General features: G+C 37.9%; 1 protein-coding gene across 3 annotated transcripts; it reads right to left on the reverse strand.

Moving 5' to 3' along the window:
• Positions 1–22,853: 22,853 nt before the first annotated feature.
• LOC142531940 (protein sym-1-like) lies at positions 22,854–55,413 on the reverse strand. 3 transcript variants are annotated; one of them, XM_075638223.1, is made up of 8 exons: positions 54,941–55,413; positions 54,420–54,507; positions 44,346–44,440; positions 43,781–43,853; positions 43,568–43,660; positions 43,358–43,444; positions 42,949–43,029; positions 22,854–23,073 (listed from the first exon to the last, which is right to left on the reverse strand). In XM_075638223.1, exons 1-7 carry the CDS (start codon positions 55,285–55,287, stop codon positions 42,949–42,951), a joined length of 864 nt encoding a protein of 287 aa, XP_075494338.1. In that variant the 5' UTR covers positions 55,288–55,413; the 3' UTR covers positions 22,854–23,073. The 3 variants fall into 3 exon arrangements, with proteins under 3 accessions (XP_075494338.1, XP_075494339.1, XP_075494337.1); XM_075638224.1 differs by lacking the exon at positions 22,854–23,073 and adding an exon at positions 40,056–40,367; XM_075638222.1 differs by lacking the exon at positions 22,854–23,073 and adding an exon at positions 42,388–42,869.
• Between the last annotated feature and the right edge of the window lie 16,676 nt (positions 55,414–72,089).

Genomic DNA, 72,089 nt, shown 5'->3' on the forward strand with positions numbered 1-72,089 from the left:
GGTTTATGGTTTCAAGATGTGATATGAATGGTATTGAATGATTTAGAATGAAACCGAGAATGTATGGGTAGAATAGGAAGTTGATATTTAGCCAAATAAGTAATAGAAGTGCTAAAACGGTAAGAAACTGTGGCAGTAGTTGTGGTTTTTAGCATAATGTTTTTTAGATTGATCCAAATGATGTGAGGCCACTTTTATTAGAAAGATAAGACATAAGGCTATAACTTTCTTATTTTGAGTTTGGTCCAAATCATTGTGGAAGACTAGCCAAAAGCGCCCCGAAGTGTGTCGTGTGTATCGTCGTTTCTCCAGTGACACATGTTGGGAGATTGAGCATAAATTTTTACTCAGACCTTCAAATGACATGAGGCCAATTGGAGAAGCAAGCCAAGACATAGAGCTACAACTTTGTAGTTTACCATTATTCCAAATTATGACGGGAAGAGGCGTTTCGGAGGCGATCTTTGAGGAGGCTGTGCGCAGAGCGGCGCCCGAGCGGTAAGAAACTACCGCCCGAGCGCCACTGGTTCTGAAATTTTGTGTTTCAGGCAGAAACGTCCGCGCTAGGGCGGTAATGTATGACCGCCCGAGCGCCCAGTACAGTACAAAAGCGTGTTTTGGGTGTTTTAAGGTATAAAATCGGTTGAGACTCTCATTTTTCTCATTTCCCTTCTCCTCATTTCTCTTCTCCATCAATTCTTAGCTAGGGTTCCTCATCATCATCTTCTTCTCTTATTCAATCAAGCAATTAATCTTCAATTCGGAGTTGGAACTTCATCTTTTTAGTGTGAGGGGCAAAGGTAAGTGGTTTTTCTTCTTGTTCTTGAGTTAATGAAGATGGAGAAGTTAGGGCATGATGGTTGTGATTGTTGTATTGGATTAAATGATCATCTAATGTTGTTATTTTGGTGTTGATGGTTAGTTATTTTGTTTATTATTGGAGAATCACCATCAAGATTTAGGAAAGCAAGTGCTCCAAGTGTTGTAAGTGGAATCATTTCTTCAATGCATCACATGATCCTATATGTATGTGTTTTGATGATTTTATGATGTTAACTCTTTTCAAATTCCATTCATGATATATATATGTAAATATGTATATATGGTAGTGCAATTATATGCATTTTGAATGAAAGGAGTTAAACTTTTCAAGATGCCTCTAATGTGTTTGATAAAATGCTTGAATGAAGTTTTATATAGTTGAATGATTGGATTGATAGTGATGGTAGCGGTGTTGCCTTTGGCAATTCTAAGTTCGCAATGTAATTGGCCAATTAACGATGAAAACATGTGCTCTCTTATAAGATGCATTTTATGCAGAGGTACGTGTCCCTCCTATAAGATTCGTTTTTACGAAGAGGGTTTGCAATGAATGAATTCTCTTATAAGAACTATCAATTCTTCAGTTAATCAATGAATTGAATATCATCCCTATGTATTATTGTATTATGATTCTTGACGGATGATATTAATGATGATTCGACGTTTATGAAATTAGATGGTTAATGTTTTCAAGAAAATAAAATTGAGGCTATCCCTTTTATGTTTTACAATAAAATGATATATATGTATCTTGTTAGTATTGATTCCATTTGCTGAGTTTTATTCTCATTCCAGTTATGTTCATGTGATGCAGGCACAGGTAAGAAAGACTGATCATCCCTGAGTTGTCGAAGCGAGAGAAGGGAATATGCCAAATCTTGGAGATTTTGAATGGACGTTATTTTGTTATTATCAAGCTTTTGGCTAGTTTGGAAAAACATTGAAAATCTTGTTTTGCGCTTTGGTTTTGGCAAGATGTGTAGATACTTTACACACTGGTATCTGATGTATATGAAAATCTTTTGCATGTGTATTATGTGTTGTTTGAGGCATGTGGCATGTCCTATTTACGGGGAGATCCTGTCCAAATTTTTTTAGATTAATACATTTTCTCCAATTATATTTTAAAGCTTCCGCACTAATTATGCATCTTAGTCACGAGTGTTACAAAAGATGTCAAAACAGTGGGAGCAAATATTTATGAAGTAAAAATCCAAACTTCATATCTTACTAAATATTTTAAAATAGTCATCAACATTTATCTGTTTTTACTTTTCAGTACAAATTGACAATGTCTTCGATTCGGAATCCGATATCTGCAATACTCGACAAACACATATTAACTGGACATAAATACCTCACTTGGCTAAGAAACCTGAAAATCGTCTTGAATTCGGAAAGGGTAGCATATACACTGACTGAGTCGCCCCCTGTTGAGGCTCCGACTGACTGCACTCCTGAGGAATTGCAGGCTTACAAGGAATGGTGTGACCATGACTTGATAGCCAGGTGTTATATGCTGAATGAATGATGAGCTGCAGAGGCGTTTTGGGGATGCAAAGAATGCTGCTGACATTCATATGCACCTCAAGGAGCTCTTTGGTGAGCAGACTCGGCCTCTTAGGCATGCTACCGTCAAGGAGCTGATCACTATGCGCATGCGAGATGGGGCCTCGGTCCATGAGCATGGCTTGAAGATGATTGGGCTCGTGGACAAGCTCGTTGGCATGGATCTGATCTTGCCTTCGGAGTTGACCACCGACGTGTTGCTGTTATCACTGCCTAGCTCATTTGATCCTTTTGTGGTGAACTTCAACATGAACAAGATGGAGCCGACCCTTGAGGAGTTGGTGAATATGCTTGTTACGTTTGAATCAACCATCAAGAAAGAGAAGTTGGTTCTTTATGTGGGTTCTTCATCTTGTACGAAGATTGATCCACATGGGAAGGGAAAGAAGCGTTCTTTCCAACGTCCCAAGAGGAACGTGCCCTTGATGAGGCAATCTCCGAATCCCGTTGTGGCAGCCACACCAGTTAAGGCTGACAAGACTAGTGATGTTTGTCATCACTTCAAGAAGCCTGGACATTGGAGGCAAAATTGCAAGGAATATCTGGCCCAGAAGAGTTCTGGAAACGGTATGTTCTATATCGAAATAAACATTTCAATTAACTCTACTTCTTGGGTATTGGATACCGGATGTGGCTCACATCTCTGTAATGATTTGCAGGCGATGGGAAGAAGTAGAAAGCTTAGGGAAGGTGTGACCTTATTAAGGATGGGCAATGGGGCAAGAGTTGCTGCCAAGGCTGTTGAAGATGTTTACTTATTGTTGAACAATAGTTTTAAGTTAATTTTATGAGATGTTTTGTTTGTACCTAATTTTGTAAAAAACATTATTTCCATTTCTATGCTGATAAAAATGGATATTCTTGTTTATTTTGCAAAGGTGTTTGCAACATTTACATGAATGAATGTTTGATTGGTACTGGTGAACTTGAAAACGATCTCTATAACTTAAAATTGAAAGATATTCCATTAAATGTCCATTCAAAGGCAGACACCATATGAGATATGGATGGGTAAGCCACCCAAATATTCTTATCTTAGAATATGGGGGTGCCCTGCTTATGTGAAGCAGGTTGTGGGAGATAAATTGGATAGTCGATCCATTTTATGCTACTTTGTGGGATATCCAAGGAATTCAGTTGAATATTATTTCTATCATCCACAAGAAACAAAGGTGTTTGTTTCTAGGAATGCAACCTTTTTGGAAAAGGAATTTCTATTGGATAGAAAAGGCGAGATGATAGAACTCGAAGAGGTTCGAGAGACACCCACAGTTGTAGAACCCACACACGAGGAGCCAAGAGAGGAGATACAAGCTCCTAGAAGATCCGAGAGAGTCTCGAGACCACCTATGAGGTATGGTCTGCTTCTTGAAGAGGGCCATGATGAGCCTAACCATGGATGTGATCCAAGGACCTTCAAGGAAGCGTTATCTGATGCCGATTCATCCAAATGGCTTGAAGCTATGGAATCTGAGATGAATTCCATGCATTCGAACCAAGTGTGGAATCTCGTGGATCCACCTGAGGGAATTGTTCCCATAGGGTGTAAATGGATTTACAAGAGGAAACTTGGGGCGGATGGGAAGGTATTGACCTTCAAGGCGCGATTGGTGGCAAAAGGATATACTCAAAGACAAGGAGTTGACTTTGAGGAAACCTTTTCTCCAGTTGCAATGTTCAAGTCCATAAGGATTTTGCTAGCCATAGCTGCATGGTATGACTATGAGATATGGCAGATGGATGTCAAGACAGCTTTTCTTAATGGGGATATTAAGGAAGAGATTTACATGTCTCAACCTGAAGGGTTTACATCTGTCAGAAGTGAGCATATGGTATGCAAACTTCAGAGATCTATTTGTGGTCTAAAGCAGGCATCTAGGAGTTGGAACCTCAGATTCGACAGTACAATCAAAGAGTTTGGTTTTACTAAGAATCCTGAGGAACCCTGTGTGTATAAGAAGGTCAGTGGGAGTGCTTTGACATTCCTGGTGTTGTATGTTGATGACATTCTACTCATTGGGAATGATGTAGGAATGTTGCAATCAACTAATACATGGTTAGCGAGTAAGTTCTCGATGCAGGACTTGGGTGAAGCATCTTTTGTATTGGGAATACAGATCTATAGAGATAGATAAAAAAGATTGCTTGGTCTCACCCAGTCAACATACATTTATACCATCGTGAAGCGGTTCTCGATGGATGAGTCCAAGAGAGGACATCTACCAATGTGTCATGGCGTGTCCCTATCCAAGTCTATGTCTCCCAAGACTGATGCAGAGATAGCGGCGATGACAAGCATTCCTTATGCATCTGCGATTGGTAGCATCATGTATGGGATGATATCTAAACGTCCTGACGTGGCTTTTGCACTAAGTGTAGTGAGTAGATAACAATCCAACCCTGGTCTTCCACACGGATAGCTGTGAAAGACATCCTCAAGTATTTGAGAAGGACCAATAAGTTGTTCTTGGTCTATGGGGTGGAGAACTTAAATTGGAAGGCTCCGACTCTAGCTTCCAAAGCGATATCGATGACTCGAAGTCAACCTCTGGGTTTGTATTCATGCTCAATGGTGCTGCTGTCTCTTGGAAGAGTTCCAAGCAAGACAATACTGCGGATTCCAGCACAGAGGTCGAATACATTGCTGCATCAGATGCAGCAAAGGAGGCTGTTTGGATAAGGAATTTCTTCCAAGAGTTGGACGTCATTCCTAATGGAGTTGCTCCTCTCCCAGTGTTGTGTGACAACACGGGAGCTTTAGCTCAAGCAAAGGAGCCAAGGTCTCATCAGAAGTCCATACATGTATTGAGAAAGTACCACATCCTCCGAGAGATTGTGGAAAGAGAGGAAGTGTCGATTGACGTAGTCGGCTCCGCAGATAATGTTGCTGATCCACTAGCTAAGCCTTTACCTGGACCATTATACAAGATGCATCGCGAATCAATGAGTTTGAGGCATATGGGTAGTTGGCTCTAGTGCAAGTGGGAGATTGTTAGAGTAGGTGCCCGTCGAGCCGAGTGTTGGCCGAGTGTTCACAATGAAACTCTATGTATAAACAATCTTTATTTTAATAATATTTGAAATTATTATTGGCACATCTTTATCTGAATACCCATACTAGTTGCATAGATAAAGCCCTTGAATATACAAATAGTAGAAAGAATATGAGATGCTCATATGATGAGTATCATGAAACTCATATTTGGAATACTGTATATTCTAAACAGTTCCTAGTCGATTCAGCCGCCACTAAGAAGGATATAGGCCGCACGAGTTCGAGACTAGTATCTGCGATGTGAGTACCATGTTTCATTGGTAGGGGACATTGTGATGTCCGAGCATGCAGATAGGTGCTCCTGGTAGAGTGCACCGAACAACCCTCCATAAAGGACTTTCCACGTGGTTCTCATTTATCGAGTGGAAACGTCCTAGTTTATGGTTGTACACCATTAGTCCTTATGACCCGAGACAACATTGAGACTCTATGTGCTAGCATTACACTTTGACTTGTTTACCGACTCTCATGGGGTCATCAGGTGGCAAGGTTGATTGTTTTGTCGAAACATATAGGAGTCGATGCATTGTAGTCGGGGATTCACCGCTTACCTTCGGGTATGGATATCCTATGTGTATGTAGTATGAAATCTCTAATCAGAGTATGGTGGTAATTATGAAAGGGGTTTCATAGATTACACCATCGAGGCAACTACAACATGACACATAGTATCGATTCATTGACAGCTCTCGATATAGCAATGGTTGTCGAATCGATCGGGATATATGAGTTGAAGGGAGCGTACTGTACGCTAACCATAATTGAATGGTTCTTGCAGGCACTATCATTTGATACCTAGGGAATCATGTAAGCGATGCTGCTAGGCGTTTAACATGATTGGTTGGGTACTATCAGACTTGAGTTCTGACGTTCTTGTTATCAAGGAGTTGATAAGTAAAAATGGAACAATTAGGGTATGCTCATATAAGGACATGTTTAGTCCGAATTACATGGAGATGTGAACCCACGGCTAGTTGTATCAATGAACCATTGAGGGCCACACAAGTACTAGCTTTCTAGATCCCGTTGAGAAGTAAAATAGTTCAAAGTGTTGAACGGCTTATAAATGAGTTTATAAGCGTAGGGAAAAATAGAAGTATGACTTCTATGAGAGAAATGTAACTTTTACTTTATGAATGTGTTCCTAAATTAAAAGTAGGCCAAGTGAATAATGTATTTGAAAATTGTGATTTTCATAAACATTATTATGGAATAAATTAAATTAATTCAAGTGTTGAATTAAACACTAGTGGGCCTAGTAGAGTCCAAATAATTAAATTAATTCAAGTGTTGAATTAATTAAATAACATTGGGCCTTGTAGAGCCCAATTGGAAATAATTATTTAACTAGTGGGCTTGAGTAAAATCAAGTAAACTATAAATGGACTCAAATATGATTAGGACATTTAAATAATAGTTCATGGGCCTTGTAATAGTTACAAGCCCAAGTCACATTGCATGCTTGGGAGGTGAAGAGTTGGGGAATACTTTTGATTAAAATAATGCATGGCATGCAACTTTTTGGATCAACTTTTTGCACTACCAAGACAACTCTTCCCTCCCTCATTCTACACTAGCTTGGCCGAAATTTTCTTGGTTTTTTCTCTATAAGTTTTTCCTCTTCTTTTCTTCTTCAAGTGTTGAGAAAGAAATATTCTTCTCCTTGAAAAATCCTCTTAATTTTCTAGTGAAAATTAAGAGGGGATTTACCTAGCAAGTGGTGGGCTTGATTTTTGAACAAGGAGTGTTCAAAGGAGGAAGCTTGTAGATTGTCTTGCCTTGAAGAGCTTTGTTGTTTGACAACAAAGTTGGAGCCATTACATCAATCCTTGAGATTGATAGGTAAACTTCTCAACACCCTATGTATGATATTTGGTGTTTGCTGTATTTGCTACACAATATTATGAGGTGGCCGAAATATTCCATGGAAAAATAAATTTTTAACTTCCGTTGCGCTTTCGGTCACCATAACCGATCCCCTTTCAGTACCATCAATTGAAAGTAATGGAGTGTGACATACCTAAGACGGCTTTTCGAACCAGGTATGGTCACTACGAGTTTTTGGTTATGTCGTTTGGATTAACTAATGCTCCTTCTGTATTTATGGATCTTATGAATCGGGTTTTCAAGCCATATTTGGACAGTTTCGTTATTGTCTTCATTGATGATATTTTAATCTATTCAAAGACTCGAGATCTACATAGGGAGCATTTGAAGATCGTGTTACAGCAGTTGAGGTACAACCATTTATATGCTAAATTCAAGAAGTGTGAATTTTGGCTGGAGCAAGTTGCATTTTTAGGTCATATCATTTCCATGAAAGGAATTGTTGTGGATCCGGCCAAGATTGAAGCAGTTAAGAAATGGCCTATTCCTTTGACAGTTGCTGAGGCACGAAGTTTCCTTGGGTTGGCAAGGTACTATCGTCGTTTTATTGCTGATTTCTCTAAGATAGCCTTGCCACTTACTACTCTGACGAGAAAGACAGTTAAGTTTGAATGGACTAATGAATGTCAGCAAGCATTTCAAGTATTGAAGGACAAATTGACTTCAGCTCCAGTGTTAGAACTTCCTCAGGGAGTTGAAGACTTTGTGGTGTATACAGATGCTTCCAAGAAAGGTCTCGGTGCTGTGTTGATGCAGCGAGGCAAAGTCATTGCTTATGCTTCTCGTCAATTGAAGGATTATGAAAAGAACTATCCGACTCATGATCTTGAGTTGGCAGCCGTTGTTTTTGCTTTGAAGATCTGGCGACATTATTTATATGGCGTGAAATGTGAGATTTTCTCAGATCATAAAAGTCTTAAGTATCTCTTTACACAGAAAGAACTGAACATGCATCAGAGAAGGTGGTTAGAACTTGTGAAGGATTATGATTGCACTATTAGTTACCACCCAGGAAAAGCGAATGTGGTTGCTGATGCATTGAGCCGAAAGTCGGGTTTTCAATTGGGTTCTATGATTCAAAAGCCTCTGTTGTCGGATTTGCAGAGAAGTGAGATCGCATTTGTGGGGACCCGGGCTCTAACTCAGTTCTTTACGGGATTAATCGGATCATTGTTAGAAAACGTGGGTCAAATTTTTGCTTTTAACTTTAAATCAAATGTATATAAACCAAGCATAAGAATTCTCTTTATTTAATTACAACAAACGTAAATACATGGTTTGTCCTAATATTCCATACCAAACTAAAGTTCCATACCATACAATCTCCAAATCATAAGTAGTACAAGTCTAGTACAATAACCACTAGCAGTCCTCTGTGCCCGAAGCCGCCACTCTATCTCGGTCTCATCTCGGTCGTGACCATGATCCTGCCCCACCTGTTGTTATGCACACATACAGACATAACAACAGCCGGAAACTCCGGTGAGAACCAATCTCAGTATAAAACATTGTATGCATGCATAAACAATATATAAATCATGAAACAACTATCATGAATAATATCAAAAGCAATAGGTTCCATAGTCTATGAAACCAAATCAATATAAGCATGTAATATCAATCAAATCATGTCCTGACTCAATTCGACTCTACTCTAGGGATCCCAGTGTGAATAAGATGTCGCTGTCTGTTACCTACCCTCCCAATCGGGGTAACAGTACGTCTCATTCCTAGATTTCGGTCATGTCTGTATCGAGTGTCTACACATGGAGTCGAACTGCTCCAATGCGACGATACTACCGAACATCTAGTTTGACAAATCTGTCAATGACTCCTATCTCAAGGCTTGAATATAATCTATAAACAAGGCATAAACATTCAAAATATAAATATAATCTAGTATGTGATTTTGTTGGGAAACTCAAATTGAATCTCATTTGAGTTGTTTCTCCCCAAAGTCACATGAATTATACCTTTCTTGTTGAACCTTTATCGATGTCGAGGTCTCGAAGTCGAAGTGAGGCACAATGAATCTGAAATGGTAATGTTCAATAGATACAAGATCAACATTCTATTCAATCCATACATGTACGTAACAATATTCATTCTCGGTACATTTTGGACGGCATAACGACGTATTATTTCGATACTGATCAACTCACACAACAAGAATCAATATCATCAACTCATATCCCTCATACTATACATCATAAACTCATATCAATTCTGAAACCTCCATATTTCCAATTCAAGACATGCTGAAAATCATAATAATTGCATACAATAATATTTCTTCGATCCGACTACGAGTATACGATCACCAACTTCACAAGAACATATAATCTAGTGTAATTCACAATTTCCTCCATCACAATATCTCCAATCATGCGGGAATTGAATGAAACTTACATTTTCTTGTAGCCCTTGAAGAGAGGAGCTCAAAACCGAAATCGGATTAACGTTTGGATGATTGAATCTTGTAAAATCAAAGTCCTAAAAGAGTTGAAGCTTTGAAGAATTTCTCTGGAGCTTCTCGGTATTCTTCAGCTGAAATGGGAAGGAAAGAAGACACATATCCCTTATATTGCATGGCAAGGACAAGTGTTATCATTTTCAAGCAACACGTCTCGCGCATATGCGCGACATCACCCGCTCATATGCGCGAGACCTACTGGTCTCGGCAATGCAAATCTTAACACCTCGCGCATATGCGCGCTTCATCTCGCGCATATGCGCCAAAGCTTCTGGAGGTGTCACGCATATGCGCGCCTTATCTCGCGCATGTGCGCCAATGTCTCTGGACGTGTCGCGCATATGCGCGCCTTATCTCGCGCATGTGCGCCGATGCTTCTGGAATTGTCGCGCATGTGCGCGCATTTCTTCGCGCATTTGCGCCATCTGTTCTGTCCTATTTTGAATATTTCCTCATCTCATCTCACTTAATACTTCCCGTTGCATGTCATGCATACTCATATCTTCCGAGTATCACATCAATGAAGACTAATAATCTCAAGCCTTACATTTCTCCCCCTCTAAGAAATGATTTCGTCCTCGAAATCGTAGGCAATCTATCGAATCATACATAAAAAGTAATATAATCAAAACTGAAGAATTACTTACGTCATGTAAATAGTCCGGGATGTTTCTTTCTCATATCTGCTTCTTTCTCCCAAGTCGCTTCTTCGATGCCATGACGACTCCACTGGACTTTCACTAACGGAATAGTCTTCGTTCTGAGCTGTTTTTCTTTCCGATCAAGAATCTGTATCGGTTGTTCAACATAACTCAACGTCTGATCCAGCTCAGCTTCGTCAGGCCGAATGACATGAGAATCATCAGGCATATATTTTCGCAACATTGATACATGAAAAACGTCATGTATCCCGGATAGAGAAGGAGGAAGAGCCAATCGATATGCTCGATCGCCAATCTTTTCAAGAATTTCATATGGACCGATGTATCTAGGAGACAACTTCCCGCGTTTGCCAAATCTGACAACGCCTCGGAAAGGTGAAATCTTCAAGAATACTCTGTCTCCCTGTTCAAATACTAACGGTCTACGTCTGATATTGGCATACTTTGCCTGTCTATCCTGTGCCGTCTTCATTCTTTTCTGGATTATCTTCACTTTCTCAGTCATATCACGAATCATATCAGGCCCAAGTTCTGGTGCCTCAGAGATATCATCCCAATATAGAGGAGATCTGCACTTCTTGCCATACAAAGCTTCAAACGGTGCCATCTCTATGCTCGTTTGATAGCTGTTGTTGTATGAGAATTCACACAACGGTAGTGAATCTTGCCAACTAGTGCCAAAGTCTAGCACTACAGCTCTCAACATGTCCTCTAAATTCTGGATAGTCCGCTCTGACTGTCCATCTGTCTGGGGATGATAAGCAATGCTCAGGTGCAATGTCGTACCTAAAGCCTGCTGCAGACTGTGCCAAAAGTGAGAAGTGAATCGTGGATCACGATCTGATACGATAGACTTCGGCACACCATGCAATCTGACTACCTCTCTGACATATATCTCAGCCATCTGATCGTGTCGGTATGTCATTCTGTATGGAATAAAACACGCTGATTTGGTTAATCTGTCAATAATGACCCAAATCGCGTCACAGCCTCGGGATGATCGAGGTAACTTCGTCACGAAATCCATGGAAATGTGATCCCATTTCCTCCATTATGGAATAGACAAACTCTGAAGTAAACCTCCGGGCTTCTTTCTCTCAGCCTTCACCTGTTGGCAATTTAAACACTTAGACACAAATTCGGCAATGTCTGACTTCATCTGTTTCCACCAGAACTGTGTCTTTAGATCGTTGTACATCTTCCTGCCACCAGGATGAATACTGAACCGACTACAGTGCGCTTCTGACATAATATGTTGTTTCAATTCTGGTACATCTGGCACTACAAGACGGTTATTCACGTACATAACATAATCATGTACCTGATATTCTGACTGATGTCCTGATCTGACCATCTGAATCGACTTCTGAATATTCTGATCAGTTCTCTGCGCTTCTTTGATTCGCATAATCAAATCTGGTTCAACTTGAATCGAAGCAAGTCGTAGAGGTCTACTAGCTGTATCAAATGTTAAACCCGACAAGCAACAATCTTCAATCATATTTGAAACACCTATCGTTGATAATGATAAGGAACATACCTTTCGCCTCAAGGCGTCCGCTGCTGCATTTGACTTTCCAGGATAGTACTTGATCTCGCAATCAAAATCTTTCAGTAGATTAAGCCATCTACGCTGCCTCATGTTCAACTCTGATTGAAAAAACAAATACTTCAGGCTTTTATGGTCAGAGTAAATCTCAAACTTCTCGCCATAGAGATAATGACGCCAGATCTTCAATGCAAATACGATAGCCGCCAATTCAAGATCATGAATTGGGTATCGGGTCTCATGTGGCTTCAGCTGTCTAGAGGCATATGCGATTACATGACCCCGCTGCATAAGAACACATCCTAGCCCTCTGTGGGATGCATCACAATATACAACGAAATCGCCAGTACCTGAAGGAATCATCAAAATAGGTGCACTGGTCAGCCTCTTCTTCAACTCTAGGAAGCTAGACTCGCAATCCTCAGACCACACAAATGGTGCATTCTTCTGTGTTAACTGGGTAATCGATTTCGCAATACTGGAGAAATCTTTGATGAATCGTCTATAGTACCCTGCTAGACCCATTAAACTGCGTATCTCAGGCACCGAAGTCGGTCTCGGCCAACTGATCACAGCTTCAACTTTACTCGAATCCACAGAAATACCATTTCCAGATATGATATGACCCAAGAAAACAACATGTCTCAGCCAAAATTCACACTTTGACAGTTTAGCATATAATCTTTCATTTCTCAATATTTGCAACACAATTCTCAAATGATCGGCATGCTCAGTCATACTCTTAGAATACACCAGAATGTCATCAATAAAAACAATTACAAACTCATCCAAGTACCTCTGAAAGACTCGATTCATCAGTCCCATAAACACCGCTGGAGCATTCGTTAAATCAAAAGGCATGACAATAAATTCGTAATGTCCATACCTGGTTCGAAATGCTGTCTTTGGTATATCAATATCTCGTACTCGCAGCTGGTGATATCCAGATCTCAAATCGATCTTGGAATAAACAGAGGATCCCTGCAACTGATCAAATAAATCATCAATGCGAGGCAATGGGTACTTGTTCTTTACCGTCGCTTTGTTCAGTTGCCGGTAGTCAATACATAATCGCATAGAACCGTCTTTCTTCCGTACAAATAGCACTGGTGCGTCCCAAGGAGACACACTAGGTCTGATATATCCCTTGGCTAGAAGATCTTCTAGTTGTGCTTTCAATTCTTTCAGCTCTATCGGTGCCATCCTATACGGAGCTCTCGAAATAGGAACAGTACCTGGAATGAGATCAATGCTAAAATCTACCTCTCGGGCTGGAGGTAATCCTGGAATCTCCTCTGGGAATACATCCGCAAATTCGCAAACCACTGGCAAATCTGCCAACGTCAAGCTCGGCTTCAGTAAATCTACTGAATAAATAAGGAACCCTTCTGCTCCTTGTTGCAACAATCTCCTCATAGTCAAAGCAGATACTAAGGGAATCCGAGATCTGGAACCCTTCCCATAGAATTTCCACTCCTCTGCCATTTCAGGTCTGAATTTGACGATCTTGTGGAAACAGTCTACGGTGGCTCTGTACTTGGTTAGCATATCAATCCCAACAATACAATCAAAATCAGCCAAACCAAGAACAATGCAATCTAAGTCAATCTCATGACCCTCGAATTGTAATATACAATTTCTAACTGTAGTCACAGATATCAAACCACTTCCCAACGGAGAAGAAATAGACACTACAGTAGACAATAACTCTACAGGCAATGCATGTGTCAATGCAAAACGTTCTGATATGAATGTATGTGATGCACCTGTATCTATCAATACATATGCAGGATAACCGCAAAAAAAAACAGTTACCTGCAATCACATCATCAGGCGCATCCTGGGCTTGCTCCTCGGTCAGTGCAAACACCCTAGCCTGCTGTCTAGGAGGTTGGCTCACTGTCTGGCCACCTCTGGCTCTAGGCTGGGATTGTGCAGATGGTGGCTGGAATGAATGTACAGATGTATGTCTCTCAATCTGAGGCACTGATGCAGAGGACCCTGCACTCTGGGATCGCTGTGCACCTCTCTGGGGACAAACTCTAGCAAAGTGTCCCTGCTGCCTGCATATGTTACATCTGCCCATCACTCCCTGACACTGCTCAGTGGCATGCCTACCACCACAAGAACTGCAATAAACACCAGTATACTCTGCACTCTGGCCAGGACCTCTCTGTCTTGACCCACTGGAGCTCGACGAACTGCTCCCTGACTTCTTAAATTGTCTGCCCTTTGCTTTCAGAAAATCCTTCTTGCCACTACTACTGCTTCCACTATCAAATCGAGGAGGAGGTGGTGGAAACTGGGCGGCGGGCTGTGGCGGTCTCTGACTCTGAGCACTATAGGAGGCCCCTCGCTGCCTAATCAAGCCAACCTCTGCTCCCTTTGCTCTGTTCAGTGCATCAGAAAAGGTATTGGGTCGTCCCGTGTTCACCAAGGTGAAAATGTCAAGATTTAAGCCATTGATGAACTGATCTGCGACGGCCTCGTCATTTCCTGCCACATGGGGTGCAAACCGAAGCAAGGAAGAAAACTTGGCAACATATTCTTCAATGTTCAATTGCCCTTGTCGTAGATTTGCAAATTCTGCCCCTTTATCCTTTCGATACGACACTAGAAAGAAACATTGACAAAATTCATCTTTAAATGCTTTCCAAGTAATATCGATACCTTGATGTTCTAAGGCTCTTTTTGTGGTCAACCACCAGCTTTTCGCAACTTCTTGCAACTGATGCCCGATTAGTTTCACTCTTCGTTCGTCTGTATAGGCAAGAGACTCAAACAACATCTCTATATCGTCTAGCCAGCTCTCACAATCCACTGCATTCTCCGTGCCCTTTAAGGTAGGTGGATGGAATGATTGAAACCTCTTCAACAAGGTCTCCATAGGTGTCGCAGTAACGTCCATATGAGTACCGGACGTACTACCCTGTTCCGGCACTTGACCTGCAGCTGGTTGTGGTATTCTTCTAGGCGGCATATCTGATTATCAAACAGATTAGTACACAGTCTATACAATCTGTCTCAGTCCTCCTCTGATCATATACCTCTGATCCAGAATTGGTTCTGATTCAGTCTAGACAATTATTTGCTGTAAATCAACTCAGATACAATACAACATATAATAGGGAAAGCATTAAATCATGCTAGCACATCAAAAGCAAGGAAGAAGACTCGATCTACCCCGCTCATCATATCTTATCTTAGTCTAAAGGACCTATCGCTCTGATACCACCTGTTGTAGGAACCCGGGCTCTAACTCAGTTCTTTACGGGATTAATCGGATCGTTGTTAGAAAACGTGGGTCAAATTTTTGCTTTTAACTTTAAATCAAATGTATATAAACCAAGCATAAGGATTCTCTTTATTTAATTACAACAAACGTAAATACATGATTTGTCCTAATACATCCATACCAAACTAAAGTTCCATACCATACAATCTCCAAATCATAAGTAGTACAAGTCTAGTACAATAACCACTAGCAGTCCTCTGTGCCCGAAGCCACCACTCTATCTCGGTCTCATCTCGGTCGTGACCCTGATCCTGCCCCACCTGTTGTTATGCACACATACAGACATAAAAACAGCCGGAAACTCCGGTGAGAACCAATCCCAGTATAAAACATGGTATGCATGCATAAACAAAATATAAATCATGAAACAACTATCATGAATAATATCAAAAGCAATATGTTCCATAGTCTATGAAACCAAATCAATATAAGCATGTAATATCAATCAAATCATGTCCTGACTCAATTCGACTCTACTCTAGGGATCCCGGTGTGAATAAGATGTCGCTGTCTGTTACCTACCCTCCCAATCGGGGTAACGGTACGTCTCATTCCTAGATTTCGGTCATGTCTGTATCGAGTGTCTACACATGGAGTCGAACTGCTCCAATGCGACGATACTACCGAACATCTAGTTTGACAAATCTGTCAATGACTCCTATCTCAAGGCTTGAATATAATCTATAAACAAGGCATAAACATTCAAAATATAAATATAATCTAGTATGTGATTTTGTTGGGAAACTCAAATTGAATCTCATTTGAGTTGTTTCTCCCCAAAGTCACATGAATTATACCTTTCTTGTTGAACCTTTATCGATGTCGAGGTCTCGAAGTCGAAGTGAGGCACAATGAATCTGAAATGGTAATGTTCAATAGATACAAGATCAACATTCTATTCAATCCATACATGTACGTAACAATATTCATTCTCGGTACATTTTGGAGCATAACGACGTATTATTTCGATACCGATCAACTCACACAACAAGAATCAATATCATCAACTCATATCCCTCATACTATACATCATAAACTCATATCAATTCTGAAACCTCCATATTTCCAATTCAAGACATGCTGAAAATCATAATAATTGCATACAATAATATTTCTTCGATCCGACTACGAGTATACGATCACCAACTTCACAAGAACATATAATCTAGTGTAATTCACAATTTCCTCCATCACAATATCTCCAATCATGCGGGAATTGAATGAAACTTACATCTTCTTGTAGCCCTTGAAGAGAGGAGCTCAAAACCGAAATCGGATTAACGTTTGGATGATTGAATCTTGTAAAATCAAAGTCCTAAAAGAGTTGAAGCTTTGAAGAATTTCTCTGGAGCTTCTCGGTATTCTTCAGCTGAAATGGGAAGGAAAGAAGACACATATCCCTTATATTGCATGGCAAGGACAAGTGTTATCATTTTCAAGCAACACGTCTCGCGCATATGCGCGACATCACCCGCGCATATGCGCAAGACCTACTGGTCTCGGCAATGCAAATCTTAACACCTCGCGCATATGCGCGCTTCATCTCGCGCATATGCGTCTAAGCTTCTGGAGGTGTCACGCATATGCGCGCCTTATCTCGCGCATGTGCGCCAATGTCTCTGGACGTGTCACGCATATGGGCGCCTTATCTCGCGCATGTGCGCTGATGCTTCTGGAATTGTCGCGCATGTGTGCGCATTTCTTCGCGCATGTGCGCCATCTGTTCTGTCCTATTTTGAATATTTCCTCATCTCATCTCACTTAATATTTCCCGTTGCATGTCATGCATACTCATATCTTCCGAGTATCACATCAATGAAGACTAATAATCTCAAGCCTTACAGCATTAGTTGAGGAAGGTACGATCGCTCGACTTTCAGCCTTAGTTATTCGACCGACTTTGATAGACAGAATTAAGCATGAGCAACAGTTGGATACTCTTTTGTTGGACTTGAGAGCAAAGGCAGAGAATAAGGGGAATTCTGAGTTTGGATTGAACAGTGATGGCCTGATTACATTTCAAGGCCGTATTTGTGTTCATGTTGGTGATGCTATTCGTCGTGATGTTTTAACGGAAGCTCATACTGCACCTTATTCAGCACATCCAGGTGGCACCAAGATGTATCAAGATCTTCGTCGATTTTATTGGTGGTCAGATATGAAGAAAGATATAGTAGTATTTATTTATGAATGCTTGACTTGTCAGCAGGTAAATATTGAGCACCAACGACCGGCAGGCTTATTGCAATCTTACCTATACTGCAATGGAAGTGGGAACACAACACTATGGATTTTTTTGTTGGGTTGCCAAGAACTCAGAAGGGCTATAATTCTATTTGGGTGATCGTGGATCGATTGACCAAGTCATCACATTTTATCCCTGTCAAGACAACATATTCTATGACTCAATATGCAGAGACGTATGTCCAAGAGATTGTAAGACTTCATGGAATACCCGTGTCGATTGTTTCAGATCGTGATAAAAGGTTTACATCTGAGTTTTGGAAAAGTCTCCATAGAGATTTGGGTACAAAGTTGGCCTTTAGCACAGCCTATCATCCTCAGAGCGATGGGCAATCAGAGAAACACAGCACAGCAATGCCGTTGCTTCCCACCAACGGAAACACAGAACAGCATTCCCGTAGTGTAACTTGTTGCACTGCTTGCACAGCTGACTCTCCTCCGGCTTAGGATTCCCCGGTGCCTACGGTGGCCACAACTGTCCGGGCCTCTTAAACTGTCCATGGGGCTTCTGCAGCTCCTGATGTCTCAGTGGCCCTGTGAACTGCTTCTTCTGTGGCTGTGAGATAGGCTGGGGCAATCAGAGAAACACAGCACAAAATTGCCGTAGTGTAACTTGTTGCACTGCTTGCACAGCTGACCCTCCTCCAGCTTAGGATTCCCTGGTGCCTATGGAGGCCACAGCTGTCCAGGCCTCTTAAACTGTAGGCTGGGGCAATCAGAGAAACACAGCACAGCATTGTCGTAGTGTAACTTGTTGCACTGCTTGCACAGCTGACCCTCCTCCGACTTAGGATTCTGTGACGTCCCAAAAATTTGAGTTTCACATGAACCACGTGCGTGCAAGTTATTAAATTCCTCATGTATTTTATTAAATGGTTTTAATGCATGTTTATTCCATTAATTTGTGTTTTAATTCATGATCTATGAATTTGCATTATTTTAAATTATTATATGATGCACGTTAAAACGTTTTCCTTGAGTTTCATGTTTCAGGCGATTACTCGAGGCGGGATCGAGGAAAAAAGAGACCGGTGATGATTTTGGCGATTTTAAATGTGGTATTTTATTTTAAGTTGAGGTTGGGGCATTTTAACTAATTTATTAAGTTGTTAGTGATTTAAGAGTTTGAAACTTTTAAAATTAGCATTTATGTGTGTTATTTTAAATTAGGGGACATTGCTTTGTAGTGAGAAATTAACATTTTAATTAGCATTTTTTTTAGCATTTTGATTAGCATTATTAATTCCTAATTAAGCAAATCAATTCCCTAATTTATTCTATTAACTCACGTACACACCACCAACACACACATTTACACGCTTTCTTTCACACAACACACACATACACATTTCATTACATATTTTTAGAGCAAAACCTAGGGTTATCCTAGCAAGAGCAGCCGCCCCTTTTCTTCAGTTTTTCCAGCAAGTTTTGTTACTTTTCTTCAAGGAAAATGAGCCACTAATCGATCCGGATCAAGCCTCGCTCCGTCTCCGCTTCGGTATCGCCGTATCGGTATTTTTAAATATCAAAAGGCACGTATAATCTTTCTTTTGCTGCATCGATCATGTCATATTATGTGTTGCGTTGTTTTATGCGTAAAAATATATGTGTGACGTTCGTCGTTTGAGCGAAAAATGGTCTGGATCGGTTTTGAAATAATTTTAGATTTAAAATCACGTTTTTACTGTCTTTTTATTTACTGCGACTTTTCGGTTGTGATTCTGAGAAAACTTGCAACGTGAAAATTGTAGAACTTTTTGATACCTTCGATTTGACAGTAAATTCGAAATATTTGGATAAAAATTGAGTGAGTTATGGTGTTTTTCGTGGGACTGCTCAAACTGCGTTTTTCAGAAATTATGTATTGATGTGTTCTTGAGATGTTATTGTTGCAGGCTTCGTTGGGGATCGACGAGTGATCGTTGCTGCATCTAGGTATGCTTAGTATGATGTTGGGTTGTTATTTGATAGGTCGTTAAGTGTCGATAGGCCCTCAACTACATTAAAGTCGTAGGAAACGTTTCGGTGTCAATTGCCACGTTTTTGAATGATATGTGTAGTAGGGTGAACATCGTTGCTTTGGGTGTTTGTACGATTTTGGGTTTGATGTTATGGCATGCTAAGATGGGTCTCGGGGTGTCGGTCCATGGTCCGTACAATCGAGTCTAGGATGATAAGCATTGCGTGTTCAAAATTTTCGTGAGTTTCAGATCGCGCAGGTACACGGACCCAGACACGGACCCTGGCACGGAGTCCGTGCCTACGTTTTCTTTTTGGTGCCGGCTTTGCGTGCCGACACGGACCCCCACACGGACCAGGGCACGGGGTCCATGCCTTTGTATTCTTTTTGGTGTCATTATTGCGCACACACACGGACCCCCACACGGACCTAGACACGGGGTCCGTGCCTTCCCTCTTTTCCGTGACACATTTTAGCGCACTGACACGGACCCGGAGCCGGACCTGGGCACGGGGTCCGTGTGCTTGATATATTTGTAAAATTTTTATAGTATGCTTTGAGGTTGATGCCATGGTTTAGTACAATGATTTACAAGGTCGAGTCACGGGAATTTTAGAACGTCCTAAGGAAGTGAATGAACTCGAAATAATCATGGTTACCTACATCTAAGTTATGCAAGTTAAACATGTAAATTCATGATTAGTATGTGCAGCAACGGTCCCAATCGAAGTCCAACGGATCCCTCAACGCCAAGTAAGTATGTTGATGTGCAAAAGAAAATATTTCAAGTTTTTGAGGTATGCTAAATGTCTTGTGACCAAATTATGAATGGGTTTGGAAGTCGGTGAACGTGGCCGAGGACCTCTCCGCCCCGTTAAATTATGAACGGGTTAGATCGTGGTTGGAAAGCGTTAAATTATGAACGGGGACCAACCAGCCCGTTAAATTATGAACGGGGATCTCATGTATGTGGCAGTGGATACGTCCCTGTCAGCCCAGTACTGTGGTTTAGTCTGATCAGGCGAAATATGTTATGGGTCACTTGCTTTGAAACATGTCTCTACGCAAAATGATGAAGTTATGTATGTTCTAGTATGCAGTATCTTTATGACAAGTTTTCACGTTATGGCACGTCTATGTTACGTATGTATGTTCAAGTTTTAGTACGCAAATTCAAGTTCAAGTATGTATGTTCTATTTTAAAGTTGCATGCGGTTTTATTATGTAGTACTCGATATTTCCCAGTTTATACGTGTTGAGTCTTTAGACTCACTAGACTTGATCGATGCAGGTGAGTATGTTGATGAGGAGACAGGAGGTGGCGACCAAAGGGCAGGCTTGGACTGAGCGGGAGGCTAACCCGAGGACCGCAATGTTTATGTTTTTATGCAAATGTTAATTTACTCTGATTTCATGTTTTGAGGGAAACACTTTGAGCAAACCTTTTGTGAGCAAATTTTATTGAAGTTATTTTGAGCAACCATGTCTTATGTGGGGGACTTGGTTGAGATATTTTATGGCAAACTTTGAAGGTTATGTTATGTTTAAGAAAATTTTAAATTTTTCCGCAAATTTTGAACGGTAAAAGTACGGTACGCTACAGATTCTCTGGTGCCTATGGTGGCCACATCTGTCCGGGCCTCTTAAACTGCCCATGGGGCTTCTGCAGCTCCTGATGTCTCAGTGGCCCTCTGAACTGCTTCTTCTGTGGCTGTGAGCTAGGCTGGGCCTGATGCCTCTTCCGCCGCATCTCTATATCAATGTCTCTGAGAGCCTGCTTCCCCTTAAAAGCACAAGCGGTGGCCTCGTCATAGCCCGCCGATCTCATCATCATAACGTCCCGACGCAAAGTGGGTCTCAGACCATACATGAAATGACTCAGCTTCTGACCGGCATCTCTCGCAAAAAGGGTCACAAAGTGATAGCCCTAGTCGAACTTCCTGATAAATTCTGGCAAAGACGAGTCCCCCTGTCGAAGACTTATTAACTCCCTCGTCAAGCAACCCCTGAAATCATCTGGAAAATATTTATCGTATAACATATCCCCGAACTGGCACCAAGTGAGGGTAGCCAAATCCACCCCATAAGCGGCTCCCTCCCACCAAAGCGACGCGTCATCTCTCAGCATGTAAGTAGCGCACCTGATCCAGTCGCCATCCCTCATCTGCAGATACTGAAAATGTAGCTCCAAGGATCGAATCCAACCCTCCGCCACGAAAGGGTCAGTGGTACCTCCGAACTCATTCGGGTTTAGCCGTCTGAACTGCTCATATATTTCTGTCTGGGGTCGGGGAGCCTGTTGTGCCTGATCCATCAGTCTAGCAATGCCCTCGAGGACTCGAGTAGCTGCGTCCCCTAGCGGTGGTGGTGGGAGGCCTCTACCGCCTCAAGTAGTATCACCCTGTCGGTCAGTGCTAAGGGAGCGTCTGGGAGGCATGAAATCTGAAGATAGTCCAAATTCTAAACGTAACCCATCATCCAATTTAATCTAGTTTTCAAAACATTTAATCCTATAATCATGTAAGCAGCTAAACATGTACTGTAAATCACTGCAAAACGCGTATCATGTAATCATGTAATAGTAGTAAATTATTTAAAACATTCAAAATCATACAAACTTACAGACTTGAGGCATGAAAACTGAGCTGCAAAAGCTAGCGGTGGCACAACCCTGTACAGGACCCTTGCTCTGATACCAACTGAAACGCCATATATTCGACGATTGTCCTTACTGTACCAAGAGGAGTCTTTCCAGCATACTTATATCCTCACTCACACGCACCTTATAAAACTTCCCAGGAGGTCACACATCCCAAAATTACCCCAAGCCAAGCATGCTTTAACTTTAGAGTTCTTATGTGATGAGCTACCGAAAAGAAGATGAACTTTCTTGATATGCGTAGTACATGTCAAATCTCTTAAGTCCTCTTCAACTGCAAAGTCTCATACCTAAACAGTTTCAGAATCCCTCTCCTAGCGGTGTAAGATCGGTTCATTCATGTTCCCTTAATCTAGAAGCCTGCCAGGAGCTGCTCATTGTCCGTGCAACCTCATGGCACCAACGAACACCACCCGTCCTCTTCAGCCCCTGGCCTCATATGCCCACCAACTTCCGCTTGGTTCGTCCCCGAACCATACCGTACAAGGAGAGGTCGGCTCTGATACCAACTGAAACTTCTACTACTTAAAATGTTACTAGATTTTTTTATTTTTTTAAGCTCAATTTTCTAAAATCATATCTTTAAGCATGCATGCAATAGTAGCCGAAAATTTCACATTTTTAAATAAGTGTAGTCAAATGATAGATGACAATATTGCAGTTTAAAAAAACGTCAAATCGTCAACCCTAGACTTACGTTGAAAATAAAATAATTATGAAACGAGTAAATCCTGACAACCATCAACATAGTAAAAATGAACGAGTATGAAAATATCCATCCCCTCCTAACTCAAAACATGATGTGCGGAAAATACGGTCATCGGGTTCGCGTGCGCACATCCAACTCGGCTTACTCAGTCTTCGGCACCTCCAGTCTCTTCATCGAAATGCTTACCTGCATCATTCGCACCTAGTGAGTCTAAAGGCTCAACACACCTGTAACATTAGAGCAAGTACATATACATAATAGGCAACGGTGAAAAGTACTGTAGTAAAAATACGTTTAATTATCTTAAAAATTCGTATGCATACTCATAACCTGTCGAAGCATAAACATTTTCATAACGTATTTCATCATATCAACATATACATGTTCGTTTCTTTAATATGAATTTCATTCATTAGTTGTGACTTTCGTATCATCGCCTAATCTACGTATAACCATGGTACCAGGCGGTGAGGAGATCAGCGACGGTCTCACCAGTCAATTGAGCATTGACCTTACATATCATCATATCATCGTATCATCATATTAGTCACAAGCAACTCTAATCCTTCAAAACATGTCATCATATTCATCACTTGATAAAATCATGCATATACGTAAATTTTTCTTAAAATCAATAATGCAACGTATTTTTTATATTTACATAAAAGCCATATTCGTGATAACATAAACATGTCAAATCGTGGTTAGGGTGCTGTCAAGGCTAAAAACTCAACTCGGGTGCAAAATGACCATTTTGCCGCTAGAAACCCTAATTGACCATTTTGCCCCTGAAAACCTTAATTGACCATTTTACCCCTGGATCTCAAATTTTCGAATCAAATCCTACCAAACTCCTTAAAACCCCTCAATACATATTAATAAGCGTTTCTCAGAAGTAAACTCGAGCCATTTTCAAAACTTATACAATTTGTTTTAAAACTTGTACCTGGTCCTGATTTTAACCCGAATCAACACGAAATCTAACCAAATTTTTTTCAACTTAAACTGTGATTTAATAATACTTAACCATACCCCTTACAACCCATTTCACACCATTTAGTACACTCGAAACCTCTGAAATTTCTTGCACTAAGAATGACCGAAACCCTAGTGCCCCTTGGTTCTATATAATCGACCCTACTCAACTCTAGACTGGACCAGCCCCGAACCGGACCACCCTAGGACCATGACCAAGCTATGGAACCCTTCCTGGACCGACCTAACCATGCCCTTAGCCCCCATGCCTGTGGACGTTCAGTTTTCCTCGAACAAGCGCAATCCAAGCCAAGTCGCTCCTTCCCCCGCGATTTGTCCCTAGATTACATGCAGCTATGCTCGAACTATCCCAAGCCATGTCTCGAACCCATCATAGCCTGGTCCACAGAGTGGAACCACCCTTGCGTCGCTGGATGATAGACCCATAATAGTTGGCATTTTTTGTTGTCATATCTCTCATTGTTACCACTTTCAACGTGCTTAATTGAGACATTTTTGTCTAATTTTATTGTAGGACGAAGTTTTTTATTCATGCGATAAATATGGGCTAAAAAGATGATTTTATATCACAATTAAAGTTGCCGATATGATCTTAGTGGAAGACTTGAACAGAAAAATTCAATAGTGGTTTTTGGACAAAGCGTGATCACGTCTTGTGTCTACTCCTCGGCTGCCTAGTGAGAGTTGAGCAATTTTCATATCAAAGAACAAATAGAAGATAGAGTTTTTTCCATAACAAAACTCTATATTCTTAGTGGATAATTCCTAATATTGTTTATTTTTATATTATGTCTAATTTTAAATATTTGGGCTTTTATATTTTTGGGCCCAAAAATACTTTCTTTTCTTTCCTTCTATTCACGTACAGTACAAGAGAGGCGGCAGCAAAGATTTTTTCTCCAATCACCACAACTCACGTAAAGAGAAGGAAAAAAAAGGGCGCATGATTTCTTCTCAATTTTTCTCCACGATTCTAGTACTTTTCCTTTCTTTATTTAATTTCATGGAAATTGTATACCAAAACATGCGTGGCTAATTCTCTAGTCTAGTTTAATGGTTGTTTTTACTGTTTAATTTATCATTGTGAGGTATTCGTTCTTATATTTAATATACTTGTTATTTCAAGTATTTTTCGATTTATGATTTAATTCTATGAATATTGTATATCAATTAATCTTACAATTTAATTCAATATATAATTTTCTAATGTTATCCATGAATTCAGTAATCCATAATTGTCATGAATGATTGGTAAACGAGTATCATAGACTAGACGTGTTGTGCTATCATAATATATTTAATCTAAATAAATCAACAAAACAGGATCTATCAATTGCAGGTATCTCGGTTGTTAGATTTCAGGATTAATTATTTTCACATATCTAAAAGCTATCGTTAATTAATATGGAACCCTATCGTACTCAGTTGGTTATTGATAAGTTTGACGGGATGCTGTGTTGGGTCAATTAATTTAGAAAAACACAAGAATTTTAGCGGCTATCCCTACAATTCTAAGGTTAATTGCTTGGAACAACTTGAATAAATTATTTGTTTGCCGGTGAACAGTGATATAATTAAATAGTAGAACTCTCTTAAATCAGATCTTTCTCATATTAAATTATTCATTTTATTCTAGTTGATCAATTGTTATTTAAATTTATTGTTCTCTTTTGGAAAAATTTAATTTAGTAGTTTATTTAATTCATATACAAAATCCCTCTTTAAATTACATTTTACTCGAAAGAAATCATCCTCCATTCCTTGTGGATTCGACCTACTCACCATTACACTAATTTTATTTAAAGAGTAGGAATTTAAGTTTGGTGGCAAAACGACAGCACACCAAATTTTGGCGCCGTTGTCGGAGTTACAGCGCAAGGTTAGTTTTTTTTTTTTTGAGTTTTGTTATTTTTTTTTGTGTCTCATTCTTCTTGTACAGGTGATTCGTCAAGAAAAAAAGAATTTGAGAATTTTTTGTTGTGAAATACTTCGAGATGTTTCATCGACAAGTATTCACAAGTTTTGCCCAACAAACCGAAGAGCAATTCTACGCAGCATGGGAGAGATTCAATAATTTAGCAACAACATTCAAAAATCATGATTTTTCTAACTATGTTTTTATTCGAATTTTCCTTAAAGGTTTGGATAAAGTTACACGACGATTGATATTTAATGGAGCACTAACAACTGGTAGTCCACTACTTAGTCGACATGAAGACATTGTGATATATTTGCTAAATGATATGGCCGACTTTGACTATCATAAGTATTGGGATCCTTCGCTGCAGAGTTGGAACCACTAATACACTCCAGATAGTAGCCAATCTGATTTTACAGACCAACCTTTCGAGCATCAAGAGGATGAGGGATATAGTCTTGAAATAATCATAAATCGATTGAATGATATAGTAAACAAGCACGTGGCATTGAATGAGGAAACTGTTGAGCCTCAGTCTGAAGAAATTTTGGAAGAAATATCAAACGAACATGAGCCACCAATGAAGTTGATAGATGAACAAGCTCCTGAGACTATCGATCTGAGCTCGTCGATAATATTATCATACATACATCTAGGAGATCCTTGTCTTTCTTCATTGTCAATTTCAACAGATTTTGTTCTTCAAGATCCAACGATGATATTCTCGTCCCATGTCTATTATTTAAAGTCACGTTTTGTTGAGGAGACGAGCTTACATTGCATACGTCAAGCCAAACTTGAGAGCGCGTGGAACCAAGACCCATATATGGTGTCAAATAACACGTACTTTGGGCGTCAGCCGCTCTTTGAATAAGTGCTTTTGAGGGTCAAGCTAACGAATAAAAATCAAGCATTTTTGGGAGGCAAACCTGAAACGGCCGCTTAATCGTTTTCTTAAAACATGCTAGAAATTTTTTTTTTTTTTAAAACCTCACTTAGCATCGGCCGAACCATAAAATATTTTTGACATCATTTTAAAAATAAACATCCAACTGCCATTTAAAAATCCAAAGGAAAATATTTTGAAGCATAAAATCGTCAAACATTTTACCAACCTAAAAACATTATTTGAAAAGTATAGCTCATACTATAACCTCTCAAAAATCTCTCATAACATAAATAAAATACATAAAAATATATTTAACATAACTTAAAATCATAAATCATAAACTAGTGCGGAAAACTAGCGTCGGTCCTCGGGTTATGTGCACCTCCAGTCCAGTCAGATCAACCATCAAGACCTCCATTAACATATTCATAATCAATATCACCTGCATCAATCACACCTAGTGAGTCTAAATGACTCAACATGTCATATTCTTGATAACGAATAATACGTAATACAGTTAACATATAACGGTGAAAAATATTTGTACTTAAAATATCATTTTCATGAAGATGCATAAACTTAAACATTTTTGTAAACATTTTCATGATGCATAAAAACATTTTCATAAAAACATAAACATACTCATATTCATATTCGTATCCATATTCATATTCGTGTTTGTTGAATTCAGATCGTGATTGTGACTCGTATTCTTGATCGTATTGGGCGATGGATCCATCTAAAAAAACCACAGTACTGGGCGGCGGGTACACCAACAACACTCTCACCGGTCAACTGGGCCTTGGCCAACGTATTATCATATTCGTATTCGTATCACGTATTCGTATTCGTATCCGTATCCAAGGAAACACGATCGTCGGGCTCCCACTGGGACCATAACCCTCACGATATTTCCAACATATTCAGTAGTCACAATCCCTTCACATCCTTCAACATGTTGTATTTCCATCACTTATAAAAATATGCATATAATATCATTTTTATTTTGTAACCAAGCATGCAGCATATCTTTTAAATGACCAATTTAAATCATAAAAATCATAAACGTTTAAAAATCATCATAATTTAACATATAAAAATTCATAAACGTGTCACATAATCATATTAACATATAAAACAGCAAATAGGGCACTGCCATGACATTTACTAATTTTTATGTGTAAAAAAACCGTTTTACCCATAAACGTAAAATTTCACGTTTTTGACATTTTCTTAATTTTATTGACTCTAAAATGTCCTAAATAATTATTTAAGCTTACATGAATTTTCTCATATTTTTATTTAGCTTAATTCGATGACTTTTAAATTAATCTTTAAATGTGACGTATTAATGCGTTTTAATCTCGACTTAAACCAAACCTTAATATAAAATTCTCAAATTAAAAACTTAGACTTATAATAATTATTTAAACTTAAACCTAATTTTTCATAATTTTATAAAGCTTAAAACTAGGTGTTTCAATTAACTCGTTAATTAAAGTTTCGTGCGGCGATTAAATCCCGAATAAATCCAAATATCATTATTTTGATCCCAAATTTTAAACATAGCATTTTTATTATTTATTCTACCTTCCGAAGTCATGAGCCACCCCCGTGGACCCTTGGATCTATTTTAGCCTTTGAATTTTCGAAATTGACACCCTAACGTACACACCGAGCCATCTCCTAATTTACCCGAGCCACGTCCGAGCCACCTTGAGCCAAAACCTAGCCAACCCATCTAGAGACCCTCCTGACCAAGCCCAAGCCCCTGACCAGCCACTTAAACCCTCGAAAATCCTGCTGTCATTGAACCCGATTGCATGTGGGTGTGTGTGTGTCTCTCCTTGTGTGTCTTGGACTCCTAACCCAACTAGGACTCTCCCAGCCAAGCCACCACCGAGCCCACCTGTCCCTAACCTTCCCTGGACCACGTCCAGACCATGCCCAGACCATCCCAAAGCCTGGAACCCAGCAGCGAAGCTTCTGAATCCAGTGGCAGCAACCATCGCGCTCCCTAGCTAGCTTGCTGCCGTAACTCACGTTTTTGTTGCTAGGGCCCCAACCACCGAGCCACCCCTTGAACCAGCCCCTCAAGCACTCTCCTAGGACCCTAACCACTTGACCTAACCAAGCCCAGAGCCCCCAGGCCGAGCCCTCTCTTCCCTGCACAAGCTGCCAACCTGCGCCACCTTGCTGTAACTCACGGGTGGGAGTCCTTCTTGGATAGGACTCCTCCCAGCCCACTTATCTCGAGTCCTAGCATGGCTAGGACTCTTCCCCCGACTCACACATGACCCTAGCCCAGCCTGGTCCAGCCTTGCCAAGCCAAGCCACAAACTCCCCATCAACCGAGCCCCTTGATTAACATGACAGAAAGTTTGTTCCATCTTGGTTCATGAACGTGTGCAGCATATCTCTAGTGTTCTAGGACTCCTTAAACTTGTGTAAAACCATCCTTTACCAATCCCTAATCATGGCAGCCCCTTAGGTACATGTAATTCATGGTTTTTGGATCAAAATACATGTTTTAAAAATCATATAAGGTGCATGTACGAAAATCTTCAAAGGTGCAACTTATTTTCATGCAATTTCAACCAAAATAAATAATATGGTGTGATGACGATTAAAAGGAGAATATGGCGTGTCTTTGCGTAATTTACGCACGAATATACGTTGACGAGTCGAAGAACGTCGACGACCGATCATGGCTTGAACTCCCATGAAGCTTTTGAATTTTTCAACTTTTTCTCTCCATTCTCACTTGTGTGTGCCGTGTAAAATTGTTGCAAGGGAGAGTTTGATTTGCCTTGGAGATTGAGGCGTGAGTTGTGTAGGTTTTGAGGTGGGTTTACATATTATATATACTAATTAAATCCTTGATTAAACTTAGGCCTATTAAACATGCAAAATTAGGCTCATTAGTCTTAATTAGGATTTAATAAAATATCAACAAGGTTTTTGTTTAAATAAATTTGTGAATTTATTAACCGGGTTGCCAAAAAGTTCGTATTTTAGTTAAAAATCCAACACCGATAAAAATTTACGTCCCGGCGTATAAAATCACCTCAAAACCCTTTATTTTCAAAAATAATAAAAAACATCCCCCTTAATTTAAATAATTAAAAACAATTATTTAATAAAAACATTTTCTATTTTTTCAGCCATCGGTCTCCGTTCCTCGATCGCAACACGAATAACTTTTTTTAAAAAATACATTTTAATGCAACCATGTAGAAAAATATATTTTAAACATGCAAATATGCACAACATAATTAATTCATGCAATTAAAATATTTAATTAAAATATAAAGGAATTTAATAATTGAATGCACGTGGTTTGCGTGGACTTTAAAATTTTCGGGGCGTTACAATCTCCCCCCCTTAAATTGAATTTCGTCCTCGAAATTCGCTTATCCTTAATAACCCCAAGTTTAGACTTAGTTCTAGTATCCCAAAAATCCACGCTTCCGCTGCGCTACTCTGATAAAAACTTAAGTTCTAAAATGTCCTTACGTCTCCTTGATCCCAATTAAATTTTCCTTCTAAATCCTTATTCGTGAAATGCAATTAGAAAAACCCATAATGACTTAGTGCTATACTATTATAACCTCGAATTTTCATTTTTCTTAAAATTCCCAAAGTTAAAAGATGGATGGTCATACTTATCGTATATTATTTTCTTTATTTTATACCCAAAATATTCATCAACTTATCATATTTCAGTCTTAAAATCCTAAAAGTATCCGCTAACGCTTAGATTTTCAAGCCTAGTATCGATTCATCCTTAAAAATCCCTGATTAAAATTTCTTATAATACTAAAACCAATATATCACAAGGTTCTGAATATTATTAAAAATCTAAATCCTCAAAATTCTTATCGTTTAAACCATTTAATTATCGCTTAATGCTAAACTAGTCCCCAAATTTCCTTAACAATTGTAAGATTAATTCTTAATTTCCTCAAAAGTCATCCTAATTGGTCCTTAATTTCAAAAATTCCTACTATTAACATATAAGTTTTTGACATTCTTAATTTCCTTCTACTGGTTTCCCATAACATAATTTCGAAAATTTTAAACTTATTTACCCAAAAATCAATTCTCATAATCAATCTTATCTTTCATCAAAACTTAAAATCTCAATTTATACATTTTCTTACTCCCAAAGTCGTTGCAAATCCTTAAATCATTATTCCTTACGTCTAATTCCCAAAAATTAATTCGACTAGTAACCATGAATCATAAAAATTGCATTAGAAAATCTACGTGTCCCAAAACATTCATAAAATTTACGATTAAATTATAGCCCAAAAATAGAACGTCAACACTAAAACCCAAATATCAAGATAGTCCAATTCCACCACAAAACCAACATGCGTTGAAAAATAATTTTTCATTTCATATCGTATCACGTATAAAAATTCAAAGCATATAAAACAAACATGTGACGTAAACATATAAGACATGTACTTATGCAAGTAACATTATAAAATCATATAAAGCATGTAAACTTACAAATTTGAGGCTTGACGACTGATCTTCCCGGTGCTGATGGTGGCACAACCCTTTACAGAACCATTGCTCTGATACCAACTGAAACGTCCGCTTAATCGTTTTCTTAAAAAGTGCTAGAAATTTTTTTTTTTTTAAAACCTCACTTAGCATCGGCCGAACCATAAAATATTTTTGACATCATTTTAAAAATAAACATCCAACTGCCATTTAAAAATCCAAAGGAAAATATTTTGAAGCATAAAATCGTCAAACATTTTACCAACCTAAAAACATTATTTGAAAAGTATAGCTCATACTATAACCTCTAAAAAATCTCTCATAACATAAATAAAAATCATAAAAATATATTTAACATAACTTAAAATCATAAATCATAAACTAGTGCGGAAAACTAGCGTCGGTCCTCGGGTTATGTGCACCTCCAGTCCAGTCAGATCAACCATCAAGACCTCCATTAACATATTCATAATCAATATCACCTGCATCAATCACACCTAGTGAGTCTAAAGACTCAACATGTCATATTCTTGATAACGAGTAATACGTAATACAGTTAACATATAACGGTGAAAAATATTTGTACTTAAAATATCATTTTCATGAAGATGCATAAAATTAAACATTTTCGTAAACATTTTCATGATGCATAAAAACATTTTCATAAAAACATAAACATACTCATATTCATATTCATATTCATATTCATATGCATATCCATATTCGTATCCATATTCATATTCGTGTTTGTTGAATTCAGATCGTGATTGTAACTCGTATTCTTGATCGTATTGGGCGATGGATCCATCTAAAGAAACCACAGTACTGGGCGACGGGGACACCAGCAACACTCTCACTGGTCAACTGGGCCTTGGCCAACGTATTAACATATTCGTATTCGTATCACGTATTCTTATTCGTATCCGTATCCAAGGAAACACGATCGTCGGGCCGTCAGGCTCCCACTGGGACCATGACCCTCACGATATTTCCAACATATTCAGTAGTCACAATCCCTTCACATCCTTCAACATGTCGTAATTCCATCACTTATAAAAATATGCATATAATATCATTTTTATTTTGAAACCAAGCATGCAACATATCTTTTAAATGACCAATTTAAATCATAAAAATCATAGACGTTTAAAAAACATCATAATTTAACATATAAAAATTCATAAACGTGTTACATAATCATATTAACATATAAAACAGCAAATAGTGAACTGCCATGATATTTACTAATTTTTATGTGTAAAAAGACCGTTTATCCCTAGACGTAAAATTTCACGTTTTTGACATTTTCTTAATTTTATTGACTCTAAAATGTCCTAAATAATTATTTAAGCTTACATGAATTTTCTCATATTTTTATTTAGCTTAATTCGATGACTTTTAAATTAATCTTTAAATGTGACGTATTAATGCGTTTTAATCTCGACTTAAACCAAACATTAATATAAAATTCCCAAATTAAAAATTTAGACTTATAATAATTATTTAAACTTAAACCTAATTTTTCATAATTTTATAAAGCTTAAAACTAGGTGTTTCAATTAACTCGTTAATTAAAGTTTCGTGCGGCGATTAAATCCCGAATAAATCTAAATCTCATTATTTTGATCCCAAATTTTAAACATAGCATTTTTATTATTTATTCTACCTTCCCAAGTCATGAGCCACCCCCGTGGACCCTTGGATCTATTTTAGCCTTTGAATTTTCGAAATTGACACCCTAACGTACACACCGAGCCATCTCCTAATTTACCCGAGCCACCTTGAGCCAAAACCTAGCCAACCCATCTAGAGACCCTCCTGACCAAGCCCAAGTCCCTGACCAGCCACTTAAACCCTCGAAAATCCTGCTGTCATTGAACCCGATTGCATGTGGGTGTGTGTGTGTCTCTCCTTGTGTGTCTTGGACTCCTAACCCAACTAGGACTCTCCCAGCCAAGCCACCACCGAGCCCACCTGTCCCTAACCTTCCCTGGACCACGTCCAGACCATGCCCAGACCATCCCAAAGCCTGGAACCCAGCAGTGAAGCTTCTGAATCCAGTGGCAGCAACCATCGCGCTCCCTAGCTAGCTTGCTGCTGTAACTCACGTTTTTGTTGCTAGGGCCCCAACCACCGAGCCACCCCTTAAACCAGCCCCTCAAGCACTCTCCTAGGACTCTAACCACTTGACCTAACCAAGCCCAGAGCCCCCAGGCCAAGCCCTCTCTTCCCTGCACAAGCTGCCAACCTGCGCCAGCTTGCTGTAACTCACGGGTGGGAGTCCTTCTTGGATAGGACTCCTCCCAGCCCACTTATCTCGAGTCCTAGCATGGCTAGGACTCTTCCCCTGACTAACACATGACCCTAGCCCAGCCTGGTCCAGCCCCTGCCAAGCCAAGCCACAAACTCCCCATCAACCGAGCCCCTTGATTAACATGACAGAAAGTTTGTTCCATCTTGGTTCATGAACGTGTGCAGCATATCTCTAGTGTTCTAGGACTCCTTAAACTTGTGTAAAACCATCCTTTACCAATCCCTAATCATGGCAGCCCCTTAGGTACATGTAATTCATGGTTTTTGGATCAAAATACATGTTTTAAAAATCATATAAGGTGCATGTACGAAAATCTTCAAAGGTGCAACTTATTTTCATGCAATTTCAAACAAAAATAAATAATATGGTGTGATGATGAGTAAAAGGAGAATATGGCGTGCCTTTGCGTAATTTACGCACGAATATACGTTGACGAGTCGAAGAACGTCGACGACCGATCATGGCTTGAACTCCCATGAAGCTTTTGAATTTTTCAACTTTTTCTCTCCATTCTCACTTGTGTGTGCCGTGTAAAATTGTTGCTAGGGAGAGTTTGATTTGCCTTGGAGATTGAGGCGTGAGTTGTGTAGTTTTTGAGGTGGGTTTACATATTATATATACTAATTAAATCCTTGATTAAACTTAGGCCTATTAAACATGCAAAATTAGGCCCATTAGTCTTAAATAGGATTTAATAAAATATCAAAAAGGTTTTTGTTTAAATAAATTTGTGAATTTATTAACCGGGTTGCCAAAAAGTTCGTATTTTTGTTAAAAATCCAACACCGATAAAAATTTACGTCCCGGCGTATAAAATCACCTCAAAACCCTTTATTTTCAAAAATATAAAAAGCATCCCCCTTAATTTAAATAATTAAAAACAATTATTTAATAAAAATATTTTCTATTTTTTCAGCCATCGGTCTCCGTTCCTCGATCGCAACTCGAATAACTTTTTTTTAAAAATACATTTTAATGCAACCATGTAGAAAAATATATTTTAAACATGCAAATATGCACAACATAATTAATTCATGCAATTAAAATATTTAATTAAAATATAAAGGAATTTAATAATTGCATGCACGTGGTTTGCGTGGACTTTAAAATTTTCGGGGCGTTGCAAAACCAAATTTTTTGTTTTTATTATTTTTAATTTTTTTTATTCTTATTTTTTTCAAATAGTACAATTTTTGTTACCTTTGTGTAGAAAATGTCTTATAACAAGACGTGACCACGCCTTACAAGAAAACCACTCCTGGTAAAAAAAATAAAAAAATTGAGGTCCTAAGCGCAGATGAGGTCTTCGAACAACTTTCTCTGTAGCCCCAGCACAGTAGATGTCTTTTGATAAGGTATGATCACGTCTTGCGCGAAAACAACCTCTGTTGTTCCCAAAAAAAAAAAAAAAAAAAACGAGGCCCCAACACAACAGATATATTTGGCTAAGGTGTGATCACACCCTACCCAAATATTTCTTCTGATGTCAAAAAAAACTAAAAAAAGGGTTTGAAAATATCAATTCATTAACTAGAATTTACGTAATTGAATTAAAATGAATCTGAAATTGCGTTCACTTTCCTCACCTTTTTTTTCTCTTCCCCCTTCTCAATTTCTCGTAGGCTGCCTCTTCCCCTCCGTCGACCTCCATCTCTCGGTCCGCCACAACAGTGCACGGCGCACAGATTCCCTCGTCGCACGGCCATCTTCGCTCGTCAACCGGTCCACAACGCAGCCCCCAACAGCACACAAAGCACACTGCTCGTGCAAGGCCGCCAACCTCCCTCTCTCGATTCTGCACACACAACCACAGCGCACAGATCTGATCTTCGCACCAGCCCACCTTCGCACGGCAATCTTCCCGCTCATCCACCAGACCGCAGCACAGACAACCAACCACACCGCAGCATCGTACAAGGTAGCCGCACTACTCTAGGTGATTTCTTTCCTACCCCTCTCATATTTCGATTATCGGTGCCTATACGGTGTTTGGTTGAATTATTCGTTTCACTATCAATTGGATATCACTGTGTGCGCCTATTATTACTTGTTGTATTTGTGCTTGTGACTCATATCTGTTGTTGGTTGTGGGATAATCGTGTGGAGTGTATAATTTGTTGAGAGAATGCATCGGGGTTCTCAAGCATCGCATAAGAAAGTCGGCACCCCAAGTTCTTCGCTGGAGCGAAAAAAGGATAGAATGGGAAAGGAGATGAACGTCTTACCACCTGCCGATTCGGATTTTCACGGACATTTAACATTCACTAGAAAAACTGAAAAGGATAGGTATAAAGCACTATGTCAAAAACAAATTATCCCCGTCAAATATATTTATCACCCAACCTTGGAAGTTTTAAATATTCAAACAGGGGTGTTTGAGTTAATCAACAATATTGGGTGAGCGCCTTACTTTGCAATCAATTGCCTTGCCTATATTGAACTTGTGCGTGAGTTTTATGCAATGTTCGAATTCACAAAACCTGACAATTTCACGCTTTCCAGCCCAAGGTTAGTCCGATTTCGGTTGATGGGTCACACTTTTAACTTTTCGATTACTGAACTTAATCTTGCTTTCGGTTTTATCACCGAGAACTTTGCAAACACTGATGAATATTTGACTAGTGCATGTGATTTTCATGATCAATTTAATCTCATTGTTTTCTATCGAGCTTGTTCCACACAAAACAACTACGACCCAAGTAAATCCAAAGATTATCATCTACAAAATCCAGTATGGAAATATATTCATAGGTTCTTTGCTTTTACTTTTTGGGTCGTAAGTATTCTGGGGGTGTGTTGTGACAAAAGCTGAATTTTTTTTCCTATGGTGTATGCAAAACCGAATTAAAGTGAATCTCGGCTATTGGTTAGTTTCACAATTTGTAGGTGTGGTCGCGCATAAACGTCATCTGATTCTTGGGTCTTTGATCACTACACTTGCTGTTAACTTGAATTTGATTGATCTCAATAATAATAATCTTCATGTCGCTTGTTCTATGGAGCCTTTGGATTTGCGTTGTTCAGAAAATATGGGACTAATAGAACAATTCCATGGAGTTTTCTCTTTTTGTCCACCTGGTACTGTAGTGGCACGTTCCAGCCACACCCATTATGAATCAGATGACTCGCCAGAGCCTTTGGATTCACGTGAGCCTCCACCTACTTCGTTTGCACCTCCTCGCCGACGTTTTGACGTGGAGCTTGATGATATCACGCAGCGTTTAAACCGTATCAAACAAAACCAGTTGGCGTTTTACAAACACATGGGTTTCGAACCACCATTCCCCCCGCCACAGGAATAGGAAGCCTTGCTCCACAATGCCGAACAATTTTCAGGGGAGTTCTCTAACTTCCCTTGCATTCTTTTACTGTCTGTGTTGTGCATATACTTTTTGTGTCATTGAGGACATTACCACATACAGGCGTGGGAGGGGATATATAGCCTTATCTCGTTTCAATTCTTTTTTCTCTCATTTTTTACATGTTTATTTGAAAAAAAAACAAAAAAAAAGGCATGGTAGAGTGAATTTGTTTGATCCATAAAGCATTTATTGTTTATTCGTTATCTCTCTCATTTGTATCTTGGATGCCTCTGATGCGAGTCTATGAAAAAAACTGATGTTTTCTTTGTGTAAAACTGATTTTGCATTCTTACTCTACATTTATGGGAAGTTGCTCTTGATGATGTGTTGAAATGACAAGTGTATGGGTCTAGCACAATACCGTTTCTTTGGTGAGCTTTGAGCCTATGAGCAAACATTATATCATGCTCCATTTTATTTGATTGTGTGTTGGTCATGCATTGTTAATTTTTCTAAAATTTGCATTGTTATACATGTATTTGTTGACACCTTGTGATGGATTAGAGGCACAAACAAAATTAAAGGGCATTAGGTTCAAACTGTTTTCTTTCGCATCATCAGTGTCGTTCTTTTGAACCTACCTTGATTCATTTACTTTTATTGAGCCAAGTTCGAGCATGAGCCTATTCTTTAGAAAATAACCACATTACAGGTCATGATAAATCCTTTTTGTTGGTTATTCCTCTATTTGAACCTTGAATTGGAGAATTATACTAACTTTTCGCATTTATCATCGTTTTGAGCCAAGAAAGTGTAAATTGTTGTGATCAAGTGATTAATGCTTGAAGTAGTTGTCTCAAAAACTTATTATACAAAAAAATAAAAATAAAAATAAACAAATAAAAGAAGGAAAAAATAAAAAAGAGAGAACGAAAAAAAGGAATGAGAAGGAAAATAAAGAGCAACGAAGAAGAAAAAATGCTCTTGGATGTTATATTGAGATTGAAGATGTTATTATTTGGATGCAATTATTTTTGTGAAAAGTGCGTATGATTTCTTCAATTCCGTAAACTCATTGTACCTTCTTTCCTACCTGACCTCTAGTCACGATACAACCCATTTATAGCTCTTGTTTGTGCATTTTAATTCATTCATTTGGTGGAGGATGTGATATATTTGCGAGCTTATGGTAAAAAATTTCAGTGTTTTGACATGAGAGCTCCTTGATACGACCTAGACACTTACGAGTGAAATGAGCGAATCATGTGAGGAGTGTTTGGACCCTATGCATTTTTATTTCTACACATTCGGATGGAAGCAGTTGTTCATAATGTTGAGATGTTAGATGTGTAACAATTAAATTACTTTGGTGCATGAAAAAAATATATTTTACGGACAAGTAAATGAAGCAGAAGAGATAATGAATTGAACTCACTTATGCTTTAGGACAAGTCTGGTTTAGGTGTGGGAGATTTGATAGGTTCATAATAGTTGACATTTTTCGTTGTCATATCTCTCATTTTTACCACTTTCAACGTGCATAATTGACACATTTTTATGTGATTTTATTGTAGGATGAAGTTTTCTGTTCATGCGATAAATATAGGCTCAAAAAGATGATTTTATATCACAATTAAAGTTGTCGATATGATCTTAGTGGAATACTTGAACAGAAAAATTCAATAGTGGTTTTTGGACAAAGCGTGATCACGTCTTGTGTCTACTCCTCGGCTGCCTAGTGAGAGTTGAGCAATTTTCATATCAAAGAATAAATAGAAGATAGAGTTTTTTCCATAACAAAACTCTATATTCTTAGTGGATAATTCCTAATATTGTTTATTTTTATATTATGTCTAATTTTAAATATTTGGGCTTTTATATTTTTGGGCCCAAAAATACTTTCTTTTCTTTCCTTCTATTCACGTACAGTACAAGAGAGGCGGCAGCAAAGATTTTTTCTCCAATCACCACAACTCACGTAAAGAGAAGGAAAAAAAAGGGCGCATGATTTCTTCTCAATTTTTCTCCACGATTCTAGTACTTTTCCTTTCTTTATTTAATTTCATGGAAATTGTATACCAAAACATGCGTGGCTAATTCTCTAGTCTGGTTTAATGGTTGTTTTTACTGTTTAATTTATCATTGTGAGGTATTCGTTCTTATATTTAATATACTTGTTATTTCAGGTATTTGTCGATTTATGATTTAATTCTATGAATATTGTATATCAATTAATCTTACAATTTAATTCAATATATAATTTTCTACTGTTATCCATGAATTCAGTAATCCATAATTGTCTAAATGATTGGTACACGAGTAGCATAGACTAGACGTGTTGTGCTATCATAATATATTTAATCTAAATAAATCAACAAAACAGGATCTATCAATTGCAGGTATCTCGGTTGTTAGATTTCAGGATTAATTATTTTCACATATCTAAAAGCTATCGTTAATTAATATGGAACCCTATCGTGCCCAGTTAGTTATTGATAAGTTTGACGGGATGCTGTGTTGGGTCAATTAATTTAGAAAAACACAAGAATTTTAGCGGCTATCCCTACAATTCTAAGGTTAATTGCTTGGAACAACTTGAATAAATTATTTGTTTGCCGATGAACAGTGATATAATTAAATAGTAGAACTCTCTTAAATCAGATCTTTCTCATATTAAATTATTCATTTTATTCTAGTTGATCAATTGTTATTTAAATTTATTGTTCTCTTTTGGAAAAATTTAATTTAGTAGTTTATTTAATTCATATACAAAATCCCCCTTTAAATTACATTTTACTCGAAAGAAATCATCCTCCATTCCTTGTGGATTCGACCTACTCACCATTACACTAATTTTATTTAAAGAGTAGGAATTTAAGTTTGGTGGCAAAACGACAGCACACCAAATTTTGGCGCCGTTGTCGGAGTTACAGCGCAAGGTTAGTTTTTTTTTTTTTTGAGTTTTGTTATTTTTTTTTGTGTCTCATTCTTCTTGTACAGGTGATTCGTCAAGAAAAAAAGAATTTGAGAATTTTTTGTTGTGAAATACTTCGAGATATTTCATCGACAAGTATTCACAAGTTTTGCCCAACAAACCGAAGAGCAATTCTACGCAGCATGGGAGAGATTCAATAATTTAGCAACAACATTCAAAAATCATGATTTTTCTAACTATGTTTTTATTCGAATTTTCCTTAAAGGTTTGGATAAAGTTACACGACGATTGATATTTAATGGAGCACTAACAACTGGTAGTCCACTACTTAGTCGACATGAAGACATTGTGATATATTTGCTAAATGATATGGCCGACTTTGACTATCATAAGTATTGGGAGTTTATGTGCTCGAAAACTTGAAGATATGCACACAGGACTTGCACCGGAGAAGCGGGGGAAATTGATCAGTTCTCAGCCGTAGATATCCTCGATCTGCACGTGATACAGCCCCTACAACGGCCCAAACCCTTAAACCAGCCATGTTTCGATCAGTTCTCAGCCGTAGATATCCTCGATCTGCACGTGATACAGCCCCTACAACACTACATCTAGCAGCCCCTTGCACCAAAGCAAAGGAAACTTGAGATATATGCAAAGACGTGTATTTCATGACAAACCAAAGCAAAAACGATTTAACGTGCAAGGTCTATGCGCACACACATCAACATATATACAACATGAATGATGAGAAAAAGAAAGATGCATGATGTGCCTTAACGTTTATGTGCTCGAAAACTTGAAGATATGCACACAGGACTTGCACCGGAGAAGCGGGGGAAATTTTTCTTTGAAAGCCAAGGGGCGCCGACGGCTTGCTGCTAAAAATGTGAGAGGAGGCTGTTGTTGGACGGGTAGGGGACGGCTGCTAGGTTTAGAATATGTTTAGGGCTTGCTTAGGTAGGGTTTAAGTAGAAAGATTATACTTAAATGGGTCTTAAAAAAATTTAAATAGATAAATAGATTTTTGGATCCATTAAGCAATAAAATAAATGCATCAAGTCCAATAACACTCTCGCAAAATATTTCGTTTAGGTTCGTTTTTGAAAATATTGCTCGATCCCTCAAAAAGTCCCCTTATTCGCTAAAATTTGCGTACCGATTAAAAATATAACCTGACGAGTAAAAATATCCAATTAAGGCTCATTTTTGAAAATCACACTAAAAACACCTCATATTAAATAATTAAAATTAATTATTCAATAAAAGTATTTTTCCTGATTATCCCCGTTCTTCGTTACTCGTTCGAGCAAGAAATGCAACTTAAAACCCTAACGCATGAAACTTTAACAAACAATGAAATAAATACCTAGCCATGCAATAATCATGCATTAAATGAATAAAAATCATTCAACACATATTTTAATTAAAAACCCTAGATTGCATGCAGTCAGATTCCATAATTCGAATTTTCTAGTAACATTTTAAGTAGTAGACGTTACAGTTGGTATCAGAGCCGACCTCTCCTAGTACGGTGTGGTTCGGAGACGAACCAAGCGTAAGCTGGTGGGCATGTGAGGCCTAGGGCCGAAGAGGGCGAGGGGTGATCGTCATTGCCATGATATTGCATGGACAATGAGCGACTCCTAGCAAGCTTATGGGCGGAAGGAACATGAATGAACCGATCTTACACCGAAAAGAGAGGGATTCTGAAACTGTTCAGGTATGAGACTGTTCAGTTGAGAATGACTCAAAATATTTGATATGTACTACTCATATCAAGAAGGTGCATCTTCTTTTCAGTAGTTCATCACATAAGAACTCCAAAGTTAAACGTGCTTGACTTTGGACAATTTTGGGATGGGTGACTCCCTGAGAAGTTTCTTAGGGTACGTGTGAGTGAGGACATAAGCACGCCTCGTTTTGATACAATGAAGACAGTCGTCGAAGCTGGGGTGTTACAGTGTGTGTGGGTATATATATATATATATATTTGTTATTTTGTTCACCAACGTTGTGTCTATTTTTGTGTCCACCAATGAGATGACACTCACTTATTAGATATACAATTTTAATATTATTCATCACATCTAATATATGAATGTCAGGTTATTGATGGACAAGCTAAGTGAGCAGCATAACAAAATATATATACATATATATATTTATATATATATATATATATATATATATATATGTTACACACAAAGTATGTATCAAGACGCTTATTTTTATAATTTAGAATCCAAATTTGACCCACCTTTACAGTTGCTTGTGTCTCAACCAGGATTCCACTAGTTTTATTTTTCTGAAGGCCCGGAAATAATGAGTATTAAATAACTCAGTATATAGCTTAATAAATTAAATAACTAATCTTTTTCGGCTTATCTACTTTGGAGATACAAAGCTGTCTGGGTATTGTTACTTCTTTGGCCAACTTGAAATTGAACAAGTGAAAATTTAGAACTGATAACATCACTACGGGTCTCTTAGCCAAGTGGGCACCATTTGTCCCAAAAAGGGACAAATTTCGAGATCAAGGCCGAGCAAACCCCGTCCCAAATATCAAAAAAGAAACCAAAAAAAAAAAAACTGATGATGTCATGGTCCCATTTGTCATCTTATAATCAGTTCCACCAGTAGCTAAGTGATCTATGAGCACATAAACTCTCAAATAATACACAAGTTTTACGGATTTAATTTCTACTTTTGGATTTATCTTGGGTTCTCCTTCAAAATCGAAGGAGTTGAAGGTATGCTTTACAATGCTCACATATATAGACATGGGTTACGCTTTTAAAAAACCTTTAAATGAAGATGAAGCTGAATTAACTAGTAGAAAGGCACAATGGTGTGATAGAATAGCGATCATATTTTCAAGGTATGCATGCATTCCAGGAAAAAGAAAGCCGGGGTGAATCGGTGTTAGTCTGAGTATTTTAGTCATGAATGAGATATAATCTATATAGAAGCAAAAATAGCATATACCAAAATTGTAAAATGAAACTACAGCAGCTCTCAGTGGATTCATTTTTAATTACTGAATCCAATTTCCAAGCAAGCTATAACTTGCAATACATATGTACTAGTTATCGTTGGCATGATCAGTGTTTCTGTCAGATTCAACATATCTTAAATTCTCTGATAAATTACATTGACATAATATGGATAGAAGAAAATAAGTTTACCTACCTATTTGACTGCAACATCTTGGTGAGCTTTATATGACAGAATCACATTCCATATCAAGGCAATAAAGTTAGCAGCAAGGACCTGCAAGTTTTGTCAAATACTGTATAAAACCAGTCATTGCGAATAAAAGTTTTCTTAACATCTTATTATTTTGTGTGGCTGCCTATGCGGTTGCACCGTGATAAAGCAGCCATTTGGATTGTTTTGTTTTTAAAAATATCTACCAACTATAACTTTTAAATAGTAATTTGGTCCAACAATCTCACATTAGATGTGCCAATGGCATATACTCTACAGTTTTTGTCTATTTCTTGTACTTCAATGATGTTCCCAGCAAGAACATTTTGTCATCTCCCGTTGCACAGACAAACAAATGAATTCAAGAAATGTCCTTAGAAATAAATCAAACCTGAAATTGCTGTGGCACAAATCGGAAGTTAAGGAACTGGAAAGGTATCCATAGTTGCCAATTTGCTAGAACTGAGGAGAACCACTCCTAAAAATTAAATGATTAAACATTTTCTTGAGAAGTCTTCATGATAAAACAGCCAGCCAAATCCTTCTTCCATTTCAATGGCAACAAAAATTAGCATATGCATACAAAGATCTTTAACAATACCTGTCGTAGCTTTGGGATCACAAGTGATGGCCTTCCTTCAAGAGTCACCAAAGCCGCTAGGAAAGTTCCGATAAAAATGGGTGAGAAAAGAAACTGTGCAAGATAAGACCAATGGTCAATAGAATTACCCAAAGAGGTCAAATCATTTACGATATATTGTTATTGAATTAATATAACGTAATCAAGAAGCCAAAAACAATGTAACCTGGATACCTGATCAAGGACAAGCCTCAAGAGAGCACCAGAAGCTCCGGGGGCTGTGATCCATTTACTCAGAAATAAATACCTTGATGGGAAGAAAGAGAAGTCAGTTCAAGTCTGAATTGTAATAAATAAATAAGTGAATAATTAATGAATAGCTATGCTGAGTTTTTGGCAATCAAACACCAACTGAAGTTACTCCAAGATCAGAGGAATCTAATTTGTAGACATGAAAATTCAGTGCCATAACATAATACACAAAATTTGGAATCCTTCTCATCCATATCAGTATAATTGTCATTTTATATAAGTTTAGAAATGAGAACTAAAGCTTGGTAGCCACCCATAAGTTTTTCTCGAAGATTTATAGAGTTCGTCATGAACATCATTCTACTGTTGTATAAACTAGAGTTGGTGTAACAAGAGTTTAATAAACAACTATTTTTAGTCACGAGATATGAAGGTTGAGATTACGTAACCACTCATAAAAGATACAGTGCATAGTTATCAGAAAAAATTAAATAATAGCAGAGTTATTATTAGATCGGTATCATAGACAATACTTTCAAGTCATTACCAGAAATGCAATGCTGGACCGACCAAAACGAGCCCCAAAAATGCGAAGAGAAATGTCCTCTTCAAGTCTAGAGACGGCACTTGATCAATCACGAGCTGCGGTATTCAAAAGCATATATAAAATGTATGATATCAGGAAAGTTGTTCCTCATAATTCAAGCAAGACATAACGGTAACTCAACAACCATTCGGCTGGATTGGCACCACCTCTTCCTTATTACAGAAAGGTCAGGTCAAGGTTTTGATTTCCATTTCCTCCATCCCCAGGGTATACCAAAACACAGAAAGTAATTTAAGCAATAGTTCAATAAAAAAAACTTTGATCAAGCTTATATGTCCAACGAGCGTAAGGTATGTGGCAACAAGTAGACCCAACCATGGTAGCTCTCGAACTGTAAACTGAAACCTTCCAAACCATTTCCCAAAAACCAAAACCAAATTATAGTTCGATTCCAGTTCTTGCAAATATGAAGCTGGAACCACAAGTTGTCACGCCCCGAGTCCGAAACGTCGGTGACATCCGGCATTGTTTAACAATTACTTGAAAACAATTAAGCCTCGTATCAAAATGCCAAAAACCAGTCTTTTTCATAAATTAAACATTGTCTTTACATTGACAATAGAATTAGAAATACATCAGAGTTTCAAATAGCGGAAACGAAAGGAAAGCAAAATCTTGAGTTCTGATCTTGATCTCCGGTTCACCAAAGGGAGCCCCGACGATCGTATTTTTATTCGAAAAATGATAGGCCAGGGCCCAGTTGACCGGTGAGAGTGTTGCTCGTGTCCCCAGCCGCCCAGTACTGTGGTTACATGTAGATGGATCCATCGATTTATGATCATGATCAGGAAAGTCACAATTAACGATCTGAATTCAACAAAGCAAAAAGAAAAGGAAAAGGAAAAATGTTTATGATCATGAAAAATGTTTTATGTCATGTTGAGGAAAAAGGAAAAAGGTTGAGGTTTGTGAAATGCACGTCATGAAAATGTTTATGCTTAAGTTTAGGCATCATGAAAATATTTATGAAAATGTTCATGTTTGAAGTTTATGCATCTTCATGAAAACGATATTTTAAGTACAAATATTTTTCACTGTTATATGTTGACTGTATTACGTATTACTTGCTATAAAGATGATGGTGTGTTGAGTCTTTAGACTCACTAGGTGTGATGGATGCAGGTGAGTTTGAGGGAGGACTTGACGGGTGATTTGACTAGACTGAAGGCGCACACAACCCGAGGACCAGCGCTTCTACTTTTTCCGCATTATGATTTATGACTCATGATTTATGTTAGAGATTTTTAAGATTATTTATTTATGCTTTTGAGAGGTTTTTGAGAGGTTTAGTATGGGCTATTCTTTTCAAATTATTGCTTTCTTTAGGTTTGGTAAAACAGTAGACGATTTTATGTTGTGACTATTTCACTTTATTTTTAAATGCTAGTTGGCTGATGTTTTATTTTAAAAAAAGGGCAAATATTTTGGGGAAAGCCGAAATTTAGAGGATTTAAAAAAAAATTTCTAGTACTTTTTAAGCAATAAAAAGGGCAGACGTTTCAATGTGTTTCTACGTGACCTATATGTAGGTTAAGATAAGCGACGATGCCACCGAAACGTAAGGTACATGAAGGAGAGTCATCTAAGGGCAAGGCCCCAGCAACCGATGAAGGCAGTACGCCACAACCGGTAGATGACTTTGCACAATTGCTCCAACAACAAGCGAAAGTTCATGGGGAGCAGATACAGCAATTAATTGAGATGCAACGGACTACTGACGAGCAGGCACACGCACAAGCCATGCTACCCAGACAAGGACCTGTTCAAACAGATGTGTATGATCGTTTTCGATGTCTAAATCCTCCGGAATTCATGGGAAGCACCGATCCAGCAGTAGCAGAAGAATGGATTAAATCATTGGAGTCCATCTTCTCCTACCTTCATATGGAAGATGCAGACAAAGTAATGTGTGCCATATTTTTATTAACAAAGCATGCAAGGATATGGTGGAGAGCGCAAAAGTTGCATTACTGGTTGAACCATTGACATGGGGAACTTTCAAAACTGTGTTTTACAACAAATATTTCAGTAAAGATGTACGAGCCAAGAAAGCCAGTGACTTCCTGAATTTGAAGCAAGGAACCATGTCAATGACTGAATATATACAACAATTTGAGGCTGGAGTCCAATATGTACCATATATTGCACATGATGACACAAGTAAGGGCGAACACTTCATGAGGGGACTTCGCTCTGAAATTAAAAGAGATGTACGAATGTCGAAGGTTGTTACATACGGGGAGATGGTGAAAAGAGCACTTATGGCAGAACAGGATGAGCAAGACATTGACAGAGATAGGCAACAGCGAAGGCAGCAGTACTTTCAAAGGAGCCAAGGAATAGGACAAGGTAAAAAGACCGATAGCAAAGGTACCTGACCAGAGGAACCTCGTGGCAAGGGTCCCACTCCACGTAAAGAACAAGACAGACCTCCTTGTCCTAAATGTGGTAAACTCCATGGCGGCGAATGTATGCAAGGTTCCAATGTCTGTTATCGTTGCAAAAAGCCAGGGCATCTCGCAAGGAATTGTCCAGGGAGTTCTGAGAAAGTACAAGGACGCCTTTTCTCCATGACTAAAGAGGAAGTGGATGCGGATACATCGATGATCACTGGTATGTTCTTGATTTCTGGTATCGCTGCTATTGTTTTACTAGATTCAGGAGCCACGCATTCTTTTATTTCGGAATCGTTTGTAAGGAGACTGGACATTACAGCAAGTACAACAGAGACACAACTCGCCATAGCCTTACCTTCTGGGCAAGAATTACAGACAGATAAGATTGTGCGAGGGTGTCTAATATATGTCCAAGGTTATCAGATGTATGCTGACTTGATAGTTCTGAGGATGACTGATTTTGATGTGATATTGGGAATGGATTGGCTCTCGAAGTACAGAGTTACTATTGACTGTGGCATAAAGATGATTAAATTTTCACCGATAGGAGCTAAACTATTCACAGTAGCAAGTGCAGGTATATCCTTACCTCTTCGGATAATCTCTTGTATGAAGGCTTGTAAATTACTAAAGAAGGGGTGTCAAGGATATTTAGCATCAGTGTTAACCATTGACCCACCTGTCGTGAAATAAGAAATACAGATATTGTTTGTGAATTCCCAGAGGTATTTCCTGATGATGTAACAGGCTTACCCCCTGATAGAGAGATTGAATTTGTGATTGATATTGTGACAGGAACTCAGCCAATCTCAAAAGCTCCTTATCGATTGGCTCCTACAGAAATGAAAGAATTGAAAGAACAGTTACAGGAGTTACTTGATAAAGGGTTTATTAGACCGAGTTTTTCACCGTGGAGTGCACGTGTTTTATTTGTGAAGAAGAAAGACGATACTCTTCGTTTATGTATTGATTATCGGGAGTTGAACAAAGTGACAATCAAAAATAATTATCCACTCCCCAGAATTGATGATTTGTTTGATCAATTACAAGGAGCTGCCATCTTTTCGAAGATTGATTTACGATCAGGCTATCATCAACTAAAAGTGAAATCAGATGATATCTCAAAGACTGCCTTCCGAACAAGGTATGGGCATTATGAATTTCTTGTAATGCCATTTGGACTAACGAATGCACCAGCTGCTTTTATGGATTTAATGAACAGAATTTTCAAGCCATTTTTAGACAAGTTCGTGATTGTGTTTATAGATGATTTTCTCATCTACTCACGAACTACAGAGGAGCATCGAGAACATCTGAAATTAGTTTTGCAAACTTTGAAAGATAAACATTTATATGCAAAATGGAATAAATGTGAATTTTGGCTTGAACAAGTATCATTCTTGGGTCATATCATTTCAAAAGAAGGCATATCGGTGGACCCAAGTAAGATTGAAACTGTTAATAACTGGCTAGGACCTACCACTGTTACCGAGGTACGTAGTTTTCTTGGGCTAGCTGGTTATTACCGTCGGTTTATAGCTGGATTTTCTAAGATAGCATTGCCTTTAACTGCGTTAACACGAAAGAATGTGAAATTTGTATGGAATGAAGCATGTGATCACAGTTTCCAAGAGTTAAAGACAAAATTGACCTCAGCACCGGTCCTTGCTATTCCAGAAGGATCGGGAGATTTTGTGGTATACAGTGATGCTTCGAAACAAGGATTAGGCGCAGTTTTAATGCAGCATGAGAAGGTCATTGCTTATGCCTCAAGACAATTGAAAAAATATGAAAAGAACTATCCCACACATGACTTAGAACTGGCAGCAGTGGTATTTGCATTGAAAATATGGCGCCATTATCTGTATGGTGAACGGTGTGAAATTTACACGGACCACAAGAGTTTGAAATATTTATTCACGCAAAAAGAACTGAATATGAGACAACAACGTTGGTTGGAATTGGTGAAAGATTATGATTGTGTTATTAATTATCATCCAGGTAAAGCCAATGTTGTTGCAGATGCGTTAAGTCGAAAGTCCAGTTCTATTGCCTCAATGCAAGTACAAGAACAAATCTTGTGGGATTTACAGAATTTGAAGATTGATGTTATGCCAATTGGAACTGCAATCCAATTATCATCTCTCATGGTTCGACCAACACTTTCAAATAGAATCAAGGCCGAACAAAGTGTAGACAATGAATTACAACAAATGAGGCAGCGAGATGAAGAAAAAGGCAATTTGAACTTTGAATTGAATGGAGAAGGAATGTGGACATATCGAGGTAGATTGTGTGCGCCAAAACAAGGAACGATCAGAAACGACATTCTTATAGATGCACATGCTACACCCTACTCGATCCATCCAGGAGGCACGAAAATGTACAAAGATTTGAAACCATTATTTTGGTGGCAAGGTATGAAAAACGACATTGCTCAATTCGTTGCACAATGTCTAACTTGTCAACAGGTCAAGACTGAACATCAAAGACCAACAGGACTCCTGAAACCATTACCCATTCCTGAGTGGAAGTGGGAACATATCACGATGGATTTCATTCTTGGTTTGCCAAGAACACAAAGAGGGTTCAATGCTATATGGGTTATTGTGGATCGACTTACGAAATCAGCTCACTTTCTTCCGGTGAAGACCACATACACGATGAATCAATATGCTGAAGAATACATCAAAGAGATAGTGAGACTTCATGGCATCCCAGTGTCCATTGTATCTGATAGAGATCCCAAATTTACGTCTGCATTTTGGAAAAGTTTACATCATTCTATGGGAACTCGATTGTCATTTAGTACGGCGTTTCATCCTCAAACTGATGGACAATCAGAACGAGTGAATCAGATCTTAGAAGATATGTTGAGGGCCTGTACTATTGACTTTCCAGGTAGTTGGGCAATAAACTACCGTTGGTTGAGTTTACATATAACAATAGCTATCAGTCAAGAATTGGAATGGCACCGTATACTGCATTATATGGTAGAAAATGTCACTCTCCAGTACATTGGGATGAAGTAGGAGAAAGAAAGTTATTAGGCCCTGAATTGGTACAACAGACAGCTGAATTGGTAACCCAGATTAGAGAGAGAATGAACACTGCCCAAAGTCGACAGAAAAGCTATGCTGATGTGCGACGTCGTCGATTGGAATTTCAGGTCGGTGACCATGTATTTGTAAAAATATCACCATTGAAGGGCATTTTGCATTTTGGTAAGAAAGGAAAATTGAGTCCAAGATATATCGGTCCATTTGAAATCTTAGAAAGAATAGGAAACAAGAGCCTACCGAGTTGCATTACCACCGAGTTTATCAAACGTTCATAATGTTTTTCACGTTTCCTTGCTACGAAAGTATTTGGCCAATCCTTTTTACGTTCTTCATTACGAACCGTTGGAGCTTGCATCGAATCTCTCATATGAAGAACGACCGGTCGAAATCCTCGACAGAAAATCAAAAGTGTTACGAGGCAAGGAAATACCCTTGGTAAAACTATTATGGCGAAATCATGCAATTGAAGAAGCAACTTGGGAGCGAGAAGACGAGATTCAACATTGATATCTTGAACTATATGGTACGTCAAATTTCGAGGACGAAATTCTTTGAAGGAGGGGAGAATTGTAATGCCCGGTTACTCGTACAAATGATAATAATGTGTTTATGTCGTTTATTATGTAGTTATTTAGCTAATTAGATTTCACATGAAGATTGAGGTATCAATATTGAGATTGAACATGATTTTTATATTGTTCATGGTGTATTGAGAATGAAAATATGTCTAAATAGTGATAGTAAGATGTGTAGGTAGAAATAATGTAATGAAGAGTTTGTAGGAAATGAGATGAAAATATGGCAGTTTTTACGGGTTTTAGCATAATGATTAGAATATGCATCCAAATTATGTGAGGCTATGACCATTAGAAAGCTAAGATATAATGCTACAACTTTCATGTTTTGAGTTTTGTTCAAATCATTAGGGAAGACGAGCCAAAAGTGGCCCGAAGTGTGTCGTGTGTATCACTGTTCCTGCACTGACACATGTTGGGAGAATGAGCATAACTTTTTACTCAGACCTTCAAATGACATGAGGCCAATTGGAGATGCAAGAAAACACATAGGGCTACAACTTTCATGTTGACCACTTTTGCTAATTCGGAAGTTAAAAATGAGTTTTTCGGCAGAATGTGGCGCGCATATACGCTAGAACTCGCGCATATGAGCCGGGTGGGCAGAAAGGGCCGCGCATATGCGCCGGGAAAGTCGCGCATATGCGCCCAGCAGTATAAAAAGATAAGTATCGAGTTTTCTCAGCACTTTCCACCATTCTCACCTTCTCTAACAGCATGAACTCGAAAGAAAACCTAGAAAACTTCCTCCAAATGCTTTCTTCTTCATTCCTTTCATCATTTTGAGGTTAGAACTTAGTTCTCCATCCCAAGAGCTTCCTAAGGGTGTCAGTTTTCTTCTATTTTAGTTGTTCTTCATGTAGAGGGGTAACTTTCACTAGTATAGACATAGTAATTAAATTATTGATATGTTTGAAAGTATAGGAGCGAGAATCATCGTCTAAAACCAGTATTCGTACGCTTGGACAGTAAGTTGGCATGTTCTTGAAGTAATACATGAGTAATATTATGAATTTCAAATGCTTCTCATTTTCTATTGCTATATGTACATTGTTAGTATGTTTATTGATGAAAACATAGCACCATATTCCATTGTTATATATTAAATATGAAAGGAACTCATGAATATTGAAGATGGGTGCTATGTCATGAACATGAACATGGATATGAAAGGAAAATGACTGATTTTACATGATATAGAGCTTGTTGACATCATGTGTGGTTTTAAGTCCACCAAACCTATTGGCCAATATATGTTCATGGTGCGTGGGGTTGCCACAGGTTGCTCCCTGACATCCAACACAGTAGTAGCTATATAATAAAGCAAGCACGGTAGTACAGGTCAACTAATGAGGCTCAAGTACAAAAATGAACATGAATATATGCTATGGTATGACATGGTTTAAAGATTCATTGTTGTCACGACTTGATATGTATGTTCCTTCGACGCATATTGATACGTACAAGTGCCAACTTATTGAGTTTTATAAACTCACGTAGCTCATGTATTAGAGAATCAGGTAGTGAAGAGACGTAGGATGCCGGTTCGCCAATGGATGCTTGTGACGTGCCTTACCTCGACAAGAACCGGGACATCTTATTGTATAGCTTCCGCATATGTATTGTAGTAAATTTTATGTCAGGGTTTGAAACAAGTTCCATGTTATGTATGATGATACAAAGTATGTTTGTATATGAGAATATGTTTATAAGTGTGTATAAATAGTATTGTTTGAGTTTTTGGTGTATACAAAATATAGGGACATCATGCCAAAATTTTTATAAACCGTCAAAGTGATGCCTCTTGTTTGAATTGCTTCATACTATAGTTATATCATTCAAACTTTATTTTGATTATGGTAATTATGCTAAATATAGAATAAGGGTGTGACAATAACCATATCCAATCAGCTTGGTTTCTGTTCCACGATCCACTGAAATTGGAATCTTCGGTTCCAAAACCAGAAACATGGTTAAGCTTACAAGCAAGCAGCTGAATATGTTGTCTTTGAAAAGGGATGCAGGCAATATGTGAGTGTTTTCTGAAACTATCGCACAGGTTATTAATTATAAGATACTGATTCTCGAAAAAGTCAGGTCTTTTTAATATACACAACTACTAATTCAGTGTATGAAAATTAAGTGAAAATGTAGTACGTTTTGACTTTATGATGATCTTGGAATTAGAGGAAAGGTAGCACCATCATCACCAAAAATATTGACACAACAAGAGAATGAATTACTCACTATAAATACCAAAATAGTCATTGATAGAATAGGTAAACGGGATTGGAATCCCTCTGCAGTGAATAGACCAGATGGGTAGAAGAAAGTGTAAAGCATCTTTAAATGTCTTAAAATCCACTACTCCTGTCACATACTTCTCCAACATGAATTCACAACTCATTTACGGTAAATCCAATCTTCCCATGGCTAACCAAAGCTCGCAGCCAGGAGATCAAAACTCAATATGGTTTTTCATGGCCTATATTATGCATGGAACTCAGGCACATGAAAAAACTAGAAATTCATCAATATGTCATCAGCGAGGTTCTAAAATTCGCTAGGCGCCAGTCAGGCGCGAGCCCAGCGCCTAGTGCCTAGGCCGCCTAGACGAGGACCAGGCGCCGTTAATCGGATTCTACGATAGCTACGCGAATGCAAGTACAGGATCAACAATAGCTAAGCTAATGCAAGCATAATGAAAAGAGCACGCTGCTCCATAGATCAGCTAATGAAGAAATATATATACACCTCATCATTCACCCGCAAAAGCTAGTACCAGTTCTCTAATGAATCTATAATCGGTTTCCATTTAATATGAAAGGAAGAAAACAGAAGCAAAGTTCTTAAAGATGTTTGAATGACATTGTGCTGAATACAAATACATGTTAAAATATCTTTCAATCAATGTGCCTTGACCATCTACACTTTAGGAAAAACACACGAAAGAATCATCATCAGCAATTTAGCTAAAGAATCATCATCATCAGGAAAAATACATGAAAGAATCATCAACATCAAGATGATGTTGAGTTCTTGAATCCAGAATTAGACAAATCACAAAATTCCTAGCAATGTTTTATCAAGAATTTCGATTAAGAAGCAACTCATTTGTCAGTTATAGAACAAACACCTTGATGCAGTGTTGGAACAATAATCAGGGAGAAAAAATATATGCAAGAAAGTGAGAAGAAAGAATAATTTGAGCCTATGGAACGAGATGGTGCCTCTGGAAAATAACCAGAAAGAAAGAAACGTAGGCTGGAACGAGGAGTGCCTCTGAAAAAGAACGAGATGGTGCCTCTGGAACGAGATGGTGCCTCTGTTTCTGGAACGAGGAGTGCAATGAAATACAAACCAAATAACAAGAAAGAGAGAAACGCAGCAGCCCAGAAAGAAAAGCAGCAGACCTAATGGGCAAAAATTTTATTTTTTAAAATGGGCTTCGTAGCGGATCATTAATTTAGAAGCCCAAAATTTTTTAAAAAAAAAAACAGGCCCAACTAGGCGCCCAGCCTCCACCTAGGTGCGCCCAGGCCCGCCCAGGCCCGCCTAGAGCCTGGGCTGGCCGCCTAGCACCTTATCGGTACGGCTGGCCTCCGTCTAGGGCGCAATTTAGAACACTGGTCATCGGAAACATTTTGGATTGATGTTTTCCTCCAATTATAGAGCAATGGCCAGCATAATTCATCTCCTAGAATTTAGTCAAAATCTCTTCCTGGGTCTAAGATAACCTAAAAATGACCTTACGTGAATTTTACACAATGAAGCTTAAACTTATTAAAGCTGGCAAAACTTAAACACAAACAGAAAAGAAAATGACATCATTACCATCCAAAAATTCTGAGTATTTATTATACAATACCCCACAATGTATCCGAAATTTTTCCTGCAGCCCACTCAGAGGGAGAAAATAATAACTTCATCTAAAAGTCTCCATAATTCAGTCTAAGGAATCATGTGAGCATAGGATTTTACCTGACAAATCACATCGCCAACCAAATTTAAAAATGAAGATGTAACAGCTTTTGTCATCACAGGATACTTGGCAAGAAGAGACAGATACCTAGATAGAAATGATACATGTTATGAATGAGAGAAGTACTAAGTTTTAACAAGAAACCACAAATTAGTCAGAAAGTACAATTCTTGAGATGAGAAACTCTCCAGCCATATATTTACAATGTCTCCACCATAAGTTGGACAGAATTTGATAGGATAAGCTTTATTCAAAGCTGAATTCACAATCTATTGCTGAACATTCTTATAAGTATTTCGAGTCAACTTTTTTTAACATCTTGGACAATCTAAGGACCTAAATAATATGCAAGAAAAAAGGAGTCTACACCCGCAAAGCTTGTGTTAGTGACATGACATGGACTTTTGAAGGCTTTCCTTAAAAGAGCAGTCTTTAGTCATACTCAATCCAATTTAAGGAAAAAACATCATAACCAAAACGAGAAACGAAAAAAATTACTACGAATTATCAAAATTTTTACCATGAAAGAAATGACCAGTTACTCTCACGACCACCACCGCCACCACTGCTGCCATCTCCATTACCAGAGCTTCCATCGCCAGAGCCCCCAGACCCACCCCCAGCTCCTCCACTCGAAACCCACAAAGAGCGTAGACACAAATGCCCAAACTCGAAATGAGGACGCGTAAACAATCTTAACCCATCTGCCGAACTTCGGATACGACAGCTCCCATTGACGCGGATAGTGTTAAACACTGGAACCTTAGTTCGGGTACCCAAATTGATAATGGGAGGAGAGCTGAAATCTCCCGCTCGGAACAAAATATGGTACTTTCGGGTAATAGTTGCTTGAATCGAACATGACATAGCTTTGGTTGCTTGGCTTCGGCGAATGGATGATAATATATTCACTTTGCAGCTCGCAGTTTCCAGGTAGAATGTGGGTTTTTTAGAGGATTTAGAGAGCGCAAGGGGAAAATGAGGAAAAGGGAGGTCACGGAAGAGTTTAAAGGAGTGAATGTTTACTTTTTTATGTTTTGTTTAAAATTTGTTTAAAAACTAATTTTTTTATTAATGTATTTTAATTTTATATATAATAAAATTTATAATTTAATTGAATAAAAAAATTTATTGACTCAATTTTTCCATCTTTCTTGACTCAACCCTATATCTCATTTCATTTTTTGTCTTCAGAAAAAATCTTTTTCTTCTCAACCTTCCATCCTTTCATTTTTTGGCTAACAATTAACCACGAATCTACAAGTTATTGCTCTGCAACAAATCCAACAAAAAACCACGTATTGATAAGAAATTTATTTTGAGATATGAAATTTATTGTATCTCGTCAGTGTTCACGACCCAGGATGAAGAGCTTCACCCTGGATCGTGAAGCCAAGGATCATGAAGCACGGCTTTCACGACCCACGGGGTCGTGAAGCACTTGTGCTTCACGTGAAGCACTTGTCTCCAAAGCACTTGTCTTCACGACCCATGGAGACAAGTGCTTCACGTGAAGCACTACACTTGTCTTCACGACCCATGGAGACAAGTGCTTCACAACCCAGAGTCGTGACTTCACGACCTCTTCACGATGGGTCGTGACACGATTCATTAATTTTAATTTTTTATAATTAATAATCTTTGTTTTGTTTTAAATTTATATAACTAATAATCTTTTTGTTTGTTTTAAATTTATATAACTAATAATCTTTTTGTTTGTTTTTTTTTTTTACAGGTTTAATTTCCCGCTAAACCTGGAAAGAATCAATTTTTTGAATGCAAGTTAACTTTAGGATCAAGATATGTTGAGATCTGTAAGAAGATTATATCATTTTTAAATGAGAAAGTGATAGAATATTTGGTGCAGTACACTCAATTTGATAATTTAATTTTATGTGCTACAGATTATAACAATTTCAATCAAAACTGGATCTAGGGTTATGACTCGTCACAAAATTGGGTCGAGAGGCATAATTTTGGCTTCTCGACCCAAAAAGGTATATATATATACATATATATATATATTTATATATATTTATATATTTTAATATAGATTTTAATATGCATATTATTATAAAATTTGTTAAAAATTTTAGTATAATTATAAAAATTATAAAATCTATTAATGTTTATAAAATAAACATTAATTTCATATGCTTTGATATACATTCATTACATTAAAGTGAATATGTGATGAAATTTGTTATGAGTTTTTTTAGTTCTATTATTATAAAATTTGTTAATAATTTTAGTAGAATTACAAAATTTGTCAATGTTTATATACAATAAACATTAATTTCATATGCTTCGATATACATTCATTAAAGTGAATATGTAATGAAATTTGTTATTAGTTTTTTTAGTTCTATTATTATAAAATTTGTTAATAATTTTAGTAGAATTATAAAATTTGTTAATGTTTATATACAATAAACATTAATTTCATATGCTTTGATATACATTCATTAAAGTGAATATGTAATGAAATTTGTTATGAATTTTTTTAGTTCTATTATTATAAAAATTGTTATGAATTTTAGTGGAATTATAAAATTTGTTAAGATTTTTAGTCGAGTATAAATTCAACTCACATTGTTAGAATAAAAGATACATTATTCTACTTGTTATGAATTTTTTAACTAACATACTTAAATTATAACATATAACTAATGTTTACACAAATAAATTTTTTATATATATTTAAATTTTAATTATATATAAAGTGAATTCTATATTATAAAATGATCAAAACTCAAAAATATCAAAAATTTCCTACCCACTCGACCCAAACCCTAAACCCTAAACAAAACCCTAAACCAAACCTCTAACATTATCACTCGACCCACTCGTCCTAAAATTGAAACAATTTACCACCCACGAGACCCAAATTTAAAAATCTAATACACACATTACAATCTTGTTCACTCGACCCATACCAAAATTAAAAATTCACCACAAACACATTACATATTAATAAAATCAAATCGATTGTCTTTAAATTCAAACAAATTACATGTAAGGCCCGAGAAATTTATCATGTCAATCTGAAACGATTTAGTGATTAATTGATGCGATTATAGACGAAATGAATCAGACCGGGAAAGACAAGAAAAGACGCGAAATATGTGCGAGGGAGATGCCATCCGCGCACATACGCGATCTGGTGCGCACACATGCGCGGATTTGGCAGAAGACCCCGCGCATATGCGCGGCGTGAGGGCGCGCATATGCGCGAGGTGTCCAGTAGCCAAGGGGCTGGAACAGAACATTGCGCGCACATGCGCGACATGAGCCGCGCACATGCGCGAGGTAGGCAGAGAGTTGCGCGCACATGCGCGACCTGAGCCACGCACATGCGCGAAATGTCCAGAGAAGTTGGCGCATATGCGCCGGATGGAGGCGCGCATATGCGCGAGTTGGCGAGAGGTAGGCAGAGAGTGGCGCGCACATGCGCGACGTGAGCCACGCACATGCGCGAAATGTCCAGAGAAGTTGGCGCATATGCGCCGGATGGAGGCGCGCATATGCGCGAGTTGCATTGCATGAGACAGTAGGTCTCGCGAATATGCGCGACGATGGGGCGCGCATATGCACGAGCTGTCGTGAGTCAAACGCGCCGGGACATATTGTCTCGCGCATATGCGCCGAGTGATGTCGCGCATATGCGCGAGACGTGCAGGTTGAAGGATTAGCCACTTGCCTTACATGCACGAGATGTATTTATATATTTATATATATATATATATATATATACATGCAAATCTTCATTCAGCAGCCGAGAGCTTACGGGGAAAAAGGCTTCAAGTTGCTTCGGCGTGGGAAATTGAGATTTACGAAAAATCCATCCGTCAGATTTTGAATCCGACTTCAGTACTGAGTTCCTATCGACGCAGGCTATAATTGGACGTAAGTTTTGTTACGTTTAGATATGATTTGAAATTATGGTATTGTCAGAATTTAATATGAATCCTATATGGTGTTTCTGATATAATAGACATCGTATAATTGAAGTCAGATTGAAGAACAGACTGTGTATGTATTTGTTATGATTTTCGGAGTTGATTTGATTGAGATTCGATATCAGAACTGTATTGTTATTGATTATAAGTTGTACCGATATTGATTATGAATTAGGGTATTATATCTGTGATGTTGAGATTGACGGGGTTATCGATACTGTATTGTTATACCGTCGAAAATCAGTAAATTGATATTGATCAGATTCGGTAGTGATTTCGATTATATCGTGATATCGTCGATATGGATTAGATTGTATCTTGATTCGATATTGATCCGATTATGTTTGATTTGAGTATTGATCAGACTAGATTTTTAATTGAGTTGCATATTGAGATTGTGCCTATGCGATATTGTATTTCAGATTGAGATGGACAGATTTGACTTTGAGACTTTGACTTCGTCAGACCGAGAAGATAAATGTATAAATTAATGTTGATTTGGGATTGCACAACTCGAGTAAGGTTTGACTTGAGTCTCCCGAAATCACATACTTTATTTTATTGCATTGTTATTTGCAATTGAATGATATTGATATTTTTGATTTATTGATTGATGTACGGAGTCATAGGCGGATACGTCTAGTCGTACACGAGTGATCTTGTGACAGAAGCGCCTGATAGTGGTGGGATCGCCACGGGCACATTGCACGATGTCACAAGATAGGATATTGGTGAAAATGCCGAGGTCTGTGACGGTTAGGTCAAGACACCGGACGTTTGGCTATATCGGAGTGGATAGAATTGGAGTTTCTTCTATTTCTGGTATTCGATATGGAAAGAGCCAAAGTCCGTGAATAAGAACATTAAAAGGGTATCGGTTACGGTGACCGAAAGCGCAACGGAAGTTTAAAAATCGAAATTTTGCTTGGAATTTTCGGCCACCCCATATTTTGTGTAGCAAATACAAAAACAAACACATGTCATACATAGGGTGTTTGAGAGATATACCTATCAATCTTTAAAAGATTGATTGTGGCTCCAACTTTGTTGTTAAACAACAAAGCTCTTGAATGGCAAGAAGATCTACAAGCTTTCTCCTTGAGCACACCTTGCTCAAAATTAGGCCCACCACTTGCTAAGAAGATCCCCTCTTGTTTTGCACTAGAAAAACAAGAGGATTTTCAAAGAGAAGTGTGTATTTTTTTTTTCAACAATTGAAGAGCAAAATGGAGAGAAAAATTTTGAGAGAATTTCCCACAAAATTTCGGCCAAGAGAGATGCTTGAATGGGAGTGAATGTTGTGTCTTGGTGTTGCAAAAAGCAAAAAGCAAAAGTTGGATGCCATGCAATATTTTATTCAAAAGTATTCACAACTCCTCACCTCCCAAGCATGCAAACCCTAGTGGGCTTGTAACATTTACAAAGGGCCCATGGACTTTTTAATTGTCTCAAACATATTTGAGCCCAATTAGACTTTACTTGATTTTACTCAAGCCCACTAGTTAAATAATTATTTCCAATTGGGCTCTACAAGGCCCAATGTTATTTAATTAATTCAACATTTGAATTAATTTGATTATTTGGACTCTACTAGGCCCACTAGTGTTTAATTAATTCAACACTTGAATTAATTTAATTTAATCCATAATAATGTTTATGAAAATCACAATTTTCAAATACATTATTCACTTGGCCTACTTTTAATTTAGGAACACATTCATAAATTAAAAGTTACATTTCTCTCATAGAAGTCATACTTCTATTTTTCTCTACGCTTATAAACTCATTTATAAGCCGTTCAACACATTGAACTATTTTTACTTCTCAACGGGATCTAGAAAGCTAGTACTTGTGTGGCCCTCAATGGTTCATTGATACAACTAGCCGTAGGTTCACATCTCCATGTGATTCGGACTAAACATGTCCTTATATGAGCATATCCCAATTGCTCCATTCTTACTTATCAACTCCTTGATAACAAGAACGTCAGAACTTAAGTCTGATATTACCCAACCAATCATGTTAAACGCCTAGCAGCATCGCTTACATGATTCCCTAGGTATCAAATGATAGTGCCTGCAAGAACCATTCAATTATAGTTAGCGTACAGTACGGTCCCTTCAACTCATATATCCCGACCGATTCGACAACCATTGGTTTATCGAGAGTTGTCAATGAATCGATACTATGTGTCATGTCGTAGTTACATCGATGGTGTAATCTATGAAACCTTTTTCATAATTACCACCATACTCTGATCAGAGATTTCATACTACATATACATGAGATCACATAGGATATCCATACCCGAAGATAAGCGGTGAATCCCCGACTACAATGCATCGACTCCTATATGTTTCGACAGAACACCAAACCTTGCCACCTGATGACCCCATGAGAGTCGGTAAACAAGTCAAAGTGTAATTCTAGCACATAGAGTCTCAATGTTGTCCCGGGTCATAAGGACTAATGGTGTACAACCATAAACTAGGACTTTTCCACTCGATAAGTGAGAACCACTTGGAAAGTCCTTTTATGGAGGGTTGTTCAGTGCACTCTACAAGGAGCACCTATCTGCATGCTCGGACATCACAATGTCCCCTACCAATGAAACATGGTACTTACATCGCAGATACTAGTCTCGAACTCGAGCGGCCTATATCCTTCTTAGTGGCGGCTGAATCGACTAGGAACTGTTTAGAATATACAGTATTACAAATATGAGTTTCATGATATTCATCATATGAGCATCTCATATTCTTTCTACTATTTGTATATTCAAGGGCTTTATCTATGCAACTAGCATGGGTATACAGATAAAGAAGTGCCAAAATGATAAATTCAAATATTATTAAAATAAAGACTGTTTATACATAGAGTTTAATCATGAACCCTCGGCCAAGACTTGGCTCGACGGGCACCTACTCTAACAAACATACCACCACCCCGATCGGGAGTGTAGGTGGGTGTATGTTCTTATTCCGATCGGGATCCCTAGATTAGGACTGAGTCGAGTCTGAGTCTGAGAATCACGGAGAGTGATTCATTGCTTGATATGGAATTATGTTCCTGATGATGGTATATGTTTAGAATATAATTTATTCTTGATACTGATTTATGTTTAGGGTTATAATGCATGTGATGAATATTTGATTCATGTTCTGATTTTGATACATGTTATGAATGTCTATTCCATGCTTTTATATTTTTTATATGAAAGGCATGTATACGTGATTTATACTGGAAATGTAATTCTCACTGGAGTTATCCGTCTGTTGTCTTGTTTGTATGTGTGCATGACAACAGGTAGGACAGGATCAGGGTCAAGAAGAGAACGAGGCTGGACTAGATAGCGTGGAGATCCGGGCTCAGAAATAAATTAGGAGTCAGCACTGATATGTAGTTGAACCTAGTTGGATTATTGTAGATAATACAGGACTTATATGTTTATATTTAATATGTAATGCAGATTGATTTACATAACGTTTCCGCTTTGTATTTAAAAAAAAAAATTTAGACCCTGTGTATTATAATTGAATAATTAGTCCCAAAGATGATTAAGAATCGAATTAGCGTCCGGGTCCCCACAATAGGTGGTATCAGAGCATTAGGTTCTAGAACTGTAGGTTCTTGAGACTGAGATAGAAGCTAGTGAGCGGGGTAGAATGAATTTTCTTTCCTTGCATGTGATTGCTAGCATGTGATTTATTATAATGTTGAATTACATTGTGGGTGCTAGCATGATATTATGTGTTATTGTTTTTAAATACATGTTACCTGAATATCTGAGTTGATTTGGTAATATGTCTGATTTGAAAATGAATCAGAACCAATTCTTGATCAGAGGTAAGCTGATCAGAAAGGGACTGAGATTGATTTATCTCCTGTGATTGCTAACTCTGGTGATTATCAGATATACCTCCTCGAAGAATTCCAGAAAGATGTAGTACTTCGATTGATCAGATAGATGTGTCAGAAACTCTGATGGAAATACAGCTGAAACAGTTTCAGTCATTTCAACCACCGATTCTGAGAGGTACTGAGACATCTGATGATTGTGAGAATTGGTTAGATGATATAGAGATAATGTTTGATTCACTTGAGTATCCAGACGAACGGAGAATTAAACTAGTGCCCAACCAGTTACACGACGTCGCAAGGAGTTGGTGGATTACAACCAAAAGAGTATTAGAACAGCGTGGTACGGTAATTACGTGGGAAATCTTTAGAGCGGAATTCTATCGAAGATTTTTCTTAGTTTCATACCGAGAAGATAAGAAAACAGAGTTTGAAAATTTGAAACAGGGCCGACTGAATATTGAAGAATATGTTGCTAAATTCTCTACTTTATTACGTTTTGCTCCTCTTATAGCTGGGAATGATGAAGCTGTAGCGGATCAGTTCATCAACGGATTGAATGCTGAGATATTTTCCTTGGTAAAGGTAGAGCGACCCCAGCATTTTGGTGATGCTTTGAATAAAGCAAAGAGAGCTGAGGCAAGTTTGAGTCGACAACGAGGGAGGTTGGATGTGATCCGACCCCAGACACAGCAATCCCCTCTCAGATTTGATAGTGGCAGTACAAGTGGGAAGCCAGATTTGTTGAAAGCTTGAAAGAAACAATTTAAGAAGTTAGGGAGCGGTTCATCTAGCTCCAGTGGTTCTAGCCCGAGTTATACAGGAGTGTATTGTAGAGCCTGTGGAGGAAGACATCCCACGGAGCAATGCCAGGGAGTGATTGGTAGATGCAATGTCCGTAAACAGCAGGGACATTTTGCTAGAGTTTGTCCACAGAGAAGTTCCCGAAGATTCCAGGGAGCAGAGGCATCTGGTGGTAGTGACCGAGGAACAGATCCAGGATGCACTTGATGATGTAGTGACAGGTATCTTTTCTTTTATGATTTTGTTCCATATGTATTGGGGAGATTCTCGTACATCTTATACATGATTCTATATGAATTGCATTGACATATGCTTTATTCTATTGGCTATGTATTTACTGCAGTATTGATTTCTTTATCTTTTGGGAGAAAGATTAATAACAGTGAATTCTGTAAATATCGTATACTGCAGTGAAGTGAGAATGAGATTGAGTTAGATTATGTTGTACTTGTGTTGTCTGATTTTGACCGTATTATTGATATGAATATATTGAACAAGTACAGAGCTATTGTAGATTCTTGCCAGGAGATGGTAAGATTCGGACCTGAAATGGCCGAAGAATGAATAATATACGGTAAGGATTTTCGATTTAAAATTCCTTTGATATCTGTATTATTTATGACTCGATGATTATCGAAAGAAATGGAGTAATTCCTTATGTATTCAGTTGATTACTAAAAATGAATATACCATGAGCTGATTTGTCAATAGCAGGAGAATTGCTAAAGTCTTTCTAGATGAAATTCCGGATTTGCCTTATATCAGGGAGAGTGATTTCCGCCTTGATTTGATACCAGGTACTGGTTTTATTTTAGAAGTCTGTACAGAATGATACTGATTGATTTGAAAGAATTGAAATATCAGTTAGAGGATTTACTGACCGAAAGTTACATCTGATTGTGTGTTTCTCTGTAAAATACTTCAGTTCTGATTATGGGTTGATGAATCTGGTATTCAAAGGTATTCTGATGATTTTATGCCGTTTATCTATGATATTTTGTGATATACTCGTGGCATATGACTGACTAAATCGAATATCTTGTATTGAAGGATCTGAGAACTGAAATCGTTGTATACAGAAATTGTTCAGATATGAATCTTAATTGAAACAGAGTGTATTCCGAGTATGTGATATCCGAATATGGTATACCGATTGATATTAGCACAGCTGAGGCAGTGATCAGTGGCTGAGAATGATACCGATGTCAGAAACTTCTTTATTTTCTTGCCTGAGTTTAACAGATTAGTGTATATAACTGTTGTTTTGAAATTGCTTGAGAATTGTATTGTTCTAAAACAGTATTTGAGACAGAGTATATTAGTTGGGGGACATTACATCCAAGGATGATATAGTAGTTGATCTAAACAACGTCGAGGATGTGATACAGATTATTGGGAACCGTTGAGAGTATATACAGTTGAAGCCGAATCAGAGCTGATTTTGAAAATTCCAGCAGTTTAGAAGTTTAATCAGACTATTCAGAACTTGATTCGATAGTCAGAACAGGATGTTAATCAGAATATCAGGTAGATAATACTGTATTATATGTAAATAATCGACTTGTTTGTGCCGAATATTTCGAATCTGAAATGATAGTTATAGTCAGAAGCGCACGGTAGTCGATTCAGTATTTATTCTGGTGACAGAAAATGTATGATTATTCAAAAAGACAGTTTTGATATAAACAGAGGAGATCTGTTGTAGTAGAGTTTGTACTGAAATGTATGCATCATCGACAGATGAAGACAGAAAAATAGAAACCCGGAGGTTGGTTATATAGATTATCGATTTTTGAATAGAAATGGGAGTACATTTCTATGGATTGTGTGACGACACTACTGAAATCTGGATAAGATTGTGCTATGATGTAATTATGATTAACAGATTGCTTGAATCTACTTATATGATGTTGTACAGGATGACGTACAGATACGACCAGACGACTGAGATTTATGTCAGAAAAAGAGATCAGATGGTAATGAATGCCAAAGTTGATTATATCAGAATGTGAATTTCGTTTAATTTTGTACTTTTGGCAAAATATACAATAAACTCTTTCACTTATCGTCTATAGATCGACAGATAATTGGAGCAACTATCCTGATACTGGAGGATATCCAGGAACTGTAGTGCTGGATTTTAGCACTAGTTGACATGATTTATTGTCACTTGTAAATTATTGTATAACGATAGTTATCGAATGAGTATGGAGATAGCATCATTCGAGGCATTGTACAGTGAACTGCAGATTGTCTTCGTATGGGGATTAGATCTTGGTGATACCTGAGATTGAATTTAATAGGATCACAGATATGAAAAAGAAATTGAAACTGATTCAGAAGAGAATAAAGACAGCTCAGAATAAATAGACTGAATATGTCAACGTCAGATGATGACTGTTGATATTTAAGGTTGAAGATTGAATATAATCCTGATTAAAATTACCAGATTGATAGGAGATGATAGTATTGATTTGTTATAAGTTGTTAATTGGTATATACGGATGTTGTATAGCCAGTATTGTAAGATTGATTCTATCATCAGTTATTCGAGTGGTATTATGAGATTATACTTCTTGAAGCATTATTCCAGATGGAAATCAGAATCAGTAGAAGAAAGATGATTTAGGATAAAACTATTCCGTTGTTGGAAGTTCAAAGGAATGGGTAGGGTAGTGAAGAAACTATTTGCTGAATGGAATCTGAAATGAGATAAAGATTCTGGAATTAGTTCATTGAAGTAAGTTTCTGATGAACTTCCGTTATATATTTCTTCCTGGTTGATATGATTACCTGTGATATGATCTAATTGCCTATGATTTCGAGGACGAAATCGAATCTTAGGGAGGGAGAAATGTAAGGCCCGAGAAATTTATCCTGTTAATCTCAAACGATTTAGTGATTAATTGATGTGATTATAGACGAAATGAATCAGACCGGGAAAGACAAGAAAAGACGCGAAATATGTGCGAGGGAGATGCCATCCACGCACATGCGCGATCTCAGGCATGCTTATCGGTTCCACCGGACCGGTTTTGGACCGGTTCCCACCGGTTCTGGGTCCGGTGAGTTCGGAACCGGTCCGAACCGGTTAGGAACCGCTTCCGAACCGGTTCTGGTTCCAAGTTGAAAAACTTGGAACCAATCCAAACCAAGACCGGTTCGGCTTCGAATAAACCGGTTCCGGTTCGGTTTAAACCGGTTCCGAACTTTAATTTATTATATTTTACTATATAATTAAAATTAGTAATATTAATGGACAATTTTTTATTTAGTATTTTGATTGCAAATAATTGTGTAAATTACATAAAAAAAATATAACAGAATAACTTAAACATTTATTTTTATAATTGAACATCTAAAATTCATCACAATTTATTAAAATATATTTGGAATATTCTGGATCTTCGTCGGAACTTGAGCTTTGGAATTCGTCGATCGCGCCAGAGGTCCTATTCTTTTTTTCAGCTGCAAACCAATCTTGTAGGCACGTTAGCATGGAAAGTGTTTTTGGCTTTAAATTAGTTCTTTGGTCACCAATGATCCTTCCACATACTGAAAATGCTGATTTGGAAGCAACACTTGAACTTTGAATGGGTAGGACATCTCTTGCAATTGCAGATAACACTGGATAAAGTTTAGAATTTACTTTCCACCAATCAAGAACATCGAAATTATCCGTAGTCTCAATATATTGACTTAGATAAATTTGGATCTCATTGTAATTGGTTGTTGTCACCGATTTTCCTTTGAACTTTTGTCGTTTCAAACTTTGAAAGAAGTTCAGTGCTCCACTTTTGCTCTTATATGTCGGCATCTCCTCCGGCTGCGCACTCGGTTCATCACATTGTTCACTAGCATACAAATCAAACAATTCTTGGAGAGAATGCATGATTGACTTCTTTTGATCGTCAACATTCTTCTTAAGAAATTTAGCATAATATTCAAAAAACACGTCTAATCCTCCTTGATTTTGAGTAGGATCAAGTAATGTTGCTAAACCATGCACAATTGGGATAGTTTCCCAATATTTTAAAAATTTGTTTTCCATATTTGAAACAAAATCACGCATAACAGAATCATCGCGATATTCAATAAATTTATAAAACATATTGAAAAGCAAAGGTAGAAACATGGTTGAAGTAGGGTAGTTAATGCCAGAAAATTTTTCGGTTGCTTCTTTAAAAATTTCTAACAAAGAAACACATTTACTCAAAATATTCCAATCATCGTCTGTTAGTATTAAAGCTTGTGTTGTAATATTATTATAATACGGAGTAACTAAATCTTGAAAACGTAATAAAGTATGAAGCAAGTGATATAAAGAATTCTATCTAGTTTCAATAGGAAGAGGAAATTTTTTAAATTTAATTCCGGTTGATTTGACTAGTGTTTTCCAGTCACGTCCATATCTTCTTTCACGTAATAATTTCCCACATAATTTGAATTTTTCTATTACAGTGGACATTTGTTCATCACATGCACATTTAACACATAAGTTGATAATATGACACGCACATCTAACATGAAGCAAATTACCTTCTAAAATTGGTTTTAGTGAATCTTTAAGATATTTAATTGCAAGAGTATTGGCACTCGCATTATCTAAAGTTATCGACATTATTTTATTTTGTATGCCATAAATCTTAACAACATTTAAAACATATCTAGCGATAGTGTATGCATTGTGAGACGATTCTAAATGATCTAGCGCTAAAATTCTTTTTTGCATAGTCCAAGTTTCGTCAATCCAATGACATGTAACAACAAGATATGATTCATATTTTAAATTTGTTCAAATATCAGTTGTCAAACTAACTCTACAAGAAATATTTGAAAGATGCGATTTTAGTGTTTCTTTATATTCTTTGTAAATATCAAAACAATATTTCTTAAGTGTGTGCCTAGAAATATTGTGAAAACCAGGTTGAATAGTACTAGTAAATTCAACAAAACCTTCTTGTTCAGCTCTTATAAAAGGTTGACAACATTTGGTAACAAACTTTACGATGGCTTTCCGAGAAATTTCTTTTGTAATTGTAAAAGCTTTACCACTAAAAGGATTAATTTGTTGTTGTATTGGTTCCCTACCGAATGGTTGTAGCGTATCAGGGTCAAGTTTATGTACCTTAACTAAATGTTTTTTCAAAGTTCCGGTACCACCGGAACCACCACCCGTTTTGTAAGAATACCTCGTTTTGCAAATTTTACAAACGGCAAAAGAGTTATTCGTACCTTGTTGTTCAATATCAAAGTGATCCCAAACTTTGCTTCGCTTTGCACGGGCTGTCGTCGTGCTCGTTGAGATTGTGTTGCTTGCTCGATTAGACGATGGCGTCCCTATGGCCAACGGCTGCTGCATTTGCAGCCGTTGGCCCAAAAGGCTATTTTCTTTTATTTTTATTTTTTTAAAAAAATTTTGAATTCGGGTTTGGGACCGGTTCCGGGTCGGTTCCGGATACGGTCCTGAACCGGTTTGAAACCGGACCCGGAACCGGTTGAACCGGTTCAGAATATGCTGAACCGGTTCAACCCACAAACCAATGAATTGTATATGGTTTCGGGTCCGGTTATTTCATTCCGGATCCGGTTCTGGGATTAACGGACCGGTTCCGGGTTGGTTCCGGTCCGAACCGGTCCGTTAAGCATGCCTACGCGATCTGGTGCGCACACATGCGCGGATTTGGCAGAAGACCCAGCGCATATGCACGGCGTGAGGGCGCGCATATGCGCGAGGTGTCCAGTAGCCAAGGGGCTGGAACAGAACATTGCGCGCACATGCGCGACGTGAGCCGCGCACATGCGCGAGGTAGGCAGAGAGTTGCCGCACATGCGCGACGTGAGCCGCGCACATACGCGAAATGTCCAGAGAAGTTGGCGCATATGCGCCGGATGGAGGCGCACATCCATCCGGCGCATATGCGCGAGTTGCATTGCATGAGACAGTAGGTCTCGCGCATATGCGCGACGATGGGGCGCGCATATGCGCGAGCTGCCGTGAGTCAAACACGCCGAGACATATTGTCTCGCGCATATGCGACGAGTGATGTCGCGCATATGCGCGAGACATGCAGGTTGAAGGATTAGCCACTTGCCTTACATGCGCGAGATGTATATATATATATATACATACAAATCTTCATTCAGCAGCCGAGAGCTTACGGGGAAAAAGGCTTCAAGTTGCTTCGGCGTGGGAAATTGAGATTTACGAGAAATCCGTCCGTCAGATTTTGAATCCGACTTCAGTACTGAGTTCCTATCGACGCAGGATATAACTGGACGTAAGTTTTGTTACGTTTAGATATGATTTGAAATTATGGTATTGTCAGAATTGAATATGAATCCTATATGGTGTTTCTGATATAATAGACATCGTATAATTGAAGTCAGATTGAAGAACAGACTGTGTATGTATTTGTTATGATTTTCGGAGTTGATTTGATTGAGATTCGATATCAGAACTGTATTGTTATTGATTATAAGTTGTACCGATATTGATTATGAATTCGGGTATTATATCTGTGATGTTGAGATTGACAGGTTATCGAGACTGTATTGTTATACCGTCGAAAATCAGTAAATTGATATTGATCAGATTCGGTAGTGATTTCGATTATATCGTGATATCGTCGATATGGATTAGATTGTATTTTGATTCGATATTATCAGATTATGTTTGATTTGAGTATTGATCAGACTAGATTTTGAATTGAGTTGCATATTGAGATTGTGCCTATGAGATATTGTATTTCAGATTGAGATGGACAGATTTGACTTTGAGACTTTGACTTCGTCAGACCGAGAAGATAAATGTATAAATTAATGTTGATTTGGGATTGCACAACTCGAGTAAGGTTTGACTTGAGTCTCCCGAAATCACATACTTTATTTTATTGCATTGTTATTTGCAATTGAATGATATTGATATCTTTGATTTATTGATTGATGTACGGAGTCATAGGCGGATACGTCTAGTCGTACACGAGTGATCTTGTGACAGAAGCGCCTGATAGTGGTGGGATCGCCACGGGCACATTGCACGATGTCACAAGATAGGATATTGGTGAAAATGCCGAAGTCTGTGACGGTTAGGTCAAGACACCGGACGTTTGGCTATATCGGAGTGGATAGAATTGGAGTTTCTTCTATTACTGGTGTTCGATATGGAAAGAGCCAAAGTCCGTGAATAAGAACATACCACCACCCCGATCGGGAGTGTAGGTGGGTGTATGTTCTTATTCCGATCGGGATCCCTAGATTAGGACTGAGTCGAGTCTGAGTCTGAGAATCACGGAGAGTGATTCATTGCTTGATATGGAATTATGTTCCTGATGATGGTATATGTTTAGAATATAATTTATTCTTGATACTGATTTATGTTTAGGATTATAATGCATGTGATGAATATTTGATTCATGTTCTGATTTTGATACATGTTATGAATGTCTATTCCATGCTTTTATATTTTTTATATGAAAGGCATGTATACATGATTTATACTGGAAATGTAATTCTCACCGGAGTTATCCGGCTGTTGTCTTGTTTGTATGTGTGCATGACAACAGGTAGGACAGGATCAGGGTCAAGAAGAGAACGAGACTGGACTAGATAGCGTGGAGATCCGGGCTCAGAAATAAATTAGGAGTCAGCACTGATATGTAGTTGAACCTAGTTGGATTATTGTAGATAATACAGGACTTGTATGTTTATATTTAATATGTAATGCAGATTGATTTACATAACGTTTCCGCTTTGTATTTAAAAAAAAAAAATTTAGACCCTATTTATTATAATTGAATAATTAGTCCCAAAGATGATTAAGAATTAGCGTCCGGGTCCCCACATTACATATCATTCAATCTTATATTCTACCAAATTTTCCTACATATATAAATCTATTTTGTTTTTTACTTCCACATCTTCTCTTGATCATAGGTGGCATAACCTACAAAACATAGATAAGATTATTATATTATAGACAATAGTATGTATTTAAAAAAATATGATATATTATAAATATGCTATTATATAGACTTATTTTGTGGACATGCACACCTCGACTCACAGGTTGGTGCACATGTTGTGGGTCGAGGTGTGCACATGCACACCTCGACCCACAGCTGCACCTCGACCCACAGTGGGTCGAGGCACCTCGACCATAATAGCAAGAACTAACATTCTCTACTCACACTCCACTATCCAGACCTAGCACATACTAACATACTCGAATCACACTCTATCCACCTTCTCGACCACACAATAAACACGTTCATCGACTGTAAATACTCACACTAACTCCACTCACAAAAATTCTAAAAAAAAAAAACAATCAGAACTAAACTGAAACAAATCTAGCAATACAGAGCATTTGAGTATATATTTACTTCTCTACAAATCTTAAAATTTTCAAATGATTTTTGATTATTTTGTTGTGAAGAACACAAAAATAGCGGGAATAAATGAAACTCAAATCGAGGAGGGATATATCAATTAAAAAAATATTTTTTAAAAAAGTAAAATCTAATTAACTAATTAATGACCTAATAAATGAACTCACCTAATTAACAGCAGTCATGTAGTGCCCAAGAATCAATACACGTAAAACCCATGCATCTATTTAATTAATTTTAAATGAGTTTTAGCCATGCATAATTTATGAAAATGCATTATTTTAAATTATTCATGTTTATGGTGATGCACGTTAAAATATTTTTCGAGTTTCTTGTTTCAGGCGATTATTCGAGGCGGGATTGAGGAAAAGACCCGGTGACGATTTTTGGCAATTTAAAATGTGGTATTTTATTTTAAGTTATGAATGGGGCATTTTAAATAAATTTATTTAGCTTAGCATTTTAAAGACTAAATTATGTATTTAGTTGTTTAAGAGCTTAAAACTTTTTAAAAATTAGCCTTTTGGTGTGTGTTATTTTAAATTAGGAGTTTGTTTAAAATTTAGTGTGTTTTAATTCTAATTAGGGGATTATATTTAAAAAGGTTGTAGAGATAGTATTCTATTTAATTTGTTAATTGAGTAACACTTTAACTAGC

The sequence above is a fragment of the Primulina tabacum genome, chromosome 17, assembly GCF_025594145.1.
Source record: "Primulina tabacum isolate GXHZ01 chromosome 17, ASM2559414v2, whole genome shotgun sequence".
In the NCBI taxonomy this organism is placed as follows: Eukaryota; Viridiplantae; Streptophyta; class Magnoliopsida; order Lamiales; family Gesneriaceae; genus Primulina; species Primulina tabacum.

Bases quoted from the DNA above. Each gene is read 5' to 3' on its own strand.
- LOC142531940 (XM_075638223.1), bottom strand. From the start codon at position 55,287: ATGTCATGTTCGATTCAAGCAACTATTACCCGAAAGTACCATATTTTG. The intron at 43,854-44,345 runs GTAATGACTTGA...CTTCCCATCAAG, and splicing joins GGTCCAGCATTGCATTTCTG to GTATTTATTTCTGAGTAAAT. The intron at 43,445-43,567 runs GTATTGTTAAAG...TTTAATTTTTAG, and splicing joins TGATCCCAAAGCTACGACAG to GAGTGGTTCTCCTCAGTTCT.